The sequence below is a fragment of the Oncorhynchus tshawytscha genome, linkage group LG05 (genome assembly GCF_018296145.1).
Source record: "Oncorhynchus tshawytscha isolate Ot180627B linkage group LG05, Otsh_v2.0, whole genome shotgun sequence".
Taxonomy (NCBI): Eukaryota; Metazoa; Chordata; class Actinopteri; order Salmoniformes; family Salmonidae; genus Oncorhynchus; species Oncorhynchus tshawytscha.
The window spans coordinates 59900191-59957681 of NC_056433.1; the positions used below are offsets into that span (position 1 = coordinate 59900191).

General features: G+C 41.8%; 1 protein-coding gene across 4 annotated transcripts; it reads right to left on the reverse strand.

The window, feature by feature from the left end:
- Window positions 1-491: 491 nt before the first annotated feature.
- Window positions 492-48468, reverse strand: osbpl9 (oxysterol binding protein-like 9). Of its 4 annotated transcripts, XM_024421627.2 has the most exons (24): window positions 48316-48468; window positions 45976-46026; window positions 43764-43842; window positions 19903-19979; window positions 15809-15904; window positions 15611-15658; window positions 15165-15194; window positions 15019-15069; window positions 14604-14642; window positions 12282-12372; window positions 11671-11775; window positions 8930-9089; window positions 6425-6537; window positions 5512-5627; window positions 5335-5420; window positions 5005-5182; window positions 4745-4829; window positions 4541-4651; window positions 4364-4427; window positions 4008-4148; window positions 3109-3187; window positions 2828-2919; window positions 2457-2592; window positions 492-2199 (listed from the first exon to the last, which is right to left on the reverse strand). In XM_024421627.2, the coding sequence occupies exons 1-24, from the start codon at window positions 48424-48426 to the stop codon at window positions 2125-2127; spliced, it is 2214 nt and encodes a 737-aa protein (XP_024277395.1). In that variant the 5' UTR covers window positions 48427-48468; the 3' UTR covers window positions 492-2124. The 4 variants fall into 4 exon arrangements, with proteins under 4 accessions (XP_024277395.1, XP_024277396.1, XP_024277397.1 ...); XM_024421628.2 differs by lacking the exon at window positions 14604-14642; XM_024421630.2 differs by lacking the exons at window positions 19903-19979; window positions 43764-43842; window positions 45976-46026; window positions 48316-48468 and adding exons at window positions 16390-16463; window positions 18630-18771 and having other exon boundaries at window positions 540-2199.
- Window positions 48469-57491: the final 9023 nt, after the last annotated feature.

The following is a 57491-nucleotide window of genomic DNA, read 5'->3' on the forward strand; positions in this document are numbered from 1 at the left end:
ACCAATGTTTATGAATCTAATCATTTACAGTACATGTGAAAATTGCTATGAGATTAAGTGGAAAAATACAGATTAAGGTTTGCAGCTGTAAAAGGGGAAAATATAGTTTAATATAAGTGCTTAACAGATATACGTCATACTCATGTTATGCCTCAGAACATGCAATTGGTGGTTGAAGATTCGTCATCCTGACAGGTCGAGAGTAGCAAATGGGGTCATCAATGGGACAGGCCTCAATCTTGGGGGGCCTCTGGTGACATGCAGAGGCCAAATTGAGCTCCATACCGCAGAGGGCTCTGTTTAGTTCCGCATTGACATGATTGGTTGAGGATACGTGGGGGAGGGAGGTCCAATATAAACAAACTCACTTTCTTCAACAGTTCTGCGCTGATCCGTGAAGTGCAAGAAGTATGAATGCCCGGACAACTGCAGAGGCCGTACCACTCATTGTAAATGATGCATGGCCAATGAATGTCAGATTGACCATGGAGCGCCTTTATGCCACAATCTTTTTTTAATGAAGGGTGTCAAACACTAAACAGAGGTAAACTCAGGGAGATTTAATATTTTGCATCAATGAACATGAAAATGCGATACAATCGAGTGTTATGATTTCAAGGAAATAAAAAATACATTGTTTTGATTGCTCCTTTGAAGCGAAACAGTGCTGTGGAAATGTATGGCAAGGCCTCAATTCAATATTAATTTACAAAGACATAACATGAAAAAATGGCTTTTTTTGTGTGTAAACTCTGTAAATTCTATTATTTTAGAAGACACAGTATTTACCTACTTTAGAGAGAATAGGATGAAAATCCACCTGAATTTTTGTTTTTCACCGCAGGCAATCATCGCATGCGTGTATTCAGCAGGAATGTGCTCTATATCCCTACACATTGTTTCGGTCACAACTCCTTTCCGCTGACCAAAAAGTCAATTAATGTACTGTATAACCTGGCCTTGCTTACTGATAAAAATGTCTTCTGAGGGGTAAATGAACATATGACTTTAGCTTACAATATTGCACATAATGGGTTCGCTAAAGAATATCCACAAATATACAATGATTCATATGCTCAAGTGAAAAAAAATCTGTATTTTATTTTAGGTACTTATCCAAACATCTGCTTATTGAGGTTAAAATGATGTTGCACTGAATTGGGAATTAACCATCATTTTGAAAGCAGACATGAGACTATTATATGCTTTCCTATTGAACAACAATTGGAAAGCACATTTTGCACCCTCAACCAAATTTGGACACTAGCAGCAATCAATAAAACCTCTCATTAAAGCTCCTTAACATGTTACCCAATCATCTGAAAAACAAAACATACATTTGTTCATAAATGCCAAAAGGGAAAATAATCAACATGGAGACAAGTCCTCTTCCTCGACTCCACCTTCTGTCTATCTTGCAAATGCATACTTCTTGGGTTCTTCTGGTCCTCTTGAGCAGATAAACACACACTAGATGGTAAGTTAGTACATTGCGAAAGGCAATGTCGACGAACTTGAGAGGGGACAAATGTAGCAGGGGAAATGGAATGATTCCTGATGTGTTGCCACAGAGTTAATTTCCTCAAATATTTACTATTGCCATAAGAGAAAGGAAATAAAAAATAATATATATTCATCATATGTATCTATATATAAACAGCTGTAGCTAGTTGTAGGCAAGCCAAGTTCTCCCCCTTGTGATTCCACCATAAGGCCGTCAAACTCCCAGAGGTACAGCTTTCATTCCTCAGTCACCAGTTTCCCTGAGATATAGAATGCTGTTTTTCAAGGATTGTTCAATCAAAACACCCTCCCCCTCAGGGACCCTCGTGGGATCCTCCTGACAGATTGTGAGAGCTTGTTTGTGTAGCCGAAGGGCATTGGTACTGGTTTTGTTATTATGCTTCTTTTAGTCGTTTAGGGGATGGAGAGGTGGAGGTGGTATTGGCGAAAACAAGGGGTTTTCTTTTTTACATTGTAGATGTTTCTTCTTAATTTCATTCCATTTTAACTTTGAAAATGCAAAGCTGTGTACATGTTCAATCATCAGTCATTCCAAGGCCTGGATAAGAAGTGGTTTGAAAAAGAGTTCTTATTAAGACTCCGAGATCTGTATCTGTGGCCTCAGTGCCTCTGTGATCCAGTTCTTTTCAGAAGAGGCTCATCGTAGACCCAGCACTCTCCATCCTCATGGAACAACTGCAGGGAGTAAACATGGAGACTTAATCATTGGGGACTACAACACCTCTTTCAAAAATCCAAAAGGTACAGGTTAACATTTACATCTGCAATTCACAAATATTTTGACAAGCAAGCGAGGCACCCTATGAGTCATATACTTTCCATCGACATATTAAACAATCATGACCGTGAACTATTAACCTTGATATGGACTGGTGGCTGTTAATATTGCTGTCAGGGCTCTGGAGATGTGTGATAAGAATAGGCACACTCACCCTAGTTTCCCACTGCATTTCATTTTCCTTCCTCTCCCTGGCCTCCCCCCTCTGCTTCTCCTCCAGCCTGTGCTTTGCTTCCGTTGCTGCATCGATGTCTCTCGACTTCAGGCTGACCGTCACATCCTTCCACAGGCTGAGGGTCAGACACAAAACAGTGACTTGAGGTTTCAGACCAAACAAAATAAATATGTTGTTAAAATCTGATTATTTTGTGCCTGGTTGGATTGATAGCGCCATTAAACTGGATGCCATGACAGGAGCTACTACCCCCACATCCACAGAAAGGGGACTGGACAGAACAAATAAAAAACAGCTACTTATTACTGTAGTTTTGTGGCCATGATAATATGAAGAGTGAGGCTTCTCACCTGCGGGACTCATACTCCAACTGGTCCTCCAACTTCCTCACCTTCTTCTTGATACAGCCCATTTTCTTTGTGTCAATGAACAAGGAGTTTTCCTGGATTCAAGAGATAGACACTTTCACCTCTATTTTACGAATAAAATATGAACACTTTCTATTTTGATTTTAATATACGAGGTCAACCTTCAGTGTTTCGAGGTCAGGTATAAAATATAAAAGAACAATCCTTTCCTGAAAATCCCACATTGACAACGAGCAGAGATCACATTTCTAAACTCAACTTACCCCAGATGCCCACTTAGCGTGCATAACTCCATTCCACTCTCCTTCAATGGAGCAGAATGACTTTTTGTCATTGGGAGGACTGCAAACAAACACATTTGTAATATATAATACAACATTTTGAGAACCAGTTTTGGCTTGTGGGTGCTACTTTCAAAACTATTGGCTGAAATGATACAAAACCTTTAGAACACATCTAACATCACAACAAAAACTGATTTCTATATACTGCTGTGAGCACAGTAAATGAAGCAAGAACAGGCTAACATGCTGACTAGACCGGGTGCGCGCGTGCATCCGCATGTTGATTTTGTCCATCCACACCAGACGCGATCAAGACACACAGGTTGAAATATCAAAACTAACTCAGAACCAACTATATTAATTTGGGGACATTAATTTGGGGACACATTTATGGCAATTTAGCTAGTTCTAGGATATAAACACTAGGTTGTTATTTTACCTGAAATGCACAAGGTTCTCTAATCCGACAATTAATCTACAGATAAAATGGTAACCGGAGTTAGTTTCTAGTAATCTCTCCTCCTTCCATCTTCTTCTTTGGACTTTATATGGCAGTTGGCAACCAACTTTAAGGTGCATTACCACCACCAATTTAGCTGGAGTGTGGACCTCAGTTCATGTTCATACCCACACTCACGTGGGTATATGCTCCTAAAAACCAATGAGGAGATGGGAGAGACGGGACTTGCAGTGAGTCAAGCATCACAAATAGAACCTGGTTCTATTTTAGTGCCTGGCTACACAGATGCTCGTTGACGCGCGAGCAGTTTGAATGCAATGATTGAATAACATGTATGTGTACATTTATTTTGTAACGCGAGCGTTGGGGTCAGCATGTAACACTACATGCATGATTAAAAATAGGAAAATCCCCTTACAAGATCTCAGCGGTGATCCTGTGCTTCTTGCCACCGTAAAAGGGCTTAGTGTGAAACACAATGCTGGCACTGTAGCCCGTTTTGGAGCAGTTGATGTTACACTCTCCACCCAACTCCACCCATGGGACAGTCAGGATCGACCTGAAGAGAGAAGGAGCACCCATTACATGTCAGGGAATACTGATAACATATTATACCCATTTATACACACTAACTTTACATACAGTAAATCATGTGCGCTGTACTGGTGTTAACTTATTTTGAATTGAACTTGGGGCTTTTATTTCCAGAACAACAAACGTGAGACAGTGTGACTGAGTGCGTTTGTGTTATTCACGTTTAAAGCATGAGCCTACCTGCCATAGCCATTGGGGAAGGTGAGTATGTAGTGCTCGTCATGTTCCAGACAGGACACACAGCCTATAGGAGAGAGAGCGAAGCACACATATCAGAACCCACAGAAGACCATAAGGTTTTTTAAGTGTGTGAGGACACATTTTTGGACTACGCAAGTGCTTGAAGCAATGTCTTACCCTGGCCAATATTGTGGACTCCAATTGACATTCCTAAGAACTTTGACTTGGTCCAAATGTGGGCGTTGAACTGAATCTTTTTGCTCAGACACTCTGCGTAGAATGCAGAAACTACAAGGAAGAGGAAAGGCAACAGTACAGTTAACTCCATGGCTCTGGTTCTCTGTCAGCTGTCTGTAATGTTGACTGGGTGGGGAGACTCACTGGGGGGGTGATGAGAGACCTGCTCTGCTACAAAAGACACACTGTTGGCTGAAGACCATGGCACTGGACCCTCTGACGATGGCTCCTGAGGGGTTGGTGGTTAGCATTGATTTATTAGTAAATAATTGATTAAAAATTTTAAAAAACTTGCCTCAATATTACAAAACTTAACATTGATTACAGTTTTACTTAAAAATCAAATCATATGAATATAAGTTGTCAGTCTTTACTGTGGTACAATGGGCTCTGCAAATGCTCACCACTGCAGTGGGCTCCTCACTCTCTGAAGGCAGGTCCCAGTGGCAGAAGAAAACCTCTCCCAGGATGGGGTTGTAAGGCTTCTTGGCCACTGAGCTTTTCCTCCCTGCGTGGAAGGCTGACATGTACCATTTTACCATCTGCACCATGCGCTCTTTGGGTTCCAGTTGATCCGCGATACTGGGGATGAGAACATCAGCCGTCACACCACTGGATCAAAGGTTATGACCCCAACTAAGCAAAGATCTGTTCATAATGCCATGGATGGGATTCTGAAACAAAATGTTTTCCATATTTTTGGAAACTGTTGGAGAGAATTTGAAGTGACGTACCTGACAAACAAATCCGGATGTGCAAAGAAGTCAGCATACATCTCCAGCAAAGACCTCCTCTCCAAGATAAATGTGGGGAGGACCACCTGAGAAGAGAGAAGAGAGGGAAAGATAAAGAAACAGTTAGCAAGAGAGAAAGAGACAGTGGCAAGAAGGACAGACACACAGAGCTCTTACCTTGGTGAGGTCCATGCCTAGTCGCACCTGGGACAGCAGGTGCATGATGACACTCTTGTGCTCCTCCACAGACTCCCCCTGATCCTCCGCCTCATCATCATGGCTGTCAAATTGATCTGACCAGAGCAGACAGCAGACAGTTAAAAACACCTACACCACTGATACAGGACAGCCTGACATCCTCTTTTTGGTTACTAAAGAAAACATCAGCCACAAAGGGAACAGAATGTGCGATGTTACATAAAAATACATTCAGCTCCAAAAGTATTGGGACAGTGACAATTGTGTTGTTGTTTTGGCTCTGTACTCCAACACTTTGGATTTGAAATTATACAATGACTATGATGTTAAAGTGCAGATATTTTCATCCATATTGGGTGAACCGTTTTGAAATTACAACACTTTTTGTACATAGCCCCTCCATTTTAGGGGACCAAAAGTATTTGAACAAATGTGTATTGAAGTAGTCACAAGTTAGTATTTGGTCCCATATTCTTAGCATGAAATCATTACATCAAGCTTGTGACTCTGCAAATCTGTTGGATGCATTTGCTGTTAGTTTTGGTTGTGTTTCGGATTATTTTGTGCCCAATAGAAATTAATGGTAAATAATGTATGGTGTCATTTTGGAGTGAATTTTATTGTAAATAAGAATAGAATGTTTTTAAACCCTTGTACATTAATATGGATGCCACCATGATTACAGATAGTCCTGAATGAATTGTGAATAATGAGGAGTGTGAAAGTTAGACGCACAAACATCATACCCCCAAGATATGCTAACCTCTCACCATTACAATAACATGTCACTGTCCCAATACTTTTGGGTCTCACTGTAGGTTATTGTTGGAGGTAGACAGGTGTGAGGATAAGTAGGGCAATGTGCATGTGTTTGTGTGTGTGTGTGTGTCACCTGCGTCAGTGGTGCCGTTAGACATGGAGGAGTCGAGGGACTCGTTAGTGTTTGGTCGTTTCAGCACTGTTCCATCATCGCTGTGAGGCAAAGCAGCAGAAGGCCTAGAGGGACTGACAGAGAGAAGGGTGGAGGGAGAGATAAAGGTGGAGGGATGCACAGAAAGAAATAACTGATTACCTAATAGGAAATATATGCCATAAAGGCACAGGATTAAAACACACCTCCAGCAAAACACAATCAGCTTATGACAAGTTGCATTTTCCCATACTCTAGGGTTGTTCCGTATTACCGCCACACCGGCAGTCATGAGTCATGACCGCAGTAAAATTCCACGTGACCGTACGGTAATGTCCTCTTATGTACTCTGGACATGCATTGGTAGTACAACTTGCTAACTACCATCAGTTCCTACTGGCCTGGTACTCAGGGATCTATTGTCCCTCTAACCACTCTGACATCAATGCAAATGAAAATCACATCAAACACTTATCAAAACAGTATGTGCTTTTAAAATTTGAAGAAGTTCAACAACAGGTTGAAACTGAGTAGAAAACATGGTCGTTGTGGATGTTGTTTCAAAGCCTAACAACATAATAGACAGTGCTTTCTTAGGTGATGATTAATTCAAACACTATATATGTGATCAAGGAAAAAATTCAAATGAAAATAATAATTTTCCGTGATGCAATAAATAGCCTACCGCATATTACGCACTGCAACATTAAAAAAATAAAGATTGAATGTGTGTCTGGTACATAATTGGTCTATCCTACACTCCAAAATTAAACACATTTTAGTCATTGCCTTTGAGTGTGGACTGCATTATTATGCATACTGGATGGACTGGTTACCTTATGCTCTGCTCCAAACTTTCTATTACCGATGTTCCCTAACAGATTTCACTTGGTTTCCCAAATGAAGCACTGGCTAGCTGCAGGAACATGGTTGGAGAGCCCATGGCATACAGAGTACTGGCTAGCTGCAGGAACATGGTTGGAGAGCCCATGGCATACAGAGTACTGGCTAGCTGCAGGAACATGGTTGGAGAGCCCATGGCATACAGAGTACTGGCTAGCTGCAGGAACATGGTTGGAGAGCCCATGGCATACAGAGTACTGGCTAGCTGCAGGAACATGGTTGGAGAGCCCATGGCATACAGAGTACTGGCTAGCTGCAGGAACATGGTTGGAGAGCCCATGGCATACAGAGTACTGGCTAGCTGCAGGAACATGGTTGGAGAGCCCATGGCATACAGAGTACTGGCTAGCTGCAGGAACATGGTTGGAGAGCCCATGGCATACAGAGTACTGGCTAGCTGCAGGAACATGGTTGGAGAGCCCATGGCATACAGAGTACTGGCTAGCTGCAGGAACATGGTTGGAGAGCCCATGGCATACAGAGTACTGGCTAGCTGCAGGAACATGGTTGGAGAGCCCATGGCATACAGAGTACTGGCTAGCTGCAGGAACATGGTTGGAGAGCCCATGGCATACAGAGTACTGGCTAGCTGCAGGAACATGGTTGGAGAGCCCATGGCATACAGAGTTTGGGTGGAATATCACCTGTCGTGCAGCAAGAGGCTGCATGCTCCTCAAACAGTGGTTGATGTGTACAGTGAAATAACTGGAGTAGCCTACCCTGCATGATTGAAAAACTAACCGCCTATTTGAGTGCATACGGATGCCTTTTTGCCTGTGCCCGTTCCTGCCCATTGGATAATGGGCCATTGTAAATCTAAACAAATTTTACATATTAGTAAAGACAAGAGAATAGTCTGAGGTGTGAAAATATGACCACTTGATGAGAGAACAGTGTGTGCAGCCTGAGGGAAGGAACAGAGCTCAAACTTCTAAGCTCTACATAGCTATTTTATTCAGCTAGGTGCAATTATATTATTTTTACTATAAAATCATATAATATAAAATAATGGCACGGAACTTAGGCATATCTTGTCAGCTAAATGAACAAGCCTACGGCATGGCCACAGCCAGATAACATACAGTCGGCCAACTCATATTCTGTTCTTCTGAAATACATTTTCTTCATTTCATAGGGTTTTTTGACCTGCCTGAAATAAATAATGGATTTATTGTGATGGTATATATTCAATTGATTTATTAGAATGTTTATATGTGGATTTTCCAAAGGCGCGCATCAGCGGCTTGTATGCATGGAGGCCTGGAGCTGCTAAACGTGTATATGTTAAAGCCATTTAACGTGAGACCGGCAGGCTTTTGCATGACAATACCGGCTGACAAAATTGAATGACCGCCACAGCCCTACCCATCAAGTATTTAACATGGGGTTGAATCAGACCAGTTTCAGGAAATTGCCATTTGTACACAAGCACAACTCACAAATGTACAACGACAACAAAGGATCAATAAAATCATGAAATAGAGTGCCAGGATGTGGTCAGGTGGACCATTTCCATCACCGTCCTTCGTCCCTGTAATTCCCAGTAAACTGCTGTGTGGATGGATAAAGAGAGTAAGTACTCACTCTAGGAAGTGTTTGGGAGACGTGCTGTTCTGGGAGAACTCGTCAGCGTCATAGAACTCGTCTTCACTGCTGGAGTAAGAGAAGTCAGGGACCGAGTGGGAGGTGATGGTCATGTGACTGGGAGAGGCAACGCTGCTGCTGGGCGCCGAGGGGCCACTCCCTGAAACACAGACAGACAGAGAGATAGAGAAAACGGGGTGGGGGTGAGCAGGAGGTCCCAGCTGAGATGGGCCGAAACCATGTATAGCAAAAATTGCTATTTTTGTTTACTGCTTTGAACTAAAATCATACAGAGGCTCTATGCAGCTTTTTTCCTCTCAGTGATCATATGGACACAATTCTTCTGTTCTTACTGTTCACATATTGTTAGAGAACCATGAGAAGTTTATTCCTTGCATAATCTCCCCTGCAGTGCAATGTGTGCTCCCAGGATTCTTCCTTAGTGCACAGCTCAGCTTTTATTCAGCAGCATCAGCAGGATTGAAAACAGGCAGGACCCACCAAGCAAGAGGAATAATGACATTTGGAGAAAGTACCTAAGGTGCTCTCCTTGCTTCACATACACCCCAGACCTTCTAGCAGTAAAACAAAACTTCCTGTTGCTAACAGCAGTTTCTAGCAAGAGACACAAACCTAATGAAAACCCATTTTGAAAAATACAATTGAGTACATTTTAAAAAGTCAATACTGTTTTATATGTGGTGATTATGACGTGACATCCCCACTGAGTGGATACTCAAGCCCTAAATGCAAGTTCTAGGTGACAGAGTGAAATGTTTGTCTGAGTACAGCTGCTAGCTACAGTGCCTTCAGAAAATACTCACACCTCTTGACTTTTTAAACAATTTGTTCTGTTACAGCCTGAATTTAAAATGGATTAAATTAAGATTTTTTTGGTCACTTGTCTACACACAATACCCCATAATGTCAGTGAAAAGATGTTTTAATTTTTATTTATTAATTAAATATGAAAAGCTGAAATGTCTTGTGTCAATAAGTATTCAACCCCTTTGTTATGGCAAGCCTGAATAAGTACAGGAGTAAACATTTGCTTAACAAGTCACATAATTAAGCTCCAAGGACTCACTCTGTGTGCAATAATAGTATAACATGATTTTCTAAATTACTACCTCACCTCTGTACCCTACACATATAATTATCTGTAAGGTCCCTCAGCAAAACAGAATTTCAAACAGATTCAACCATTCGACCAGGGAGATACGTGAAAAAATAAAAAAAGGGCAGACATTGAATATCCCTTTGAGAGGAAGGAAACCGCTCAGGGATTTCACCACGAGGCCAATTGTGACTTGAAAACAGTTTAATGGCTGTGATAGGAGAAAACTGAGGATGGATCAACAGCACTGTAATTACTCCATAATACTAACCAAATTGACATAGTAAAAAGGAGGAAGCTTGTACAGAATAAAAAATATTCCAAAACATGCATCCTGTTTGCAGCAAGGCACAAAAGTAATACTGTAAAAAATGTGACCAAGCAATTCCCTTTTTGTCCTGAATACAAAGTGTTGTTTGGGCCAAAACCAATACATATTACTGAGTACCACTCGCCATATTTTCAAGCATAGTAGTGGCTGCATCGTGTTATGGGTATGCTTGTAATCTAATCATTATGGACTGGGGAGACTTTCAGAATAAAATAAATAAGTGGAACGGAGCTGAGCAGAGGCAAAATCCTAAAGGAAAACCTGGTTCAGTCTGCTTTCCATCAGACACTGGGATATGAATTCACCTTTCAGCAAGACAATAACCTAAAACACACAGCCAAATCTACACTTACCAAGAAGACTGAATGTTCAGTTTTGACTTATCTGCTTGAAAATCTATGGCAAGACTTGAAAATGGCTGTCTAGCTATGACCAACAATCAACTTGACAGAGCATTAATAATTCTGAAAATAATAAAATGGGCAAATATTGTACAATCCAGGTGTGCAAAGCTCTTCGAGACTTAACCAGAAAGACTCACAGCTGTAATCGCTGCCAAAGGTGATTTTAACATGTATTGACTCAGGGATGTGAATACTTACGTACATGAGATTTCTGTATTTTATTTTCAGTCCAAAAAAAATTAAAAGCATGTTTTCCCTTTGTCATTATCGGGTTGTGTGTGTAGATGGATGCGGGGGGGAAAAGTAATAGATTTTAAATTCGCCCTCCCGGGTGGCGCAGTGGTCTAAGGCCCTGCATCTCAGTGCTAGCTGTTGCCACCAGAGATTCTGGGTTCGAGTCAAGGCTCTGTCACAGCTGGCCGCGACCGGGAGGGCCCATGGGGCGGCGCGGGGTTAGGGAGGGTTTGCCCGGCAGGGATATCCTTGTCTCATCGCGCACTAGCGACTCCTGTGTCGGGCCGGGTGCAGTGCACGCTGACCAGGTCGCCAGGTGTACGGTATTTCTTCCGACACATTGGTGCGGCTGGCTTCCTGGTTGGATGTGCATTGTGTCAAGAAGCAGTGCGGCTTGGTTGGGTTGTGTTTCAGAGGACGCATGGCTCTCGACCTTCGCCTCTCCCGAGTCCGTACAGGTGTTGCAGCGATGAGACAAGACTGTAACTACTACCAATTGGATACCACGAAATTGGGGAGAAAAAAAAGGGGTAACATTTTTTTTAAATAATCATTTAAAAAAATAAAAATGTGGAATAAGTCAAGGGGCATGAATACTTTCTGAAGGAACTGTAAGTGTGGGTAACCTGACCACTAGAGTGTGATGACCTCTGACCTGTGCTGTTGGGGGTCGGAGTCTGCAGGCTGCCCATCACCGTGACAACAGGCCCCACTGATAGAGTGGATGGCCGCTGTTCTCCTTTACACATCTTGGAGCCATCTACAGAAAGGAGACAAGAAAAAGGAGAAGGCTCTGGCATAAGAACACTGCTTTATAATGCAACAGACAATGTCATTACAGACGTGAGAGCAAGCTTTACATTATTATTTTTTTAAACCTGCAAAGCAGTCATAGGTATCCATTAAACTGTGACTGTTAAAATGTTAAACTTTGCTGACAAGGTGTCTCGACCTTGGGATTGGATTTGTGTCCAATTTCAGAGAAAGCTCAATTTAGATTGCCCTACATTGGGAAGTGGACGTGCTGAAAAATAGGGATTCAAGCACACCAGGGGGCACTATAGATTTGTGTTTCAGGAAATAAACATTTATAAGGTACAAAAATCTGAAAGTATTAAATCCAATGCTAATCTATATCCATGAAATCAAAGTCAATTTTGTATACAATATCCGTATGTGGACTCAAATGGATATTTTTATTCTGAGGAGCTACTCTTCCTGATAGGATTGTAGATTAGATTGTGTGTATGGCTCTCTATACTGTACCTGTGGGGAGGGTGGTCTGTGTTGGCATGGCTACGTTGACTAAAGAAGTGTCCTGAGGCTGAAATATCCCATCCACTGGGTTGATGGTGCTCTGTACAGGGCAAGACGAAATGGTGCCAGTCTTAAAACATAATAGGTAGTTAGGTACATCTGCAACGCACATTGCTCTAAACCAGCAGTAGCACTTAACGCACCAATACGGAGCAGACTATAAGGACAAAATAAATACACACTGCCAATGACTAGAAAGATCAATTACCTTTCACTCTGCTTCCGGTAAATATTGGAAAATTTAGTTCTACCTAATAAATATCTAACTACGTACAGTGCCATTCGGAATTATTGGGATAGTTAAACGTGTTGTTGTTTTGGCTCTGTACTCAAGCTCTTTGGATTTGTAATTATACAATTACTAGGAGGTTAAAGTGCAAATTGTCAGATTTAATTTGAGGGTATTTTCATCCATATAGGGTAAATCGTTTGGAAATTACGGCACTTTTTGTACATGGGCCACTCAAGGACATTCAGAGACTGGTCCCGAAGCCACTCCTGCGTTGTCGTGGCTGTCTGCTTAGGGTCGTTGTCCTGTTGTAAGGTTAACCTTCGCCCGAGTCTGAGGTCCTGAGTGTTCTGAAGCAGGTTTTCAAGGATCGCTCTGTAATTTGCTCCATTCATCTTTTCCTCGATCCTGACTAGTCTCCCAGTCCCTGGCGCTGAAAAACATCCCTACAGCATGATGCTGCCACCATGCTTCCAAACTCCAAGCGGGCGTTCTTGGTCACCTCCCTGGGAAGGTGTCTGAATACTTTCCAAATGCACTGTAAGTGAATTTGTTCCAATATCTTTAATCCCCTAAAATGGGGCGAACTATGTACAAAAGTGCTGTAATAAACAGTTCACACCATATGGATAAAATACCCTCAAATTAAAGCTGACATTCTGCACTTCAACCTAATTTCAAATCCAGAGTGCTGGAGTACAGAGCCAAAACAACAACTAGAGGGCACTGTATATCACAACACTTACAATAAAACCTAATATGATCAAACATATTTTCCACCCTGCTAAATTTAGGACAAAAAAGTTACATAATGTGATGGCATAACTTCTCTCTTATTAAAGTTCTTGAGATTTGAAACCCACAGATTTTAACCCTAGGTATATTTAACTGTGGTCTAGCCTTTATCTTAAACATGTGTACACACATTATACAAAGTGCACTGCTGCCATAGCTTTATGGGTCAGTGATACCTTTGACCCTGTGCCTCTAACTCTGTCAACAGCAAAAGGCAGAACAAGAGGAGGTCAGAAATCATCAAGTCCTACACAATAGTGAGCAGCATACTGAGGTATGACAGAGAATGAAGGAGAGTGTGGTCTGAAAATAAGTTGGGCACCATGCAGAATGGAAGATTTCACACTACTCTACTGAGCAGATAGAAGTCACTACGTCAACTAAGGATCTTTACAGTCAGGAAAGTGGAAATATTTTTAAAAATCAAAAAATCAAGGAAATGAAGGCATGCAGTGAAGTTCAGTCCTCTCTCTGCCCTTTAGAACAGGAGCCGGAGTGAAATTTGGGAGATTTCTCTCATTTTCCATTCACTCCACCCTCCCCCTGTCCACGTGCTTTCTGGAAAGTAAGGCAGCCACTCCTAATTATAGCCAATTACAGAAACATTGCTGCTCCACCGTGGTGGAACCAGTGTGGCCTCGCTAGTTAGAGATGAAACCAACAGTAAAGGATGCCTCTAGTGCAGGCTGAGGGAAGGGGTTAGAGCTAGAGTGTGCTTAAGGCATGGTTAGAAGAGGGTCTATATATGTAAGGCTAATGGCCAGAGAGATTACGGTCACAAGACTGGCCTGGCAGGCTGATTCTATGGGATTCCGACTTAAAAACATCTATGGGAAGCCAGTAAACAGCCTTTGACTGGTTGACATCTATTAGTCCTTGACGGTTCAATAGGCATGCACAGTAAGTAAAAATCGATGGCGATTTGGGGGAGGGTATAAGCACACTCACACACACTCCTACAAACGTGTCATAAAAGAAGCAGAATGATGTGTCTAAAAGGAGTAAAGTTTCTCACTATTATCAGCAACAAAAAATAAAATGATTTCAGCTGAGAAAGGGGATAGTGGCGTGGCAAAGAAAGAGCAATATACGAGATGAAGCTATTTTTCTAAACAAATGGCATGCACTTTTACAGATCTGATTCGTCTTTTTTTCTATCGTTTAGCGTTTAGCGTGAATTAATCGGAAAAGGATAGAGGTTTGGTTGATTTCGATATTTCTAATGGACAGAGAACGTCAGAACTTACTATCAGTCCGTATGCGTGTTGCTGTTCGTTACTTTGATCCTTAAAATTTTGAGAAGAAAACGTTACTTGAGGAATGTTCAACTGTTTGTATGTAATGATGATATGAGCTTGTTAAGAGCTTCTCTTTCAAGCAGCCATCAAGTTATATAGAAAGTCAGAGCATTTGTAATGGTAACATCATTATGAGCTCTAAGATTATCGAGCATATGTGAGAATCACCTCCCCAAAATGTCAAAATGGAACCTAATGGAATGAAGCAAACTGCCCACAATAAACAACAACCCAGGCTGTAGTTAAGTGGAAAACTACTAGCGTGGCGAAAACATGCAGTGTACCGTGATGTGGTCTCACAACAATGACATGACAGTGATGCAATGAGAGCCCCACCACAGTCAAATGAATGAGTCCTTTTTACCTTGGCAATCTGCAGCAATACAATACAGTGCTTGATGGACTCTACCATACTCTGAAAAGAGAAACAGCACAGAGAATGAAACACCGCACTCAAATTCAGACAGGTGATTCTGAAAATAAGGATTTTTTAAATGGGGTTTTACTTACACATGTGGTTTCCTTCAAATTTTCAATTTTCTTAAAAGGAGAAAAACATGTTCAAAAATGGCTGTTTCACTTCAGACTTTATTTTAACACCTAACTAGACTTCAGGACTCAAAGTTAGGTGAGTCATTGACTGAGAAAGATCGGCACAGTGAAACCAACGCAGAAACATGCTTTGTTCAAACTCTTTCACAATCATGGCATTAGACCAGCCAAACAGTGATTTCACACCAACTATAGTTGATGTCCTATGTTCATCACAACAGAACAGGTCATTGTCTTCACCATATTAAATAACCTAGAGTTTAAATGTTCCAAACTGACCTAAAACTAAACTCATGATCTCAATAAGGAAGTGAATCACAGCTACTAAAAAACTGACAGAAAATCTCTGAGTCAATAATTATCAGGCACAGTTCTGGTGACAAGAGAAGAAACATATCACTCACTCTGCGCGACTCATCTTCTTTGCAATCCTTGATTTTTTCATCAAAGAGCTGGAAGAGAGGAGATGTATGAGAAGCTGAAGAGGATACACTCAAATCAGGAGCCGAATAAAAACACATTCATCATGCAGTGACGAGTCAGTCACCGTTATTATGAAAGTCACTGTCATACTTAGTCACTCAAATGTGAAAAAGGCTCACCTTTAACTGATCAATTAGAATTTGTAGGTACGCGTCAGCCTCTGCAAGTTTCTTTTCGAAGTCTTGGACACTTGGAACAAATCCTGTCTCTGCCTCCTAAAATAGAAAATGACAAAAGAGCAGAACTTCACAGCACAGTATGACAGTTTTCTGCTTCCATCAGTAACCTATTTCGGACAAAGAATTTTACTGCCAGTGCACCTCTACTCTGGAAGTTTGTTAGCAGATTTAAAAAAGTTAAATATTCTCCTGGAGGGGGCTTTAAAAAAGCAGGATGTAGCAGCACAAAACAGCAACTGTTTGGGAGAAGCTTCCAGTAAGTAGAGTGATATGAATTGTTCAACTAGCATTGTTTAAAGGCTTTGCCTGCTAGCCTGCCTGACCATAGCTGCTGATAACAAATCAAGAACAGTCCCTTCACTACCTGGAAGTTAGCTTGGCTAAAATACAGAAATGAAATACCCAACAACTTCCTCAAAAATACCTGAAAACTAATGCTTAACCAAAGCAGTCGAACCTTACAATATTACAACTCATAAAACCCATCCATAACCACTGCTGTAAGTAAATCATATACTCCCCTCTCTCAGTATTGCTCTGGTCTTAGCATGTCCTATGGTTTGGCAGGCGCCTTTGGACGACGCCGGTTTCTCAACTGAAATGTATCGTACAGGGATGTGAAGAAAAGCCATTAACACACATTAACCCCAGCGTTGTCTAAAGTGTAAACTGTAAAAACATAACAAGCTTTAAAGAGACCAAAGTCTGGGCCTTTTTTTCCTGAAATTCCTTTAGGATCAAAGGTGGTTCGCTATCAATATAGAAGCAAGTTGCTTAGTGTTGGTGGCTAAAGAGGTGCCTGAGCAAATAAAATAAAAACAGGTACTTTGCTAAGCTAAAGAATAGTCCCCTTTCAATCTGTGGGGAAGAGGAGTCTGGCATTAGTGCTCTTTAGAGCTTGGGGTAACCAGAAAAATACATCCGTCTCCTCTTTAAAAACCTTAAGTGAAGGGCCTCCCAAGTGGTGCAGTGGTCTAAGGCTGTGCCACTAGAGATCCTGGTTTCAAGTCCAGGCTCTGTTGCAGCCGGCCGCGACCGGAAGACCCATGGTCCAGCGTCGTCCGGGTTAGAGGGTTTGGCCGGCAGGGATGTCCTTGTCACATCACGCTCTCGTGACTCCTGTTACGGGCCGGGCGCATGCACGCTGACAAGGTTGCCAGGTGTACAGTGTTTCCTCCGAGAATTTGGTGTGGCTGGCTTCCGGGTTAAGCGGGCATTGTGTCAATAAGCAGTGCGGCTTGGTTGGGTTGTGTTTCGGAGGACGTACGGCTCTCAACCTTCGCCTCTCCTGAGTCCGTACGAGAGTTGCAGAGATGAGACAAGACTAACTACCAATTGGATACCATGAAATTTGGGGGAGAAAAAAAAAGCAACAAAAAAAATATATATATAACCTTAAGTGGTCACAGTCCCAGGACTGAGGGCATCGGGATTCTTGTGGGTGTTTATTTTGTGTGTTTGTGGCCAAGCAGACATCTACACAGCTTCATGTTTGTGTCTAAGAAACAGACAGCTCCGGTGTCTCTTGTTCTTCCTCTATCAACAACATTTGAAGAGGCAGAAAAGAGAATTCCTAATAAATACAAACGCCGGATATCAAATCCTTGCCTGACGACTCATACTGAATTTAATTCTGCTGCCCTATCACTACATACATTCAGTCTGAGACTTCCAACGTAGTCATTTCTGCTTACGTCAAAGTGAAGGGCTTGGTCCAAAACAACACACACCAATCAGAGTATCAAAGCCAATGACTATTCTGGAAACACTGCTTTACCCACGTGTGTTCAGACTCTGGCCCAAGCCATTGATTTCTGGGACCAATGGGACCATTCGAGAAGATGAGGAGTTCAAATCCAGACTCAAGGTGGAGAAGAAACGTTAGAGGGTGAGGTGTTTGGCCGGAGCGATGTGAATGGGTAGCAAGGAAATCAACTGGAAAAAAAAATAATCCTGGCCACGACTGTAGATTCTGAATTTGAAAGCGACGTCAACCTACTTGCGGGGAAATGCATGCTCATGGTTATGTTTACGACAGTAATAGTGCGGGCTTGGAGTGAGGGTAAGGTATCACAACATGGACTGATTTTGACACCTGTGAGAAGCTGTATTGTTTGAACACCTGCATCCAAAGACACATGACATAGAACAGGAGTTTCCCTCTATTCATGTCAGACTTTTAGAGTAATTTCTTTACCCCACTGACCAAAATCATTCCATCCCAATTTTCACATAGAAAAGTCCTTCCATACACTTCCATACCAAAAACTGTTGAGCAGGCCCCTGCTGTATTTCAGGTTCAAAAGGTTAAGAAAAATGCTATCAATATGACACGGACCTCATAATTGCAGAGGGACAAAGCCGTTAACATTACAAACAAAGAGGGAAAGAGTCCCTATTGCTCTCTATTTCTGTTATGTCAACACAAGCCCATATCACCATGATGGAAGGGATCCGTCTGCTGGACTAGAGCAGTTTATAAAACCAGAGGACGGTCATGTAGGCTTGTATCTGCAGCTTTGACATGTTCACACATTCTGTTCCAAAAAGAGCTTTGTCTAACCAGACAATCCCTCCCTATGCTAGTGTACCACACCCACCCCCACTAACCACCAGACATTGGAAATAAAAAACCTCAAAGCTCACCAATCTAGCCCACCCTTCACTCAGACACCTCCCCGTTAGGCTTTCCACACAGCATGACCCAGTTAACTGCATTGTCGCACTCCAACCAACCATTTCCCCCCAGTGTGGTACTCACAGGACGCAGAGCTCTGAGGGACATGCCTCGTCAAAATGCACAGGCCAAAGCTGACCCTAAATCTCCTCTCTCCTCCCTTACGCAAACCAATGACTGTTCTAGTACTCTCCACTCCTATAGACTGCCAGCAGGAACACCAAAAGCATCATCTGGTACATCTGCGGTACGTTCTACATCAGCTGAGCAGCAGCACACGCAGGCAAAGTTAATCCAGGATCCTCTTCTCTCTGACAGGAAGTACAGACTTTCTTTAAAAAAAGAGAAAAAAGGCAGCACAAGCCCATGTGACAAGCAACAACAGCTGCTCTGATAGGATAAGGCTGAGGTGCAGATGTCTGGCTGAAAGAGTAAGCAGGACTCTGATTTGGTCCAGGTCACATGACCCCGCTATGACTCCACGCTTACAGTGTTTGCAAGCAGGCAGCCAGTCAGCAGTGTTGGGTGGGGATCGGCAAGAGTGAGGCAGAGGGAGGGGTAGCAGAGGGGAGGAGTGGGTTAGAGAAGGAAAGCAGAACAAAAGGCACATAAACAACTGGAGGGTAGAATTAAGGCTGGTGAGAGAAAGGAGACCTATTTGTGAGCCACAAAGGGCACAGACCAAAATAAGAGATGGAAATTAGCAGTTTAGAGAGCAACTAATACACAGCACTCTTTAAAAACAGGCTTTCATAGATAAACATAATGTCCATCATCAGCCAACAGTCTAACCAAACCGTGCTCCTAACCACACAGAGACACTCTTACTGTGTCCAGACTCATTTCCTTATATTCTCAGATGACTAATTAACCCTTTCACTGATTAGGACAAGAGTGCTTTTGCCTGCCATCAGTGTCCCAGTGCTACTAGTTGCGATGAAGCTGACAGAGGCATGATATTAATTCTATATCCCGATTTCCTGCATCCAAAAGACCTCAACAAATAGCATGAAAGGTTATTTTGACAACACATGCTTCCAAAAGGTGAAACAAACTGCTATTGCTTAATGTTCTCAACAGTTCCTCTATTATTTCCTGTGGTCTTAGGTAAAAGAACAAATTCAAGAAATACAGTTCAAATTATGTTCCCTCTGAAGGTTAATACAGTCACACTTCAAAAAAATGTGTTTTACAATGCAACAGCAGCAAGAGTTATCCCCATCATTTGAGAAAGCTTATTTCAAATAAAAAGTTGAGCAAAATCTTTCTCCTCTTTAGCTGAACTCAATGGCTTGGGACTAGTACCCCCAGTATTACTAGAGTGAAGCTGGTCTGAACAGATGAGTGAGTGACTTACCTGCAGTTGGAGGGTGTGACGGAGAATAGTCCCCTCTAAGGCATGGATCCACTTCTCCCGTTCGTCTGCATCTCGAGCTGAGAAGAAAAACACAGCAGATGAGCCATAGTCGAGATAGGAATTATTACAACAGCAACAGAGTGCTTCACCTAGTAGTAACTTTGTAGCTACAAGAAAGACTAGAGCACCTCATCTGTGCTCATCTGGCCCAACAAGTTAACTACGTGCTCATTGTGCTGTGCCTTTGCAGCTGCTAAGGGGGTTCTTGCAACCCGTCTGGTGCGTCGCTGGGCAAGAGACTATCAAGGCAGGTCTCCTGACGAGAGACACAGCCTGTTGCCAGGCTGCACCCTCAGAGCAAAGACACAGAGCAAACAAAACGTCTGACATTTACACTGAAAAGACCAGAGAGGCCCTCCACACTGACGGACAGATGATAAGCTGTAGACCATACTATTTACCAAGAGTGTTTCCATCTATACATTTCGTAGCTGTCTATTTACCACAACAAACCAATGCTGGAATTAAGACTGTACTCAACGGGCTGTATAGGGCCATAAGTAAACAAGAACATGCTCACCCAGAGGCGGCGCTCCTACTGGCTGGTGACTTTACTGCAGAAAAACTTAAATCCGTTTGACCTCATTTTTACCAGCATGTCACCTTTGCAACTAGGTGTGAAAAAACTCCAGATCACCTCACACACAGAGACACATACAAAGCTCTCCCTCCATCTGGCAAATCTGACCCTAACTCTATCCTCCCGATTCATGCTTACAAGCAAAAACTAAAACATGAAGTACCAGTGACGAGCTCAATACAGCAGTGGTCCAATGAAGCGGATGCTAAGCTATAGGACTGTTTCGCTAGCAAAGACTGGAATATATGTTCCAGGACTCATCTGATGGGATTGAGCAGTTTGCCACATCAGTCACCGGCTTTATTAATAATTGCGTCGACAACGTTGTCCCCACAGTCACTGAACGTACAGTCGTGGCCAAAAGTTGAGAATGACACAAATATACATTTTCACAAAGTTTGCTGCTTCAGTGTCTTTAGATATGTTACTATGGAATACTGAAGTATAATTACAAGCATTTCATAAGTGTCAAAGGCTTTTTATTGACAATTACATGAAGTTGATGCAAAGAGTCAATATTTGCAGTGTTGACGCTTCTTTTTCAAGACCTCTGTAATCCACCCTGGCATGCTGTTAAATAACTTCTGGGCCACATCCTGACTGATGGAAGCCCATTCTTGCATAATCAATGCATGAAGTTTGTCAGACTTTGTGGGTTTTTGTTTGTCCACCCGCCTCTTGAGGATTGACCACAAGTTCTCAATGGGATTAAGGTCTGGGGAGTTTCCTGGCCATGGACCCAAAATATTGATGTTTTGTTCCTCAGGCCACTTAGTAATCACTTTTGCCGTATGGCAAGGTGCTCCATCATGCTGGAAAAGGCATTGTTCGTCACCAAACTGTTCCTGGATGGTTGGGAGAAGTTGCTCTCAGAGGATGTGATGGTCCCATTATTTATTCATGGCTGTGTTCTTAGACAAAATTGTGAGTGGGCCCACTCCCTTGGCTGAGAAGCAACCCCACACAGCATCTCAGGATGCTTTACTGTTGGCATGACACAGGACTGATGGTAGCGCTCAAATATATCCTTGCCTGTGAAGCCCTTTTTGTGCAAAGCAATGATGATGGCACAGGTTTCCTTGCAGGAAACCATTGTTGACAGAGGAAGAACAATGATTCCAAGCACCACCCTCCTTTTGAAGCTTCCAGTCTGTTATTCGAACTCAATCAGCATGACAGAGTGATCTCCAGCCTTGTCCTCGTCAACACTCAAACCTGTATTAACGAGAGAATCACTGACATGTCAGCTGGTCCTTTTGTGGCAGGGCTGAAATGCAGAGGCAATATTTTTTGAGGATTCAGATTCATTTGCATGGCAAAGAGGAACTTTTCAGTTAATTGCAATTCATCTGCTCACTCTTCATAACATTCTGGAGTATATGCAAATTGCCATCATACAAACTGAGGCAGCAGACTGTGAAAATGTATATTTGTGTCATTCTCAAAACTTTTGGCCACGACTGTACATATCCCAAACAGAAGCCATGGATTACAGGCAACATCAGCACTGAGCTAATGGCTAGAGCTGTTGCTTTCAAGGAACGTGACACTAATCCGGACGCTTATAAGAAATCCCGTTATGCCCTCTCCGACGAACCATCAAACTGGCAAAGCATCAATACAGGACCAAGATCGAATTCTACTACACCGGCTCTGACACTTGTCGGATGTGGCATGGCTTGTAAACTACTACGAATGAAGAGAAACCCAGCCTTAAGCTGCCCAGTGACACGAGCCTACCAGATGCACTAAATACCTTCCTGGGTTGCGTTGAGGTAAGCAACACTGAATCCTACGAGAGCACCAGCTGTTCCAGACGACTGTGTGATCACGCTCTCCATAGCCGATGTGAGCAAGACCTTTAAGCAGGTTAACATTCACAAGGCCAGGTGGACTACCAGGATGAGTACTCCCGAGCATGCGCTGACCAGCTTCACTGACATTTTCAAACTCCTCCTGACAATCTAATACCTATACTGAACAAAAATATAAAACGCAACATGTAAAGAGTTGGTCCCACGTTTCATGAGCTGAAATAAAAAAAAGGTCCCAGAAATTTTCCACACACACAAAATGTGTCATTTTCTACGATTTTATGCACAAATGTGCTTACATCCCTGTTAGGGTGCATTTCTCCTTTGCCAAGAGTTTTGGCAAAGGAGAAATGCAGTTGTCACACAGCACAATGCCACAGATGTCTCAAGTTGAGGGAGCGTGCAATTGGCATGCTGACTGCAGGAATATCCACAAGAGATGTTGCCAAAGAATTTAATGTTAATTTCTCTACCCTAAGCCACCTCCAATGTTGTTTTAGAGAATATGGCAGTAAGTCCAACTGGCCTCACAATTGCAGACCCTGTGTAACCACACCAGCCCTGACTAAATACTTTTTTGCCCCACTGTATGTCTGTAATAAAGCCCTTTTGGGAGTAAAAACTTATTGGCTGGGCCTGGCTCCATGCCCTCCCGGGCCCATCCATGGCTGCTCGCCTGTGAAATCCATAGATTAAGGCCTAATTCATTTATTGCAATTAATTTATTTTCTCATATGTAACTCAGTAAAATAGTTGAAAGTGTTGCATGTTGCTTTTATATTTTTGTTCAGTATACATGTTTCAAGCAGACCACCATAGTCCCTGTGCCCAAGAACTCAAAAGGTAACCTGTCTAAATGACAGTAGCAGTCACTGTGTGGAAAGCTGTCAAGGCAAAAGGAGGTTACTTTGAATAATCTCAAATATATCTTGATTTGTTGAACACTTTTTTTGATTACTACATGATTCCATATGTAATATTTCATAGTTTGTCTTCATTATTATTCTGGTCTGAGAGTCTTTCGGTGCCTTTTGGCAAACTCCAAGCAGTCTGTCATGTGCATTTTAATGAGGAGTGGCTTCTGTCTGGCCACTCTACCATAAAGGCCTGATTGGTGGAGTGCTGCAGAGATGGCATGTCCCTTTTGGAAGGTCCTCCCATCTCCACAGAGGAACTCTGGAGCGCTGTCAGAGTGACCATCCCTAAATTAGCAAAACATGTTTAAAAAAAAAACAAAAAAAAACTGTCCTCGCTTTGTCATTATGGAGTATTCTGTGTAGATTGATTTTAGAATAAGCCTGTAACGTAACAAAATGTGGAAAAAGTCAAGGGGTCTGAATACTTTCCGAATGCACTGTCGCTCATCTATTTGTAGCAAACAAATATGATCTCTCTCTGATCAGATACATTTAGTATGCAATGATGTTGCTTAAAGTGAAGGTCTATTATTTTGCTCAGAAGCCCACAGAGGTTGTGAAATATGAACAAGAGTTTCTGCAGTTTCTGCGTTTGAGTCCAGGCTTTGTCGCAGCCGGCCGCAACCGGGAGATCCATGGGGCGGCCCACAATTGGCTCAGCATCGTCCGGGTTAGGGATTAGGGGAGGGTTTGGCTGGCAGGGATATCCTTGTCCCATCGCGCACTAGCGACTCCTGTGGCGAGCCGTGTGCGCTGACACGGTCTCCAGGTGCAAGGTGTTTCCTCCAACACATTGCTGTGGCTGGTTTCCGGGTTAAGAGGGCATTGTGTCAAGCAGTGCGGCTTGGTTGGATTGCGTTTCAGAGGACGCACGGCTCTCGACCTTCGCCTCTCCTGAGTCCGTAGAGTGGCAGCGCTGAGACAAGACTAACTACCAATTGGATACCACCGAAATTGGGGAGAAAAAAAAGGGGTTAAAGTTTTTTTTTTAAGTAAAAGATTCAATTAAAATATGATGGCTATTATTTTCAAATCGGTATCATGCTGAAGGTAAGACCCTACGCCTGCTCCCTAACAAAGTGGAGCGAAACGTGCATAAAAAAAAGTATGGGCTTGGGCTCAGTTTCAAAATATTACACTTTTTTTTTACAGCGGTTCAACACGTTCCCGTGACACAGGTTGTGTGGGAAAATATGTATTTTATTCTGTTATATTCCATTATAAAATATATGAGTGTTGACTGATCGGGTAGGTGTTACTTGTCTATTAAATGAACAAAATAAGGAGCTATCGATTTCAATTGACATTAAAACTTAAAATATGCTATATTCTTGCCTTTTGAAAATGCATTCAATTATTCATATGTTTCTTAAGACCTGCCTAAACAAACGAATAATGGATTTATTTTTGGTGTATATTTAAATGGAATTATTCAAATCGACGCCCACCCACATCTGCACACCACTACCACTGGTCCCCAGCATTCCGACATGCACACAAGTGGTATAAAAGGCGTATGCAGGCAATTTTTTGTTACAGTCAAAATATAGTAAATCCTACGTGAAAACAGTAGTAGATACCACTTGGTTGCATGGCATGTAAAGACCTAATGATGCATCTCCCTTCTACCTTAAGCTCTTTGTGTGACAGTGAGGATGCACTGTTTGGTCAGTTCCACACCTTTCTGTGACCTGCAAGCTATGTGCCATCTCTGTGTGCCATTTACAGTGCATCCCAAACATGGCCACTCCTTACTAACAGAGGGATGCAGTCTCATGAGAGGATACACCATCTGTCATAACACCAACCATCATTACTGGGGTCAGTCTTGAGTGTGATATAAGCTACAGACATTGCTGATGAAGTGATAGCAACAGCAAATCATTAACACTAATATAATATATTGAACACTTACATAACTTGGAGACCAATAAAACTAGTGTTCTGTACAGCAAAAACACTTCCGTTTTGATAGTCCTCATGTTTATGATTTCCCTCATTCGCATAATATGAACTGGGAAAATCTGAACTCTTGGTATGAATGTGGTGGTTTGAGGCCCAGGCAGGCCAGAAACCTGTGCAGTGCCTGAGTGTTCAACACTGAGCCCAAACAGGCCATGACATGGCACGTTCTCACAACCCAATTAGGGCCTAATGCTTCCCTTCTCCCCAGGAAGGTAGAGTGGCTCCTCTGGCTGAAAGCAAAGTGCAACTCCTGGGCCATTAGTGCACAAAGAGGCCTTTCTCTAGAGCATGTCTTATTACGGATAGCCAGGCACAGAGAGATACAGAGATGGGCAGTGGAAAAACCCGAGAGCCTTCAGCAAGGTGACAGTGTTCAGACAGGCGCTAGCAGTGTGTCTAACAAGCTGCAGATGACATGACTCCATTTCCTCTCTGCTTATTCATTATCACATTCCTAAAAACACACTACTCCAAACTGCTCTTCAGGATTCCTCCAAAGGATGTGAATGATTTACTGTTCACCTCTTCTTCTGCTTCCCATCATTTGGCTAAATGAATGGAATGTTCTGTAATACAAAGACAGAAGCTAGATGGCGTGACGCACAACAGTTTTTGGTAAACACAATAACGTAGTATCTTGATTGGAGGAGAGAGAGGGGGTTGAAGTAAGTTGAGACTATGCAGTGGGACATTGAGGTAAATTGTGGTATAGTACATTACATTGCATTACTGTGTCATTGCGCAACACACAATGAAAAAGAGTTGGTACCTAGTCGAGGTCGACCGATTAATCAGAATGGCCGATTAATTCGGGCTGATTTCAAGTTTTCATAACAATCGTAAATCGGTATTTTTGGGCACCGCTTTGCCAATTTTTTTTTTTTTTAACACCTTTATTTAACTAGGCAAGTCAGTTAAAGAACACATTCTTATTTTCAATGATGGCCTAGGAACGGTGGTTTAACTGCCTTGTTCAGGGGCAGAACGACAGATTTTCACCTTGTTGGCTCGGGGGAACCAATCTTGCAACCTTACAGTTAACTAGTCCAACGCAATAACGACCTGTCTCTCTCTCGTTGCACTCCACAAGGAGACTGCCTGTCACGCAAATGCAGTAAGCCAAGGTAAGTTGCTAGCTAGTATTAAACTTATCTTATAAAAAACAATCAATCATAATCACTAGTTAACTACACATGGTTGATGATATTACTAGATATTATCTAGCGTGTCCTGCGTTGCATATAATCTGACTGAGCATACAAGCATCTAAGTATCTGACTGAGCGGTGGTAGGCAGAAGCAGACGAGTAAACATTCATTCAAACAGCACTTTTGTGCGTTTTGCCAGCAGCTCTTCGTTGTGCGTCAAGCATTGCGCTGTTTTTGACTTCAAACCTATCAACTCCAGAGATGAGGCTGGTGTGACCAAAGTGAAATGGCTGGCTAGTTAGCACGCACTAATAGCGTTTCAAACGTCACTCGCTCTCAGCCTTGGGGTGGTTGTTTCCCTTGCTCTGCATGGGTAACGCTGCTTCGATGTGGTGGCTGTTGTCGTTGTGTTGCTGGTTCGAGCCCAGGGAGGAGCGAGCAGAGGGACGGAAGCTATACTGTTACACTGGCAATACTAAAGTGCCTATAAGAACATCCAATAGTCAAAGGTTAATGAAATACAAAATGGTATAGAGAGAAATAGTCCTATAATGGGAATATTGAAGACTCATGTTAAAAGGAACCACCAGCTTTCATATGTTCTCATGTTCTGAGCAAGGAACTGAAACGTTAGCTTTCTTACATAGCACATATTGCACTTTTACTTTCTTCTCCAACACTTTGTTTTTGCATTATTTAAACCAAATTGAAGAAGTTTCATTATCTACTTAAGGCCAAATTGATTTCATTGATGTATTATATTAAGTTAAAATAAGTGTTAATTCAGTATTGTTGTAATTGTCATTATTACAAATACATTTTTATTTCTAAAATCGTCCGATTAATCCGTATCGGCTTTTTTGGTCCTCCAATAATCGGTACCGGCGTTGAAAAATCATAAATCGGTCGATCTCTAGTACCTAGGCACTTATTTGTCTCTCTCCTTGCTGAATGAATAACGTCAATGAATAGGTGATAGAAACTGATAATTGTGCACGACTGCACGATTGAATAATGAACTGAATGAGGATGAAGATGAATGAATTTAGAACAGTGTAAGACTTGCTCTTCTGTTCCGCGTGCACAACAACTCAGACCCGTGAAAATACCTTTTTTTTGTTTCTACTTTGTCAGAAGTAGCTGTACCTGGACTGTAGCCTATTAGTAAAGATTTCTATAACTAACCCAAGACAGACCAGAGCCTGTCATTTCCAATGGGAGCATATTCAAATTCTAGTGGGCAGAACAAGCAAGGAAGTGTGCAGAGCCAAGCATGAGCTAGTGAGATCCTACTGGCAGTGTAGCCTAGTGGTTAGAGCATTGGACTAGTAACCGGAAGGTTGCAAGTTCAAATCCCCGAGCTGACAAGGTACAAAATCTGTCGTTCTGCCCTTGAACAGGCAGTTAACCCACTGTTCCTAGGCCGTCATTGAAAATAAGAATTTGTTCTTAACTGACTTGCCTAGTAAAATAAAAGGTTAAAAAAAAAAAGTTCTAGCATTTGTTTGCATATTTCTATTAGGGAACGCCTACTTTTAAGTACGCGGGTGCAATAACTCCATTCGCCCTTGCACTCCTTTTAAACAATGCACATTTTAGAAACTTTTAGAAAGTCTCCAAAACGCAGTCCACTGTTACAGATCCTAGTTTTGGAAACAGAAAACTGTATGAGATCGAATGTTTAATAGATCAGAAAATTAGCAGAATGTCAGACAATATTTTACATGTAACAATTTAATTGATTCATTTAGGCTATTTTGACTCATTTTGAACCAAAGGCACAAATAAGTACCGACACATTGTTTCTGAACATCTTCACTAAACAACATTTTTGACCAAGTTAATATGCTCATGTTGTTTGTGTTCCAATCATTTGTGACTTTATGGTAAATGAATGTCAACAAATTATATCAAATAAATCCTCATGAAGAATCCGATACGTGTTGTGAGCTTGTAATTTTTCCAACACACCTATTAGCCTATAGAGTTAATTTTTCATCAATGTTGAGAACACACATATTAAAGCTATAAATCGGCTACCCCCTCTCTACTGTAGGCCTACATACTACAGGCAGTAAAATCTTTTGAAAAATTAACCTGGTAATCTTATAAAATTTACTGCAGCCCTAAGACCTATCGGTTTAATAACATTTTACTGCAGTGGGCTAAATCAAGGTCACAGAGTGTTTCGTGGTAGTCTTAAAACAAATCTACTTTGAAATAAAAAAAGTATGCACCTCACACACATTGTTTTGGGCTTAAAAAAAGTTTAAAAAGACACCCGTACCATGTCAGATAGAGCTGAAATTTATTAAATTGAGTTTGCATCCCAATATTACACATTATATACATCACAGAAGACTGAAATAACAAAACTGTTAGACATCGAAACACTGGATTTTCAATGTTGAATAAACAATGTTGATTATGAAAATCTGAAAAATATGAATAACATTCCACCCATGAGGCCACTAGGTCATTTGACTGCAGGAAATGGCTACCCTTATGAATAAATGATTACATTGAAGAAATAAGGGGCTTCGTGTTCCATTACCAAACAGAATACGATAAAAAAAAATATATATATTTACACATTGACAACTCAAAATCGCTTTGAAATAGCCTTCTAATAACCTAATGAAAGTCGATAGCTGATATAACAAGATATTTATATCAATATATTGTTTTTTATTATTTTGTTTTAAGCCTTCCCCAAACCTTAACCACTTGGAATGAATGCCTGAACTGTTAACCTTTGAGTTGTTTCTGTTTTAACACTGTAATCACGTGTAATTAACCCTGTTACCAAGCAGAGAGACAGAAGGGGCTTCTTATGGTTAATACGTATACGATTACATGTAATGATTTATTTGAGACCGGAATGTTAACAACAGAAAGATGTATTCGGTGGCAATGATAGAGTCAGGCGGAGAATGACTCGTTGAAGGGGGTGAGGGAGGAGATGGTCAGGGTTGGGCGGAGTATAGGCGTATGCACTCACTGTGAATGGCCGATGTGAGTGCCCTTTGCTCAATGTAATTGTTGATAAATAAAATGTACTACAGAAAGCTTGGGATGCACTTCTCAGACTGAAAGTGCACTGTAAATACGCTACAAAGCTATGAGCCAGGTGTAAATTATTTGGCAGCCATACCTATTCAATAAATTAATTGGAATACAAAGGAGGCAGGACAATAGACTCTTGTCGAGTTGATTTCTATTTTTAAGGGACTTGAAATGTATTAACAGATGTTTTTGGTAGGCTATACATATGCTACTGTAAAAGGCATGCTCTTAGGCCTACTGCTCAATGGTGGTTATAGAAGGCTATTAGTCTACTAATGATAATGACATGACTTACAATTATTAAAATAAGAATAATTATAATAACAATTAGAAAAATCAACAAGTGTAGGAGGATAGAACAAAATGTGGGAAAAGTCAAGGGGTCTGAATAATTTCCAAATGCACTGTATGTTGACGTAGGCCTTCACGCCAATAAGGTACGTGAAACAGGACACACTCTTAGCCCTATAGTTGGACGTCATTTCAATGACTTTATTCAAAACCTTCAACCCACCTGTCCCTGACTTTTCCTAGATGTGAAATTACAGTAACAGTAGGCCTACTTTTAGATAAATATTGTGAAAGACAAACTGAGCATTTCATCCTCAATGCGCCATGAAAGTCTGTTGCACCGTTTAACAGTAGAACAGTCAGGACTTGGAGTACCAATGGCCACCAGTCTAATAAATCCATGTAATATACACAAAGTAATCCATTAATATGTTGTATAGGAAGGTCATAAAAAATATAATAGACAAGACAGAATACTAAGAAAGAATGCTTTATGCTATAGTAGCGGAGGCTATGCCTGCGCCATGTCAGTGAAATTAACATGTTCATTTAGCGGACATCACACGTTTATATTTCAGTCCTACATACACTAAGGGTACTAAACATTAGGAACACCTAAATATGCATTGCACCCCCTTTGCCCTTAGAACAGCCTCAATTCACCAGGGCATGGACTCGAAAGTGTTCCACAGTGGTGCTGTCCCATAACTCCAATGCTTCCCACAATTGTGTCAAGTTGGCTTGTAGTGGAACTCTACTGTGAATATCTCATTCAAATCTCATCCCACAGATGCTCAATTGGATTGAGATCTGGTGACTGGGCAGGCCACCGCAGTAAGCCAAATTCACTGTCATGTTTGTGGGACCATTCCTGGACAATCCTAGCCTTGTGGCGTCATCCTGCTGAAACAAATCTATTTGCATATGGATACATTGCAGTCATGAAGGGATGCACCTGATGGATGAATTGTTTTCTCCATACCCTAGTCCTCCCATCAGCGTGAAACAGCAGGAACCGGGATACATCAGACCAGGCAATGTGGTTCCAATTCTCTAGTGTTTTAGCTCATTAGCCCACTGCAAACGCAGTGATTTGTTTTTTTGCTGAAAGAATTGTAACTCTGTAAAGTTTGTCCTCAGACTTGGAGGGAAGCCAAAGTAATTTCACTACCCAAGAGTGGTAAAGTGGCCTTTACTGGTTCTAACAGCAGACATGTAAGCTTGCTGCCAGCTCATAACACACTGTTGAAAGAAATGGTGTTCAACCAAATACAATGCTATTTCTCTGTAAACAAATTAACAACAGACTTTCAGCACGTTATAGAGGACACTCAACATTCACTGCACTGACACAAATGACTGATGATTGGTTGAAAGAAATTGATAATAATTAGATTGTGGGAGCTGTACTGTAAGATTTCAGTGCAGTCTGATATTATTGACCATAACCTGTTGTTGAAAAAAACGTGTTATGGCTGTTCAACCTCTGCCATATTGTGGATTCAGAGCCATCTAATAGAACTTTTCTTTAATGTGAGGGTCTCGAATGTCAAACATGTAAAGTGTGGTGTACCGCAGGGCAGCTCTCTAGGCCCTCTACTCTTTCTATTTTTACCAATGACTTGCCACTGGCATTAAACAAAACATGTGTGTCCATGTACGCTGATGATTCAACCATATACGCATCAGCAACCACAGCTAATGAAGTCACTGAAAACCTTAACAAAGAGTTGCAGTCTGTTTTGGAATGGGTGGCCAGTAAAAGTGGTCCTGGACATCTCTAAATCTAAGTGCATTGTATTTGGTACAAATCATTCCTTAAGTGCTTGACCTCAGCTGAATCTGGTAATGAATGGTGTGGCTATTGAACAAGTTGAGGAGACTAAATTACTTGGCATTACTTTAGATTGTAAACTGTCATGGTCAAAACATATAGATTCAATGGTTGTAAAGATGGGGAGAGGTCTGTCCGTAACAAAGCGATGCTCCGCTTTTTTGACACCACACTCCAAAAGCAAGTTATGCAGGCTCTAGTTTTGACTAATCTTGATTATTGTCCAGTTGTGTGGTCCAGTGCTGCAAGGAAATACCTAGTGAAGCTGCAGCTGGCCCAAAACAGAGCGGCACATTTTGCTTTCATTGTAATCAGAAGGCTGATAATAATACTATGCATGCCAGTCTCTCTTGGCTAAGAGTTGAGAGACTGACTGCATCACTTCTTTTTATAAGAAACATTGTGTTGAAAATCCCAAAAATTGTTTGCATAGTCAACTTACACACAGCTCTGACACACACTTATCCCACCAGACATGCCACCAGGGGTCTTTTCACAGTTCCCAAATGCAGAACAAATTCAAGAAAGGGAATAGAATTATATAGAGCCCTAATTGAAGGAACTTCCATCTCATATTGCTCAAATAAAACAGCAAACCTGATTTTAAAAACACAAAGCATCTCCCCTATTTGACCTAGATAGTTGTGTATGCATTGCTATGAAGGCAACTATTTTTATGTAGTTCTGTCTTTGAGCCGTTCTTGTCCATTGATGTTCTGTATTATGTCATTAGGTATTGTGTTTTGTATGGATCCCAGGAAGAGAAGCTGCTTCTTTTGCAACAGCTAATGCGGATCCTAATAAAATACCAAAATTGTAGCCCTTCTGACAGAGCAACAATGGGATTCTTTGTCCACAGAGTTGAAGAGCGGGCTTTCAAACTCCCACCTATTCCCCTCTTTGGATTGGTGGATACATGTTATTTTAATACTTTCAGTACTCGATGGAGGGGGAGGGGCTCAGAATTAGCAAAGGAACAACATTAGCGCATTTAGGCCTCAATGTCCTGCTCATAGGCGGCGCGTGAGTAGGGGGAGCTAATTTTCATCCCCCAAAATTTGAAGCCTTCTATTCCTAATGTGATGAGTAAAATGGATATTCATCATTTAGGCTAATATTTATTTTCTACAGAATCTTTTTTTAATACAGCTTTCAAGTGACAATGAACTAATGATAGACAGTGAATATGCACACTCACGAGGGATATGCTCTGCTTGTGCCATTAACTGTTTGCTCAGTCACTGTATAGAATTTAATTGTTCACCCATGACTCCGTGGCCATGCACGCTTCCACTCAAGTTTGCAGATGATAACAGCAGTAGGCTTGATAGCCTATAGGGAGGTGGTGAGGGCACTTTCCTGTGGTGTCAGGAAAATAAACTCACTCAACGTCATCAAAACAAAGGAGATGATCGTGGACTTCAAGAAACAGCAGAGGGAGCACCCCCCTATCCACATCAACGGGACAGCAGGGGAGAAGGTGGAAAGTTAATATATGGCTGTGAATGCGCCAGGAATGAGCTTACACTTTCTGTCGTTTCCCCAAGGTGTCTGCAGCATTGTGACATATTTGTAGGCATATCATTGGAAGATTGACCATAAGAGACTACATTTACCAGGTGCTCGCTTGGTGTCCTCCGTCGAAATTATTGCGTAATCTCCAGCAGCTCCAGCTCTCCGGGCACACCGTGCACCACTCCCTAGCATTCTTCTTGCCAATGTCCAGTCTCTTGACAACAAGGTTGATGAAATCCGAGCAAGGGTAGCATTCCAGAGGGACATCAGAGACTGTAACGTTCTTTGTTTCACGGAAACATGGCTCACTGGAATGACGCTATCCGAAGCGGTGCAGCCAGCGGGTTTCTCCACGCATCGCGCCGACAGAAACAAACATCTTTCTGGTAAGAAGAGGGGCGGGGGCGTATGCCTTATGGCCAACGTGACATGGTGTGATGAAAGAAACATACAGGAACTCAAATCCTTCTGTTCACCTGATTTAGAATTCCTCACAATCAAATGTAGACCGCATTATCTACCAAGAGAATTCTCTTCGATTATAATCACAGCCGTATACATCCCCCCCAAGCAGACACATCGATGGCTCTGAACGAACTTTATTTAACTCTCTGCAAACTGGAAACGATTTATCCGGAGGCTGCATTCATTGTAGCTGGGGATTTTAACAAGGCTAATCTGAAAACAAGACTCCCTAAATTTTATCAGCATATCGATTGCGCAACCAGGGGTGGAAAGACCTTGGATCATTGTTACTCTAACTTCCGCGACGCATATAAGGCCCTGCCCCGTCCCCCTTTCGGAAAAGCTGACCACGACTCCATTTTGTTGATCCCTGCCTACAGACAGAAACTAAAACAAGAAGCTCCCACGCTGAGGTCTGTCCAACGCTGGTCCGACCAAGCTGACTCCACACTCCAAGACTGCTTCCATCACGTGGACTGGGAGATGTTTCGTATTGCGTCAGATAACAACATTGACGAATACGCTGATTCGGTGTGCGAGTTCATTAGAACGTGCGTTGAAGATGTCGTTCCCATAGCAACGATTAAAACATTCCCTAACCAGAAACCGTGGATTGATGGCAGCATTCGTGTGAAACTGAAAGCGCGAACCACTGCTTTTAATCAGGGCAAGGTGTCTGGTGACATGACTGAATACAAACAGTGCAGCTATTCCCTCCGCAAGGCTATTAAACAAGCTAAGCGTCAGTACAGAGACAAAGTAGAATCTCAATTCAACGGCTCAGACACAAGAGGCAAATTCAGCCCAGTCACGGACCAGGATGTCTTGCTCCCAGGCAGACCAAATAACTTTTTTGCCCGCTTTGAGGACAATACAGTGCCACTGAGACAGCCTGCAATGAAAACATGCGGTCTCTCCTTCACTGCAGCCGAGGTGAGTAAGACATTTAAACGTGTTAACCCTCGCAAGGCTGCAGGCCCCGACGGCATCCCCAGCCGCGCCCTAAGAGCATGCGCAGACCAGCTGGCCGGTGTGTTTACGGACATATTCAATCAATCCCTATACCAGTTTGCTGTTCCCACATGCTTCAAGAGGGCCACCATTGTTCCTGTTCCCAAGAAAGCTAAGGTAACTGAGCTAAACGACTACCGCCCCATAGCACTCACATCCGTCATCATGAAGTGCTTTGAGAGACTAGTCAAGGACCATATCACCTCCACCCTACCTGACACCCTAGACCCACTCCAATTTGCTTACCGCCCAAATAGGTCCACAGACGATACAATCTCAACCACACTGCACACTGCCCTAACCCATCTGGACAAGAGGAATACCTATGTGAGAATGCTGTTCATCGACTACAGCTCGGCATTCAACACCATAGTACCCTCCAAGCTCGTCATCAAGCTCGAGACCCTGGGTCTCGACCCCGCCCTGTGCAACTGGGTACTGGACTTCCTGACGGGCCGCCCCCAGGTGGTGACGGTAGGCAACAACATCTCCTTCCTGCTGATCCTCAACACTGGGGCCCCACAAGGGTGCGTTCTGAGCCCTCTCCTGTACTCCCTGTTCACCCACGACTGCGTGGCCACGCACGCCTCCAACTCAATCATCAAGTTTGCGGACGACACAACAGTGGTAGGCTTGATTACCAACAACGACGAGACGGCCTACAGGGAGGAGGTAAGGGCCCTCGGAGTGTGGTGTCAGGAAAATAACCTCACACTCAACGTCAACAAAACTAAGGAGATGATTGCACCCCCCTATCCACATCGATGGAACAGTAGTGGAGAGGGTAGCAAGTTTTAAGTTCCTCGGCATACACATCACAGACAAACTGAATAGGTCCACTCACACAGACAGCATCGTGAAGAAGGCGCAGCAGCGCCTCTTCAACCTCAGGAGGCTGAAGAAATTCGGCTTGTCACCAAAAGCACTCACAAACTTCTACAGATGCACAATCGAGAGCATCACCGCCTGGTACGGCAACCGTAAGGCTCTCCAGAGGGTAGTGAGGTCTGCACAACGCATCACCGGGGGCAAACTACCTGCCCTCCAGGACACCTACATCACCCGATGTTACAGGAAGGCCATAAAGATCATCAAGGACATCAACCACCCGAGCCACTGCCTGTTCACCCCGCTATCATCCAGAAGGAGAGGTCAGTACAGGTGCAACAAAGCTGGGACCGAGAGACTGAAAAACAGCTTCTATCTCAAGGCTATCAGACTGTTAAACAGCCACCACTAACATTGAGTGGCTGCTGCCAACACACTGACACTGACTCAACTCCAGCCACTTTAATAATGGGAATTGATGGGAAATGTAAATATATCACTAACCACTTTAAACAATGCTACCTTATATAATGTTACTTACCCTACATTATTCATCTCATATGCATACGTATATACTGTACTCTATATCATCGACTGCATCCTTATGTAATACATGTATCACTAGCCACTTTAACTATGCCACTTTGTTTACATACTCATCTCATATGTGTATACTGTACTCGATATCAGCTACTGTATCTTGCCTATGCTGCTCTGTACCATCACTCATTCATATATCCTTATGTACATATTCTTTATCCCCTTACACTGTGTATAAGACAGTAGTTTTGGAATTGTTAGTTAGATTACTTGTTGGTTATTACTGCATTGTCGGAACTAGAAGCACAAGCATTTCGCTACACTCGCATTAACATCTGCTAACCATGTGTATGTGACAAATACAATTTGATTTGATGAAGGCGGTGCAACAGTGCCTCTTCAACCTCAGAAGGCTGAAGAAATGTGGCTTGTCACCTAAAACCCTCAAACTTTTGCAGATGCACAATTGAGAGCATCCTGTCGGGCTGCATCACCGCCTGGTACAGCAACTACGCCGCCCATAACCGCAGGGCTCACCAGAGGGTGGTTCGGTCTGCACAACGCATCACCGGGAGCAAACTACCTGCCCTCCAGGACACCTACAGCACCCGATGTCACAGGAAGGCCAAAAAGATCATCAAGGACAACAACCACCCAAGCAACTGCCTGTTCACCCTGCAACCATCCCGAAGGCGAGGTCAGTACAGGTACATCAATGCTGGGACCGAGAGACTGAAAAACAGCTTCGATCTCAGGGCCATCAAACTATTAAACAGCCATCACTAACACAGAGGCTGCTGGGCGGTGTAGAATTGAAATCATTGGCCACATTAATAAATGGATCAATAGTCACTTTAATAATGATGTTTACATACATCTTGCATTACTCATCTCATATGTATATACGATATGTTATACCATCTATTGCATCTTTCCTATGGAGCTCTGTCATTGCTCATCCATATATTTATAATGTATATATTCTTATTCAATTAGATTTGTGTGTATTAGGTAGTTGTGGAATTGTTAGATTACCTGTTAGATATTGCTGCACTGCGGGAACTAGAAGCACAAGCATTAGGCTACACTCGCAAATGTCTGCTAACCATGTGTATGTGACAAATAAAATGTGATTTGATTTAGATTTAAGTTACAGGACTAAGCTAATTCTACTTAAATGAATCCAGATTTACAAAACACTTTCTGAGATGTTATTAACTTCAGATGTATTAGTTCTAGATTAAGGAGTCCCAGTTAAGGTAAATAAGGCCTAACAAATTCATCTTTGTGAAGCCTGCTTAGATTAACGATGTGCACTTGGTGCTAATCTGAGGATGCTACAATAACCCGGGATGGGACACTAATACATAAGCATTGTGTGGAATTGGAGCAAGTCACCTAAAACAAACAATGGACGGAGGTAAAAGATTAATTTTATATACAAAACACTCTTCAGCGAATTATGTCAAACCACCCAATTATTGACAACAAACAGCATGATTCAACAGAAAACGAGAAGAATGCCTGGACTACCATGTGTAATGAATTCAAATGAAAAAGTAAACAAAAGGAAGCTCCAACAACTTCATCTAAGACAATATTTATTGTTGGCCCACTTTTACAAATCAGAGTCACTTTGAAATGTTAGTTATTGCATAACAGTGGGGCCTAAATGTAACAAACAATGTTATACATAATTTCTAATATAATTGCTATATTGTCTCATGTTTCTAAGGTCCTGTGGATCAACAAAAATCTACTTAAAGACAAATGCTTTTGCTCGTAGGGAGTGTTACGACTGTTAAGACCAGAAACAGATGAGCTGGGGGACTTTACCGGGATAATTGATAGCCAGCAACCAATGGAAGGTATCCCAGATGATGATCATTTGGACAGTTTAGATGGGGGAACGTTTCAATCCTCATATGGTAGGACACATTCATTCAACATGTGCCATCCCCAGACTGCAGAGAATATGTCATGTTGTCAGTCATCTCTTGCACTACCATAATAAAAATGTAATGAACTTAACTCTTGAAGAACTAATGTTCTCTAAGGCAGCAATGTAGTAATTTTCTAGAGGCAGATGATCGCCATAGTTTGGAGAAGACTTCTCTTAAGAGGATGAAGGTCAGCCCCCTACATCTGCAGCAGCCAGGAGGGAAGATTGGAGGACAAAGACAAGAGGCTGAGTTCATGAGCACAAGCTAATGTAAAAGCATGATATGAAGATGCAAATCCTTTATGTTGAGTTGGTTATGAAGCAAGAGAGAAACATTAAGCATCAGCAGTACGAGGTCCTGATATTTCCATTCCTGAATCAAAAACCTGTTACCAATCCATGGCTATTGTTTGCTTCAATCACTTAAGCCATCTTTGTTGTGAGAAAATTCTCTCTGTAGGCTTGTCCATTTCTGTCATTGTCTGCCTCAATCATGGTAACATCTGGGTCATCCTCAATGCCAGGATCTGGGCAGCCATGCTGTTTAAGGCAATTATGAAGCACTGCGGTTGCAATTATGACAATTCAGCATCTTCTAGGTTGAAAGTGCAATGTGTTTGAGACACTGGAAATGACTCTTCAAACACCAAACCTGCACTCCACTACACCTCTGGTGAGGATATGAACTTGGTTGTTTCATTGTTGCTCAGGTCCTATTGCATGAAGATGGGGAAAGGGGGATACCTAGTCAGTTATACAACTGAATGAGTTTTCTGCATTTAACCCAACCCCTCTGAATCAGAGGTGCGGTGTCTGCCTCAATCGATATCCATGTCTTCAGTGCACGGGGAACAGTGTGTTAAGCCTTGCGCAGAACGAAAGATTTTTACTTTGTCAGTTCGGGGATTCGATCCAGCAACCTTTTGGTTACTGGCCCAATGCTCTAGGAGGTGAACAACAAGTTAACCTGTGCATGCCCACTGTCACCAATTATGGTTCCACTCTGTTGTCCTCGTTCAAGCTGAGCATACAAAGAGGAGTTTTGGAAAATCCTTGAGTCATGAGTTGCCCCTTTCCAACGTGCAACAATGTTGGAGAAGTGAATTGGAAATTGGAAGCACCCACACTGTGTACATTTATTGAGAACCAGTTTAAGAATCCTACACTCCTCAGCATCTGCTGTAGAGGGACACGATGGGAATATGACATCCATCTATACAGCCAATTACTTGTGGGAAGTTCCCATATTCATAGAACTCTACCTTCTTGTTGGCTTGGGCAGCAGCATCAGGGAACTTGATGTAATTGTCTTTCAGTTCACATATAGCATTGCAGTCTTTGTGGACTATTCTGCATACAGTCAGATCACTTGCACCACACAAATATCCTGTTTCACGATGGAAGGTTACAAAAGCCATAAACCTCAAGGTGATCAGAACTTGTAGGGAAGGAAGGATGGGCCTTCCCCAAAGAGTCAGATGAAAGGCTTGGTTCAAGCAAACAAATGTCAGCTGCATTTTCTTAGTACATACGGAAAAGGACACAGGAATTGATTTAATCAAAATCATTCAGTGGGTTGCTCCTGTCTATAAGCACCCTTCTGTCTGGCCTTGGTGGTGCTCTTTGATCATCATTGAAATAGTCTAGTTAATCCATCTACCTTCGTTGCCCAGAACAACCTGGGGGCACACATCCATTAATCTGAAGTTAAACATGCCTCTGTCCAGATTCAATTTAAGCCTTTATTTAGATCTAGCTCCAAATCATCCCTCTGGAACACAGACTTCTTAAATCTAGGCTAGGGAAAGTCAGACTACTTTAAAACATGTCTGAGAAATGCAATTAGTCCAGTTTAAAAGTGCAATTTAGTCTAGGATTAGGTTTAACCGCCCTTGAATGATTCAAGGAAATATGCCTATTTTGTTTGTTGATTTCCTAGGGCATCTGAATAACATAATTATACATGAACAATAATTTCACATAGCTTGTTCTTTTAAATGGTTATTATAGCTGATTAAACTTAATTTCTCACCAGAATGAGGCTGTGATTTGAGGTTCAGCTCCATCTGGGCCTTCACTAGGGCTCTACATAGGCTTAGAACCCGACCTCTGTGTGTGTGTGCTCTCGCTGTTCACCGTTGGTGACGGCAAGATGGAGATTGTGGCCAAAGCAATTTAGCCAAGGCCAGTTCAGTTGCCACAATGTTGGCCCCGGTGTCTGTGGTGATACAGGGCAGTTTATTTTAGTCAAGCCCGAACGCAGGACGTCAGCCAAGTTGCCGGCTGTGTGGGATTCCGCCGGCTGTGTGGGATTCCGCCATGTAGGTTGTTTCTAAACAGTGGGATTTAAGTGTCCAGTCATATTTACACTTGACCAGTGCAAATACAATTTTTATTATTTATAAAAAAATATAAGACATCCTTTAGCTGTCTGAACTTCCACCTTGTTGAACAATGTAGGGACCGCTATTTGAGAGAAATACTGTACTTTCTCCCCGTTAACCGTCAAATTTACAGAGCATTTCTACAAAGGTGGGCTTCTATTCCTACATAAGTTAGACTGTCTGCCAGTTCTCGCCATTTATCGGTGTCCCGTTTGTGGTTCTGGAATTCTCCATTAGGTACACTTTTTGCACATATTCTGCAGACAGACTGGTCCAAGTCATCTGGTTCTCCATCATCGTAAGCTGTTACATTTGTTTTGCTATGAGAGCCATCTTTATCACCTCACTCCTCCAATTTACTGTTACAATGAAAAAAGGCATACCCATCCACCCCCACCCATAGGATCTACAGTATAGGTATTATAGTTAGCCCCAGTCCCCACTTTTTACCCCACCCCCTCCCATCTTCAAAGAACTGAATTGACCTTCAAAGAATCTCTCCTATCCATGCATATAGTGGATTTGCTGATTGGAGAGCATCAAAAGATAGTCGAAAAGAGGAGGCGATGTATACGGTTTAATAGATGGACTAACTTAGCAAAACAATACCATATAATCAAATAGTTAACAATGGGCTATGGGTAAGGTATATCTATATTAAAATAAAGTTGCTAAAACATATGTTTTTTTAGCATTTTTTATTAAATGGTTTTGACTTATTTTATTTTCATGATGGTCTTGACCCAAAACCGTCAATGTCACAATCACTGTCATAACTGTCAATGTTATCCAATTACTGTCATAGCCCTATCAAAGACTTGTTTTCGACCACTGGCCTGCCATTGGCTGGATATGCTTTGGGTGGTAGTTGATACACAAGGGAATCTGTTGAGCGTGAAAAGCCCAGCAGCATTGCAGTTTTTGACACCCTCAAACCGGTGCACCTGGCACCTACTACCATACCCTGTTCAAAGGCACTTAAATATTTTGTCTTGCCCTCTGAATGGCACACAATCCATGTCTCAATTGTCTTACGGCTTAAAAATCCTTCTTTAACCCAGTTTCCTCCCCTTCATCTACACTGACTGAAGAAGATTTAACAGGTGACATCAATAAAGGATCATAGATTTCACCTAGTCAGTCTGTCATGGAAAGAGCAGGGGTTCCTAATGTTTTGTACACTGTGTATATTTTACAATAATAATATGATGGAATACAACAGAATTAAATAGAAAGGATATTTTTCCCAAATAGGTATTTTCTGATTGTTGCTAGTAGGCTATGCATGGAGCAGAGGTTATTCTAGGAAAACGTTATATTTTGAAACAGATCATCTGGGCACTATTTTTGTGTTTGGAAAAACTAGAATATTTAAAAACCTTAGAATAGGCTCTTTCAGATAGGTTAATGAAATCAAAACGTCTGGCCTGCATGGACCTCTGTAGGATTATTTGGAAAAGGAAGCAAGCACCAACAAGCTTCATAAAGATGCCCTCAAAGATTCCTTCTGGTGGTTCGAACGAGCATTAACGGCAACAACGACAAAAAGTAAATACTATGCACTGTAACACGCCGTAGCATACCGCGCCATGGTATTACGCAACTACTAAATGAGGACCCACTGTATACTCCAAAGACTGGGTATGTCATACATTACCAGAACCACTAGACACCCTCTCTACAACACGCGACCTGCTCATCGTGGGCTTGGCCAATGCATTCAGCAGTTTCCCAGGCTAAGCAGCTTTGTCTGTATGGGGCCATGTAGAGCTCTTTAGCACACAAGGTCTGCTTTGGAAGTGGGGGGGAAGCGGGGAGGGGGAGTTGACGGCCTCTCATGCAGCTCTGATGCTCCGCCAGGAAAAGAGCCAGATGAATTATGGATGCTCCTCTAAATAGAAATACAAATTCTCACTCTCTCCGCAGCCTTCATCTGTGGCCACCCCATACCTCACCCATGCTCTGCTATAGCCCGACGACGACGACACAGCCCCCCTGCTTGCCTGCCGCAGCACCACACCAGAATAAATGTGTGTAACATCAGCTGGATCCTTTACAAGGATGAATACAACAGTAATGCATCTCCAGCAGGCAATATCTGGGAGAGTAGCACATGCATCTTTGTTAACCTTTTCAAGTGCAAATTGGTATGTCCCTTGTTGTGATATAGGAATTGTTTTTAAATCACCTACAGGCTTGGGTGTTAGATGGGTTGTATAATGGCTGTGACGTTCCCATCTTTTCCACGTAATCTTATAATTACTTTCCAACTTGGAGGAATCATCTGGAGGAGCATCCTTTTTCACAAATGCATCTTTTGAAGGGTGAACTCCAATAAAATTGACTGGATACACATAATAGAGCAAGTAGACCAAAAGACAAAATGAAAACATGGTTATGACCATAGAATTCTAACTTGACCAACTTGATATGAAATTAATCTCAAATTGAATCAGACCGATAATAATATCATAGAATTCGCCAACCTCAACAATCATAATAAATACTGGTGACCTCACAAAGCACCTCTTAGAAACAATCTTTCATAATATTGTTTCTTTAATCTTAGCCTAAAAAATATATTTTTTAAAGATACGATACTTCTTCCATACAATACTTCTTCCATGGTAAACCACTATACATATATATATATTTTTATTAAACATTAAAATCAAACCAAGCAGTAAGCTACTAAAACAAACACAAATGCCTCGGAAAAGGTTACAACCAATGCTTCACCGAGCCATGCCCTTCAACCTGACAAGAGGCCAACATGCAGACATCATGCATCTCCTTACCCTTCCTATTGTAGAGCCACAGCATACAGTTTCGGAACATAGCAATAGGAGAGGGCATGGAGGTGGACGAAATGGGCCCACCGTGGACAGAATGCTGGTGGCGGTGGAGGTAGTGGTGGCTGTGTGGGGGGGGGCGATGGAGGTGACAGGGTGAAGGAGGTTAGAGACCTGGAGGAGAGTGGTCCGCTGGGTGGATGGTCAGTGCAGTTGCTGGCCGGAGGAAGGGGGTGGGGTGAGAGGGTTCTGGGAAGGGGACCAGACCTGTCTCTGAAGTGTTCAGGGTGTGGATCGGCAGTGCAGCTCAGCAGTATTTCTTTATTCCCATAGGCGGTAGAAAATGCAAGTAATCTTCAATTTTGTTTTAAATACAGCCTCCTTCGCTTCTTTCCATTACAGAGGAATCTTGCTGTGGAATAAATCTTGCTTTAGCCTCTAGACGACTAGCCATTCAAATGCCTAGAGCTCGACGTGTGTGGTGTGTGTCTGCTTGTGTTAGCGCACCGACAAAATAATCCTCCTTTAAAAACCAAGAAGAAAAAGGCTGGAAAGAGCGAGAGCGCGCGAGAGAGAACAAGCTACAAATAGAGCCTACATGTGAGCAGTCGGCAGTATGCAGCATTGATGGATTCACTACAAACGACAGGGAAGCGAGCAAAGTGGGAGGTGAGGGAGAGGAGGAGAAAGAAAAGAACAAGAGACTAACCTTGGAAATGGAAAGTCTTCTGGTCCACAGTGATAGTGAATGTGCTGTCGTCTTCATCATCGATTCCTATTACAGCTCCCTGGAAAAGCAAAAAGGAAGAGGAGGCAGTGAGAGAGGAGACGTCACCATCCCTCTCTCTTGTTCACTCTATCACACACCTACCAAGGAGAAGGAGGAAAAGAGGAGGGGGGTGTCTGGGTGGAGTGAGAGGCAAGAAAGGGTAGAGAAGAGACATTAGGGACCAGCAGCAAGGAAGGAAGGAAGGAAGGAAAGAACAACATTTCAGAGCTATGGCTGTAGCATGGCACCTTGCAACAGTATCTCAAACCTGCCTGCCAGTCAAAACCAACCTGAAAAAAATTTAATTAAAAGATAAGCATATGCTATTTAAATAAAACGTTTGATAAGTCACAAATCTGCATTAAAGTAACTGTCTAGTGTTTCCAGATTTCTATTAAATAGGACCTATAATTAAGTACAATATGAGTGAAAGAGTTTTCCTTACAAAAATGTGTAAGTATTACTCATGTTAAAAAGCAGCTTTCTGTCTTGGAATGGTGTGGGCGTATACTGGTCGTTCAAAATATTAATGCGTGTAGACCGCTGATTAGCCAGCTCATCCTCCTCAGAAGGATGACATCATCCTCTAAGGCAATAGCAAGCTTTTTTTGAAACGGTCAGTTTGAGGTGGGGCTTTTGAAGTGTTCTTTCTAAAAATTATGCTTTGGCAACAAATATGAGTATAGGATGAGTCAACAACATTATTTGGGTGTGTGTTAAATATTAACTTTTAAATTTAGATTTTCTCTGGGAAGTTACTTTAAGACTTCCCATGTACTGCTGATGAGGTGTAGGCATCTATTATCACATTAGAACCACCATGTGATGACTCATTAAAAGACGATGCCCCGGCTGTCGGCTTCACACAGAGGCAGACAAAATGAGGAACCGCGAGTTCAACTAACCATGAGTGGAATTAAGACTATAAATAATGTAGACTAAGATGTGTGTGTTTATACATGTGGTGTGCATTTAGCCTACGTATGTGTCTGAGGAGAAAATTCCACGAGCCATAAGTAAAATCCACAGTACTGTCTTAGTCTAAAGCTAAGGAGGTGAATCGTAAACACTAACTACTGAAAGTAGTCAAATGTATAGCACAGTAGTATGATAGTACTGAAGATAACATGCACGTATCCCTTTAAAACCAGCACACAAAACTCAAGAAACACATGAGAAAGGTCTCTGTAATTGAATTATCTATCATCTGACTGAAAAAGAAGTTTATAAATTTAGTTGCTGGCATGAAACCTCCAACAATCGAAAATAATCTAGACAATGTTATTTTCTCAAAGCTACTCTGTATGTAGATATTTCTATGTGTGGTGTGTGATGTCTTTGAAGGTCTTACTAACATTGTCTCTAGGCAAAAAGAAACAGGTTCTGACATTGGATTTTGCATCAGATCCCTCACAAATCCCTGCCATAACTACAGGTCAAAAAAACTAAACAAAGATAACTACACAGTGTGATACGCCTACACTTCATAAACAATATGTGCTAAACAAGTTTGACCCCAAGACATTTCAATCAAACTATTTGTCAAGCGTTAAAAGTAAAACCTCTGATTTGGCTCAAAGTCAAACAGATCTGAGAACCATTTGCTACTAAATTAGGTATGCTTAATTCCTTTAGGACAGAAGGGGGGAAAAAGGGCAAGACACAATGGGCCAGCTAGGATCCTTTAGGAAACACCACATTATAATCCTATTTTGTAACTGTCGAGTCCAATTAGAATACATCGAATACTGCCATCTTGTGGCAATATTTTTACAAACATATAGCAAGTTATTATATTTAATAGCCTTGTATTGCAGGGTCTTTAACCTTTTCTTGCTCAGGGAGCCCTTCCAAGGCATCCTGGCGATGCAGGTGCCGATGTCAGATACTCCAGTGAATGTAATTGGAGTTGAGAAATAAAGTTGACATCATTAGAAATAAGATATTCTCCTCTTTTCTACTGTAGGTATGTAAAACAAAATGCATTTATACATATATATGGATACCCTGAAGTGCTGGACGTGGACCCCCGGTGTATTATATAGACAAAGAAAAGAAAAAATAATTAGGCTAGTTAGGAAAAATAGCTACTCAATTAGCTGGTGCAAACTCTCCTTCCAAGCAGACGATGAACAACAGGCCAGTTCCTTACCCTGAGCCGCACACAACCTCTCCTAGAGCCCCGCATCATCTTGTCCTTGGACTGAAAATGAAGAGAAGAAAACAAAACAGGTTTCAAGAACACTTATTTTTTATCATTTCTGCATACTCCGTTCACACAAAAATTTCCACCCCAAGTTTAAGTTTATTCATTATCAAGTTCACCAGTGGAAAGTTCATGGAACTTCATACATATAGCAAGCCAAGATTATCTGATAAAAATAGCTGCTAACCTGAATTGTAAGTGCCCTGGGCTTGCATCTCATCTGCAAGTATCACATGCATAGCTAAAGTGTGTGTGTAATATATATATATATATGACATTGTCTGGTCCCAAATCTGTTTGTGCTCTTGCCAACTTCATTGGTCATTGTCAAGCCAAATGTTCGGTGTGACAAGAAGTTAACATGACAGCACTGAGGCTATAGATGACATACACTGTAACCGAAAGTGCCCCTATTACGGTCATTCACTGAAGGGTCACATTGTTCAGCAGATAGTTTGATTAGGGATTGAGATATTGAGTTTAGCCTACCTGCTTTGTGAAACCTTCCCATCTTTGCAAATGACAGTAAAATGGGCATATTTATTGTTACCTGTGAGATAGAACCATTTTGATGTGACACAGTGGACCATATTTTCATGAAGTTCCTTCTGTTCATGGACATATACACTCAGTGGACAGTTTATTAGGCACACTCATCTTGTACTTGGTTGGACCACCCTTTGCCTCCAGAACAGCCTGAATTCTTCAGGGCATGGAAACGTTGCTCAATTGGTATCTACGGACCCTGACTTGTGCCAGGAAAACATTTCCCATACCATTACACCACTGCCACCAGCCTGCACTTTTGACACCAGGCCATGGACTCATGCAGCTTACGCCAAATCCTGACTCTACCATGAGCATGACAAGAGTAACTGGGAGTTGTCGGACCAGGTTACGTTTTTCCATTCCTCAATTGTCTAGTGTTGGTGATCGCGTGCCCCCCTAAGCCACTTCTTCTTGTTTTTAGCTGATAGGAGTGGAACCTGGTGTAGTCATCTGCTGCAATAGCCCATCCGTGACGAGGACTGATGAGTTGTTTGTCACACCATTCTCTGTAAACGAAGAGACTTGTGCGTGGAAAAAGGCCAGGAGGCAAGATATTTTAAAAGATACTGGATCCAGAGTGCCTTGCACAGACGATAATACCACGCTCAAAGTCACGTAGGTCACTTGTTTTGCCCATTCTAAAGTTCAATCTAACAGTAGCTGAATACCTCAATGCCTATATAACAAGCCACGTGACTCACTGTCTGTAGGAGCTAACCAGTTTTGTGAATGGGGTGGTATACCTAATAAACTGGACACTGAGTATATGCCCAATGATTCTTGACTTAGCTATAATGCCTTATCAGGCCAGTAACTAGTAGCTTTTGCAACTGTACATTTTGTTGTCATTTGAATGTTTGTAAACAAACTCTGTAGCTTGTTTGCCTTTCTTTGGCTTTAAAATATCGTAGATATTTAACTCATACATAGCCCTGTCAATCGTTACAGACCTCCAGCCTCATCCATCAGTTTACACACCAAAGTGGCAGGCTGTTTAAATGATAGAATCAAGTGGCTTAGGTTGTCAACTGAGTGTGGGGGGGCTTTATGTAGCTTTATGACGGGTGCAATTAATGATACACCTGCCCTCGACAAAGCTTATTAGCTAAAAAAAAAATCAACAAGAGGGATGTGGCATGGTAAGGCAATGTTTGCTAACTCTGACTCTTGTGACAGTAGACCTTAACGGTGAATTCTACAATCCTTTTATTACGCAGGCAATCAAGTTAAGCAAGCAACCAGGAGAAAAAGAAAAAAACAACGTAATTTTCACATGATTAGTAGCTAACCTTGCCTCCACCTTTTATTAACATGCTTATAAATTACTCCTACTACGTAGCTTTTAATGCCTCGAATAATCAACCGTGTTTAAGTCTAACTGACAGCAAAACATGGGCATGAAAATGAGATAAATACAACGATGACAAATGCTGCAGGCTAGCAACAAGGAAAAGAACACAGCACATCGTAGTTATTGTTAGCGAATTCCAGGAAGTAGAGAAAATACTGGCATTTAATTTGTTAGTTGGTCCTCCAGCATGGATATGATTGGTCAACAATGGATCTATCGCGGAAAGTCGCCGCCCTTTTCTGCCAGCTGAGATTCCCAAACCCAACTCCTGGCACACAGGCCTCACTCCAGTACCCGGTTTTGACAAGCAATGCATTGGTAACTTATACTACCGGACACCACGAGGTTTTCGGCTTATTAATTATCAAGAACAAGAAAATACGCACCGTGTAGTATGACAGTAAACCCGCATTGTAATCCAAAACAAACCAGCGATACTGCCAACCTTTCATGACGTTAGTCCATTTGCTTAGCGGTCCCTCCATGACCGACGCCATCTTTACACTTGGCCAAGATTCTGGGGGAGGAGTCTGTATGGAAAAAAACGGCTCGTACCACAAACGTCACAGGATGGCAAGACTTTTGACAGCTGAAAGATTGTCAAACATTTCAGAAGTTATAATTTTCCATAGAAAAAGTCAATCCCAATGCTCTTTATGTCTATCTAAATTAATATAATCATAATTCATAAAAAGTGGGACACTTTTGCATTTCTGTCTTCTGAAACATAATGGCATAGGCAGAAATCCATTGATGACAGGACCAGCAAAAATGTAGGTGGGACAAAATTTGGGCTCTCAAATCCTCATAAAATTAACATAAAAGCATAACCTACCCTATACCTACTGTAATTGTCTTGTAGGCCTACGTAATCCATGACTCTTGCATTTAACATACAACTCACATAGACCTACACATAATAAACCATAGGCCTATAAGACCATGAAACGAGAACACAATGTCCTGATATAAAGGTAATAATCACAATAGGCTTGGCAGCCTCTCACTGGCTCAGCTACCAGGAGATAGTAGGGTAGGCTAGGTGGCCACAAATGTAACCATTCAACACTAGGAGAGCAACAAATTGACTCAAAACAGTTTTTAATTTTTTAACATACTCTGCAATTTTTTGTTGTTGTTGTTGTTACATCACACACATTGTACAAAACAATATAGAAATATCACACATAACAAAAGACCCCAAAATACATAAATTATAATAAATAAAACCAGAGACACCAACAAATATATTATACTATAGACAAGATACACTTTGTTATTTGAGAATGTGCTATTTATACCTTTCAGGCGTGTTCTAAATCAATCCAAAAAATATTGCAACGTTTTTTTTACAGAGTAAAATGAAAAAAATTCACAATGCAATATATATTTTCATATCTGTCCAAAATATTTTACTATGCAAATCACTAAATAAATGTTCTATAGTTTAATTTTCCAATTCACAAAGCTGCATTCATTTTTTTTACATTAATTACATATTTAGAAATATGACTATTACAAAGATAACATCTGTGAAGGATCTTGTAAGAGACTTCTCTCACTTTATTAGTTATCAAATATTTATGTGGATTAGACATGCTGTCATTTCACATCAAATGAAGATGCTCATTGAAAAATTGCAGCAGGGGTAAACTTCCTGTTAATAATTTATCTGACTAAATTGTTGTTACATTTCTTATCTACTATACTGATGCCATTCATTTCTACACCAGGGGTACGCAGCCCTCTTCCTGGAGTGCCGCAGATACTGCAGGATTTGGTTCCAACTCGGCACCACGCCTGACCAACTGAGCTAATTGATCAGTTCAGTATTTGCCTAAATTCAACACCTGGTCTTCCAGGTTGGTTAAATCAAAAACAAGAAGTGCCTGCGCAACTCCAGGACCAGGGTTGCCTACCCCTGTAATATAGTGCCTGTAATATTCTTGTCAAAATCATTCCATAGAGGGACAAGTTTCTGTGGGTTTTCGCTCCTCCATTATTCATGATTAATGAATTAAGGTCCCTAATTAGTAAAGAACTCCCCTCACCTGGTTGTCTAGGTCTTCATTGAAAGGGAAAAACTAAAACCCGGAGGCACTAGGTTGTCCATGGAATGAATTTGACACTCCTGGTGTAATTGATCCTTCAGTAAAGTAAGGATATCATTTGGAATAGCTTTCATTAAAATGTAATATTCATTTATGCCCCCCATTTCCTAAATAAGTCTATCCAACACACTGTAGTTGTTAGAATCTTAATATCACAAACAGAATTTGAAAATGTTTCCCGCTTACATGTCAGGCCTTTGCAGCTGATGATGGCCCTTCAAAACTACACCTAAACTGTATCAAAACCAATTTCACACATATAATAATAATAAAGTTTGCCAAAAGACAAGATTAAATCAAGAATAGTCAGATGGGTGAGAATATTATCAATTGTTAAATTGTATATGAAGAATCTGATTAACAGCGCAATTTGGAATTGACACAGAAGCAGGGAAATGAAGCCGAGTGCCAAAAAGTGACTTTAGCAAATGTTCCTACAGTTACAAGCAGGTAAGACATTTGGATGTTTATATAATATCAAAAAGAGCAGATTCTGCAGTTTCCTAATCACCTGTCATTGCTAAACAACTCTTAAAAAATACCCCTTGAACTCTATTTCAGAACATTATTTTTATTTTTAGCGAATAACTGCTATTGCATGCGTGTACTCACAACACTCAAAGCACAGCAATATATTTAAACTCAAATATGTATTATTTTCTTTTGAAATGCATTTTCTTAAATTTATTTATTCATTCCTTAAGACTTAAGACCTGCCCTTAACAAATGAATAATGAATGATCTTTTGGATATCTTTAACCCTTTAATGGATTACCACATTGTGGTGTTACACTGTTTTTCTTTGGTGCATATACAGTGACATAAACTAATGTTTTAATGTAACTTAAGACTTTCATAAAGTCACTTTTACTTTAAATAAAATTAACACTTCTACATTAATGTGGATGCTACCACTATTAAGGATAATCTTGAATGAGTCGTGAATAATGAGAAAATAATATAATATCCCCCCCAAAAAAGCTAACCTCCACTGTTATTTTAATGGTGAGAGGTTAGCATGTCTTGAGGGTTTGATATTTGTGCCTCTGTAAATTTCTGACCAATCATTATTCACCATTCATTCAGGACTATCCACAATCATGGTAGCATCCACATTAATGTAGAAGTGTTAGAAATTCATGGAAAATAATGTATATTGGGCACAAAATAATGTGAAACAACCAAAACAAACAACAAATGCATTGAACAAGTTTGTAGAGCCACACACTTGATGTAATCATTGCGTGCTAGGAATATGTTGCTCTTGCTGCGGGCGATTCCCTCATCCACCTCTACGCAGACGACACCATTCTATATACTTCCGGCCCGTCCTTGGACACTGTGCTATCTAACCTCCAAACGAGCTTCAATGCCATACAACACTCCTTCCGTGGCCTCCAACTGCTCTTAAACGCTAGTAAAACCAAATGCATGCTTTTCAACCGCTCGCTGCCTGCACCCGCACGCCTGACTAGCATCACCACCCTGGATGGTTCCGACCTAGAATATGTGGACATCTATAAGTACCTAGGTGTCTGGCTAGACTGTAAACTCTCCTTCCAGACTCATATCAAAACATCTCCAATCTAAAATCAAATCTAGAGTCGGCTACCTATTCCGCAACAAAGCCTCCTTCACTCACGCCGCCAAACTTACCCTAGTAAAACTGACTATCCTACCGATCCTCGACTTCGGCAATGTCATCTACAAAATAGCTTCCAATACTCTACTCAGCAAACTGGGTGCAGTTTATCACAGTGCCATCCGTTTTGTCACTAAAGCACCTTATACCACTGCGACCTGTATGCTCTAGTCGGCTGGCCCTCGCTACATATTCGTCGCCAGACCCACTGGCTCCAGGTCATCTACAAGTCCATGCTAGGTAAAGCTCCGCCTTATCTCAGTACACTGGTCACGATGGCAACATCCACCCGTAGCACGCGCTCCAGCAGGTGTATCTCACTGATCATCCCTAAAGCCAACACCTCATTTGGCCGCCTTTCGTTCCAGTTGTCTGCTGCCTGTGACTGGAATGAATTGCAAAAATCGCTGAAGTTGGAGACTTTTATCTCCCTCACCAACTTCAAACATCTGCTATCTGAGCAGCTAACCTATCGCTGCAGCTGTACATAGTCTATCGGTAAATAGCCCACCCAATTTTTACCTACCTCATCCCCATACTGTTTTTATTTATTTACTTTTCTGCTCTTTTGCACACCAATATCTCTACCTGTACATGACCATCTGATCATTTATCACTCCAGTGTTAATCTGCAAAATTGTAATTATTCACCTACCTCCTCATGCCTTTTGCACACAATGTATATAGACTCTTTTTTTCTACTGTGTTATTGACTTGTTAATTGTTTACTCCATGTGTAACTGTGTTGTCTGTTCACACTGCTATGCTTTATCTTGGCCAGGTTGCAGTTGCAAATGAGAACTTGTTCTCAACTAGCCTACCTGGTTAAATAAAGGTGAAATAAATCAAATTTAAAAATGTAAAAATATTAAACTTTTGACTTTTTTAATACACAAGTGAATTTGTCCCAATACTTTTGGTCCCCTAAAATGGTGGCGACTATGTACAAAAGGTTCTGTATTTTCAAAACGATTTACTCTATATGGATGAAAATACCCTCAAATTAAATCTGACAATTTGAACTTTAAAGTCATAGTATCATTTCAAATCCAAAGTGTTGGAGTACAGAGCCAAAACAGCAATACAAAAATGTCACTGTCCCAATTTTTGGGGCCGACTCTCAGGCTTCCATCCGCGTCGCCGTGCTGCCTCCTCATACCAGCGCCTCTCCGCTTTCGCCGCCTCCAGTTCTTCCTTGGGGCGGCGATATTCTCCAGGCTGAGCCCAGGGTCCTTTACCGTCCAGTTCCTCCTCCCATGTCCATTTCTCCAGGTGGTGCAACCTCTCCCACTGCAGCTGCTGCTGCTCCTGCTGCTGCTGTTGCCTGTTACCACGCCACTTGGTCCGGGTGTGGTGGGTGATTCTGTAACGGCTCTCTTCTATCTCCTCCTCTGACGAAGAGGTAGAACAAGGATCGGACCAAAATGCAGCGTGATGATGATTCATGATATATTTTAATGAAGGAAAACCTATACATACAGAAACTACAAAACTAACGAAATGAAATAATGAAAACCGAAACAGCCTATCTGGTGAAATACAAAACACTAAGACAGGAACAATCACCCACAAACACACAGTGAAACCCAGGCTACCTAAATATGGTTCCCAATCAGAGACAACGAGAATCACCTGACTCTGATTGAGAACCTCAGGCAGCCATAGACAACACTGACAGGTAAAGCATGAAAATACAAATAAATATTCAGTGGGTCCACCCAGGCCTACGGCCCTACTGTAACCTCTTCAGACATATATCCAACATATTATCCCAACACATGATAGCCTACATTTCTGAATTCCTCAGATGTTTTCTAATCACACACAATGTAATTTAATTGCCATTAGGGTACGATTAGGACTATATTAAATGGTGTACCAGTTTATTTAACCTACTGTCCCAGTCTACCAAATGTGAACTGAACATATGGTTTTGACTCAGTGTACATAAAAGGGTGAGTCATGCCTCTTGTGAATATGATATCACATTTTTTTTAAAATGTGATAAGGAAATATCTTGAGGATTTCATAAATGTATCATGTGTTGGGCTAATATGTTGGATAGATTCCGAAAGAGGTTACAGAAGAAGGAAATGCAAGAAGTTTCCAAATTCACCCTGAACTGACTTGTTCAGGGGCAGAACGACAGATTCTTACCTCGTCAGCTCGGGGATTTGATCCAGCAACCTTTTGGTTATTGGTCCAATGCTCTAACCACTAGGCTACTTGCCTCCTAATATGTGGATGTCCATCATCCATTTCGTATGATATGTTACGAATTACAATATGTTACAAATTTGCAAAACGTACTATATGTTACGAATTTGCTAAAATGTATGATATGTTACAAATTTCAATTTGTTGTGGCTAACGTTAGCTAGCTAATATTAGTTCTAGCTGGCTAACTAGCTAGGGGTTAGGAGTTAGGTTAGGAGAAGGGTTAAGGTTAGGGGGAGGGTAAACACAGCAAAAAAAGAAACATCCCTTTTTCAGGACCCTGTCTTTCAAAGATAATTAGTAAAAATTCAAATAACTTCACAGATCGTCATTTGTAAGATTTTAAACACTGTTTCACATGCTTGTTCAATGAACCATAAACAATTAATAAACCATTAACATGCACCTGTGGAACGGTCGTTAAGACACGAACAGCTTACAGAGGGTACGCAATTAAGGTCACAGTTATGAAAACTTAGGACACTAGAGGGGTCTTTCTACTGACTCTGAAAAACACCAAAATAAAGATGCCCAGGGTCCTTGCTCATCTGTGGGAACATGCCTTAGGCATGCTGCATGGAGGCATGAGGACTGCAGTTGTGGCCAGGGCAATAAATGGCCATGTCCGTACTGTGAGACGCCTAAGACAGCGCTACAGGGAGACAGGACGGACAGCTGATCGTCCTCGCAGTGGCAGACCACGTGTAACAACACCTGCACAGAATCGGTACATCTAAAAAAAAATCACACCTGCGGGACAGGTACAGGATGGCAACAACAACAACCCGAGTTACACCAGGAACACACAATCCCTCCATCAGTGCTCAGACTGTCCGCAATAGGCTGAGAGAGACTTGACTGAGGGCTTGTAGGCCTGTTGTAAGGCAGGTCCTCACCAGACATCACCGGCAACAATGTCGCCTATGGGCACAAACCCATCGCTGGACCAGACAGGACTGGCAAAAAGTGCTCTTCACTGACGAGTCGCGGTTTTGTCTCACCCGGGGCGATGGTCAGATTCGCGTTCATCGTCGAAGGAATGAGCGTTACAATGAGGCCTGTACACTGGAGCGGGATAGATTTGGAGGTGGAGGGTCTGTCATGGTCTGGGGCGGTGTGTCATAGCATCATCGGACTGAGCTTGTTGTCATTGCAGGCAATCTCAAGGCTGTGCGTTACAGGGAAGACATCCTCCTCCCTCAGGTGGTACCCTTCCTGCAGGCTCATCCTGACAGGACCCTCCAGTATGACAATGCCACCAGCCATACTGCTCGTTCTGTATGTGATTTCCTGCAAGACACGAATGTCAGTGTTCTGCCATGGCCAGCAATGAGCCCGTATCTCAATCCCATTGAGCACATCTGGGACCTGTTGGATCGGAGGATGAGGGCTAGGGCCATTCCCCCCAGAAATGTCTGGGAACTTGCAGGTGTCTTGGTGGAAGAGTGGGGTGACATCTCACAGCAAAAACAGGCAAATCTGGTGCAGTCCATGAGGAGAAGATGCACTGCAGTACTTAATGCAGCTGGTGGCCACACCAGACACTGACTGTTACTTTAGATTTTGACCCCCCCTTTGTTCAGGGACACATTATTCCATTTCTGTTAGTCACACATTAGGAACTTGTTCAGTTTATGTCTCAGTTTTTGAATCTTATGTTCATACAAATATTTACATATGTTATGTTTGCTGAAAATAAATGCAATTGACAGTGAGAGGTTATTTCTTTTTTTGCAAAGTAGCTAAAACGTAGTGAATAGTTGCAAAGTAGCTAATTATCTATAATGCTATAGTGATGAGATTCAAACACGCAACCTTTGGGTTGCTAGTCGTTCGCATAAAACACCCACCCATCCACCCTGACCAACCACTGTTAGTTTTTGCTTTAAGTAACCTTCTGTTTTATGTAACCATACCAAACTTAATATATCATACCAATGAGTGTCCCAGAATTACATTTACTATGTATGTCCAGTCTATAAGACCAGGCTGTGTGCTACAGTATATGCTATCATATTCAGTTCTGTTATACAAGATACAAATTCATCATTAAGTTGATGAAGTTCAACATTATCTTCCAAGACATTGATTCAGCTTTGATCTAAATTTACTAATCAAGAGCAATTGTGAGAAGTGATAGTCTTATATTTGTAATAATAATAAGTGATAAGTAGGACAGTAGGCGTAGGCAACATATCTTAATGTTGACTGAGGGTTATTTTAAGCGGTTTGAGCACCTTTCAAATCGTGGTGCTAACAAGGTGGTCACATGTCCTTCTGGGCTCCACTGCACAAGAGGGGTCCGTGAAGTTTTATCAACATCAAGGCAGACGCGGTAAATTTGGATCCTAGACCTCGTTGGTGTGATAAGTTTCATGTGGTGGATCAGATTGTCTGCATACGCAATAGAGGTGGCCTACGTTTCTGTAAGATAAGCACTTACACAGTAGGCCCATGTCTATAACAGACTATTTTGAGGACAGCAATTTTAGCAACCCCTGGAGTTCTGTCAGTGGCAGTTCTTATGTCATGTCCGATTTGCTCCGCTCAAAGTGGTCAAGCCTCCGACCAACGGGCCTCTGCACACGCCTACAGTTATTCATCGTTCGCGCCACAGCCACAGAGAGAGAGAGGACAGGGAAGAAACCACCACTTGCCTACCTCGCTGGTGAAACCCTATTGGATTTGTTGCCCTTGGTTACTATTCCTCTTCTTCCACAATTGTACATTACCATTTAAATTCCCGTGAGATGGTAAGGCTTCTGAGGGTGCAACTTTGCGTAAAGGGGCAAGGGCCACACCCTATCATGCAATGCCAATTGGCAAGATGGTGGTGTTATAACAAGCGATTTAAAATGCAAATTGAAAGGTCACGCCCCTCACCCCATCTGACCTAGTCATACAATTCAGAACATAGGTCACTCTCCTCACAAGGAACACGTTTGCCTCAAGGGCCCATAAGGTCCCTCATTTCAAATTTTGTGAAAAACACTTAAACCACTACTCCTCTGGCACAGAATGACCCATCTGCACGAAACTTGATGTGTTGCATCTTTGTACTAAGTTCTCCTAAAGCAATATTTTCCAGTACCTAAACCAACATGAGCATAAGCATTCACAATAAGCATTCACATGGGCGTGGTCTGTCACAAATTCATATAAATCAGTCACTTGTATTCATATTGTAAAAAAAACTTGGTATGCATTCCAAACCACAGATTTTCCAGTATATTGACCAGATACTCCCGTGGCCACTCCAACAAATAAATTAAAATCTAAATGGAAGGCAGTTGGGAGGGAAGATCAGGTGGGACCATTCTAGCCACTGAGAGGGCAGATTGACGCATGAACAACCGGCACAATGGTTTCCACTAATTAATGCAGCTACAAAGTCCAAGTTGGCTGTTCGTAAAAATTGAAGCAAAAATGTGCTTTTGTGTCTCAATTTAAGGTTATGGTTAGCAGTGTGTTTAAGGTTAGGTTAAAAATAGAGATAGACAGGGTTTATGACTTTGTGGATGTGATAACTAGTGATGACCAGGCACAACTCTGACATGAAGTGTTTTTTCTTAAAGTTTCCAGGATGTCACGT

Coding starts and splice junctions, on each gene's coding strand:
- osbpl9 (XM_024421627.2), bottom strand. CDS start 48,426: ATGGCGTCGGTCATGGAGGGACCGCTAAGCAAATGGACTAACGTCATG. Junction 4,652..4,744: donor GGTCTCTCATCACCCCCCCA/GTGAGTCTCCCC, acceptor TCTTCCTTGTAG/TTTCTGCATTCTACGCAGAG. Junction 2,200..2,456: donor AAATGCAGTGGGAAACTAGG/GTGAGTGTGCCT, acceptor TACTCCCTGCAG/TTGTTCCATGAGGATGGAGA.